Source organism: Salarias fasciatus, chromosome 14 (assembly GCF_902148845.1).
Source record: "Salarias fasciatus chromosome 14, fSalaFa1.1, whole genome shotgun sequence".
NCBI classification, from domain to species: domain Eukaryota; kingdom Metazoa; phylum Chordata; class Actinopteri; order Blenniiformes; family Blenniidae; genus Salarias; species Salarias fasciatus.
In genome coordinates, this window is record NC_043758.1 from 32,450,925 (window position 1) to 32,502,526 (window position 51,602).

General features: G+C 43.1%; 2 protein-coding genes across 3 annotated transcripts; both read left to right on the plus strand.

Annotated features, from left to right (window-relative positions):
• Nucleotides 1-3,868: 3,868 nt before the first annotated feature.
• Nucleotides 3,869-9,595, plus strand: nars2 (asparaginyl-tRNA synthetase 2, mitochondrial). The gene is made up of 14 exons (XM_030108581.1): nt 3,869-4,181; nt 5,824-5,933; nt 6,268-6,388; nt 6,490-6,630; nt 6,717-6,797; nt 6,961-7,043; nt 7,353-7,485; nt 7,874-7,972; nt 8,064-8,101; nt 8,191-8,257; nt 8,334-8,471; nt 8,609-8,706; nt 9,245-9,271; nt 9,369-9,595. The coding sequence occupies exons 1-14, from the start codon at nt 4,032-4,034 to the stop codon at nt 9,511-9,513; spliced, it is 1,431 nt and encodes a 476-aa protein (XP_029964441.1). The 5' UTR covers nt 3,869-4,031; the 3' UTR covers nt 9,514-9,595.
• A 691-nt stretch (nt 9,596-10,286) lies between these two features.
• Nucleotides 10,287-49,379, plus strand: gab2 (GRB2-associated binding protein 2). Of its 2 annotated transcripts, none has more exons than XM_030108927.1 (10): nt 10,287-10,720; nt 30,875-31,175; nt 41,964-42,192; nt 44,239-44,837; nt 45,627-45,724; nt 45,908-46,187; nt 46,278-46,368; nt 47,429-47,531; nt 47,646-47,765; nt 47,867-49,379. In XM_030108927.1, exons 1-10 carry the CDS (start codon nt 10,643-10,645, stop codon nt 48,008-48,010), a joined length of 2,043 nt encoding a protein of 680 aa, XP_029964787.1. In that variant the 5' UTR covers nt 10,287-10,642; the 3' UTR covers nt 48,011-49,379. The 2 variants fall into 2 exon arrangements, with proteins under 2 accessions (XP_029964787.1, XP_029964786.1); XM_030108926.1 differs by having other exon boundaries at nt 10,289-10,720; nt 47,643-47,765.
• The last annotated feature ends 2,223 nt before the right edge of the window (nt 49,380-51,602 follow it).

The following is a 51,602-nucleotide window of genomic DNA, read 5'->3' on the forward strand; positions in this document are numbered from 1 at the left end:
CAGCTGAAAGGGGACAACCTCGAGAGGAGAAGTGTCGGTTATTTCTCTTAAATCTGATCAACTTATTCCAGTCAGTTTGGGGGAAGCGAAGTCAAACCTGGTGTCATGCAGACTTTATTTTTGGTTTTCTTCGCAGAGTTTTCCGCGCATGTCTTTAGACCAGTGGTTTCCAACCTTTCCTCCCTGAACTGATAAGAAGAGTTGTAATCCTGCCTCTAACTTCTCCGGTTCGCCAAAACATTACAGTGGCTCCGGGTACATGTTACACGTCTAAATGCAGTTTTGTTTTGTTTTTTTAAACAAAAAGTTTATGTTCCGAAGGTTGCACATCCCATGAGTGATGCAGAACTTTTAATTACACCTGTTCTAGATGAAACTTATTTATCGGAGATGAGAAGCAGGAGCAATAAAAGCACTGCACTAAACTACCAGGAGCAGAGAGCAGCAGACAGCTAGTGTTTATTTACAGGCTGCACACAAACACATCCACACATGGCACTGTGGAGGCAAATGAATGTCAGCTAATGCCGAAGCTCACGGCTGACCGGTGGACTGGAGCAGGACAGGAAGTCTCCTCTCATGGTTTTCATCTATAACTGAAGTAACAAACTCACAGAAACTTTACAACTTTATTGGAATGTTAATTCTTCGTTTTATAATCCTCTGCGTCACACGTCTTGTCTTTGTCCTCCTCTCTGTGCTCCTCCATCCACCGGTTTACTCAATAATTCACAGATGAACCCCAAGATGACCTCAGATTTTGCAGGCTCCTTGTGAAATCAGTCTGTTTCAATTCAAAATTGTGAGAAACAGCAAGTGATTGACACCATTTTGTTCTACATAAATGAATTAAATATTTATTTTTAAATCCCTTACGGATTAATTGAATAATTATTTTAAAGCTGACACATTAGCACTCTTGATTTCAGTGTGTGAAGCTGATTGCTCCGCGCTGGCTGAACATCATCGTTAGCCGTTAATGAGAATTTGCTCTCAGCTTGAGACTCGGTGCTTCTTTGGTCCATTCGATGGAAGCCGGTACAAACACACAGCGCTGTGGCAGTAGCTGGAGAGTCGTAGGTGAAACAGAGCAGCGGCCCAAATCTCTTTTCGTAAGGGTTGTTAGTTCCTTTTGATTTGTGTTTGGCCGGCTGTCACCCGAACCCATTCCCTGAAATCACATCACTATAATGGTCTAATCAGCACTTAACGAGCCATGTTACATAAAATCAATGCTCCCTTCCATTTGAGAATGCAGAATATTTGGAGGAACTGATGAAGGCTGGAGGAAGGGGGCAGAGATGCTGTCGATATGTTGCTGCAGTCGCCCGGACAAGCAGCCCTGCAGAGCGCAGGAGGATGCACTCGCCCTCCGAGTTCACTGATCCTCCCGAGATCCCTGCTTTTACAGCAAAATCCTTTGTTTTGCTGACTAATCGTGTATTGATTTTAACAAGTTGTTAAGCCAAAATAAGGATGTCAGGCCACTGCCAAGCAACTCCTCTACCTGTAGAGGCTTCGAGATCGAGGTGCTATGAATTTCTCATTAGGGCGCTCCATCCGACTCCTCGTTCTTGATTTATTATTATGGGAGCGCAATCAGAGTGATTATACTTTGGGGTGTTTCAGCGAGCTGTGCTGCCGTTTTCTAGACAGCAGAGCAGACTTGTTTTCACCTGGCTTCCTGCATACATTGCCTTGTGGTTTCTGTGGGAGGATGGAGAAGCACACGCCGTCGAGTATCTCACCCACGTGCGAGTTGTCACGAAGTGCGCCAGGCCTCCCGATGAGGGAAAAAATTACAAATCAATGTATAGTTAAACACTGTGGGTACCTCAGCTTCAGCGTTTCCTCTGATGCATGGAAAACACAGCCTGGACAAAGCCTGAGCTGACTGTTGCACTGGACTATCTGTAGCCAGCAGGCCCTTTTCGCATTATGCTTGATGAAACTGCAGAGAGAACATAACAATGCCAGCTTGTTTCCATTTCAGTAGGCCTTCGAGCTGCAAATGAATTATATATTGGTGGAAACTCCAGGGTAAATGAATAAATCTCAAGTAGGTGGGGATTTGGAAAGAGGGTGGGAACTGTCATGGAGCTACAGCACTACCTTGTGGCTGCGTTGGATACTGCACATAATCCCACTGAGGAGGCAAATCATTACATGCAGTCGGTTCTGATACACTTTAAGGGAATCGTTTTGTTTCCTGGCATCAAATTAAACATACATTTCAAATGATTCATGGCTCAAAGAAGTTTAATCGTCACTGGGGACACTGTGCGTCTCGCAACCCGAGCAAATGTCCCATTATTTTTGTCCCTCTGTCAATGAATCAGAAAATGGAATTATTCTGTTTCCTGTTAAGATGAGACCATGGGCGTAATTGTTCCACCCATGGAGAAGATAATTAATAACAGTGACCCTGCTGACACTTCAGATGCATCATGTTGGGTTTAATGATGATGTGTCACAAGCAGCCGGAGGTGGAGACACCGGGCCCTGTGTCTGCTGGCAGACCCCGGCCAGGGGCTCCAGAGCTGACAGGCGAGACCAGGTGAATTATTGTCTATGGCATCATATTATATTGGCTGGCATGATGTGATTTAGCCCAGCAGCAAATGGTGGGAAGAAACCCAACGTCGAAGTGGGGATTAAATTAACGAGGTTTATGCACAAATGGACCCCACAATGACGGCAGATACATCATGCAAGATTAAAGAGGATCTCCATGTGGCTGTGATAGCTGCTCTTGCTTCATTACACCATTGAATCACTTCACGTGCTGCATTTTACTGAGGAAAATATGTTCAGTGCGTTTATTCAGGGATCCCAGGTGGCTGTAAGAAAACCATCCAACAAGAGCAGCTGCAGAAAGATTTCATATCATTTTATCAAAAAGAATCATCCTTTGATGGTTCCCACTGACTTTTAATGAATTAATTTTAGGATATTATTATCCACAAAACTGATAAATACAGTCAAAAAGGAGAGGGAACAGGTAAAAACTAATTAAATCCTACCTTTTCGCCATCAGCTATTGGAACGTTTATTCCTTTCCTTTGCTTTAATTGACAGAGGTTTAAATGTTCCAACATGAATACAATTCACTTCACTTCAATTCAATTCACTTCACTTCACTTCAGTTCAATTCAATTCAGTTCAATTCACTTTAATTCAGTTCAGTGCAAGGATATTCAGTTCAATGCAAGGAGACAGTGGAAGGGAAAAATTTACTTTTAACAGGAAGAAACTGTCAGATTCAGACCCATCTTGTAACCTTCAGCTGTAGGTTACAAAATGGAGAGAATGAAAAGAAGAGGATAGAGACAGAATGCAACAATCATAAAATCACTCTCTTTGTTGTTGTTGTTGTTGTTGTTGTTGTTATTATTATTATTATTATTATTATTATTATTATTATTATTATTATCATCGTCATTCTCATTATTATTATTATTATTACTATCCATCTCACAGATTTCATGTATGAATTGATGCTCAAAGCGATTCCTAATAAAGGATCAGAGCTGTCAGACACAGAAATATATCAAAAAATAAATATAGTCCAGGAAATTTATATAATGGGTCATCCTATTTAATAAATAGAGTGTACAATTACATAATTTAGTTCTGTTATGACTTAAAATGTAAAAAGAAAAATGTTAAATTGAACTTTGACGTTAACATTTATTGTGTTCTGGAATGTGAATATTAAAAAAGTGAGAAATTGTGCGACTGTAGTCCCAAATTGCAGATTTGATAAATAAAACTACCAAACCCAGAGGCGTCCTAAACGAAGCTTTGATCTGATTGGTTAAACTCATCCCGCGTGACTGAATAGAACCAATGGCGAAATAGCTATACCGGAAGTGGTCGAGTCAAGCAGTCTGACACAACGTGAGAGCTGAAAGTCAAACGAAAACATTTGGCAAATATCCTCCAAATATCGCGTTTGTGGACCTTGAAGTGATCGCGGCATGTCGTCCTTGTAACTGACTGTCGCTCCGGGCCGTGCAGAGCTTGTCAGAATGTTTCAGGGAGTAGTTAAAAGGCTTTGTTTTTCACCAAACTCCGCAGTTTCACTTCTGTGTGCTCGACATTGCTGCAGGAAGACACACAAAAAACTGAGAATATCCGAAGCTTTTTCTTCTCAGCTGGGAGCAAATGTCACAGTACAGGTGAGCTTTCGTCTTGTCTTTCCTCTAATTTCCGTTCAGCTGTTATACAGCATTAAATGTGAAACCTGGTTTATCGCCACAGTGTGTTATCATTCTGCAACATTTTGTTACAGCGAATCATCGTCAAAGGATTTTTATTTGTTACTTTTTATTTTTGCATTCAGTCCTATATTCATTTATCTATGTGCATTTATATTATAGGTGATTTTTAAAAAATATGTATTTCTTCCTTAATTTATGTCCGTATTCTATTCAGCGATTATAACATACTGGTAAATGATCTATGTAAATTCTAGTGGGCACAATTCCTGTCGCATTTCCTCCCCAGAGTATTTTAAAATGTCATGCTGCGCCACATTTCAGTCACATTTTGTCTAGATTCTCCTGAATCGGTGCTGTAAAACACATTTCAGTGCAGAGGCCACATGCAGCCCAATTTCATCTTGGACCAAATAGGTAAAAATAGAAGCATAATAATAAACTTTGAATTTAAATCTAAATTTTGTTTTTGTTGTGGTGCAGAGCGTAGATTTTAAAAGAGTTCACATTTTTCCAAGTCTGAACAAAAGTGACTCCTATCTGAAAATAAAGTCAATTCCAATAATGCAAAATACAGTGAAATGTCATAAAATCTTCTCCTGTAACTGTTGAAACAACATGATTTTGAGGCTTCTGCTAGTTTCCATGGCGTCACTGACGTCTTCATAACCAGCACTGCCCTCAGCAACCCTCACACACCCCAACCTCAACAATTTGACACAGTATACATTTTATTTATTCTATGCAATAATAACTTTCAATCCAATCATCACCATCATTATCAGAATACACTGTCACCTTTGTTTTTTGTTACTCTTGTTGTTTTTGTAAATAATTATTGCCATTGTTAGTATTCCTTATTTCTGTCCTCTTGCTGCTGCAACAATTCGCCATTGTGGGATAAATCAAATATTATCTAATCGGCTCTCAGTGTTGTATTTTGTCTGCTACTCTTAAGAAAGCTGCATTAAAAAAAAATAAAAAAAATCAATGCTTTCATTGTAATTTTATACAATTTGCGAGGTGGTTTGTCAGGCTGGATTGCTTGCGGGAAGTTTTGGCTCATGGGCCTGATGGTTAACACCCCTGGATTAAGCGATCCTCCTCACCCATCCCTACATCTGCTACCCTATCCAACTCAGAGCCAATCAGAGTCACTATGGCTAAAAGGTCTGGCCTAAACTGGACAGGTCAGGTCCGTCAGGGAAAACTGAGACAATCATGATCATCAACACCTAGATGCATTTTACTAGCAGTTTAATTTTAATTGTTAGATATGCATGCGGTATGCATTCGGGACTGTGGAAGGAAACCTGAGGGTCTCAACCAAAACATGTACACTCTACACAGAAAGCCCAAGTTTATGCAAAATAAACATAAATGAATCAGAGTGACTGTGTTAACTGTAAATACAAACATGCATAATTTGCAAAACAAATTAATATCTGGGGCTGATGATGATCATTTAATGACACTTCATTGCATTTAATGAATAAATGCTTTCAATGGGATCAATGTATTTTGGAGCATTTTTTTATGATGTTTTTGTTATTTCTAAAAGTTGTTGTTATTAAAAGCAACTTCATTTGTGTGTCTGTTGCAGGGATGGGTGCGCTCAGCCAGAGCTCAGAAGGTGAACGTCTTCCTCCACGTGAACGATGGCAGCTCCCTGCAGTCACTGCAAGTTGTCGCTGGTGCAGAGCTGAATGATCCGTATGTTTTTCACTTTTATTCCCTGTAGTTAATCCTTCACCGCACAGTTTTAATGATGTGAATAGATTAGAGAGCTTGGAAAGCTTTATTACGATCCCAAGGGATGACAAATAGAAGCGCTCACCATCACATACAAAAAACAGTAAATTTCACAATATAAACAATGTAATGACATAAATCCAAACTGATCCAAATGAATGAAAACCAATCACCACCCAGCTTTCAATCTAACAGCTGTTGTAACGGTTGACGTTCCTCCTGAATCATAGAGAATCACTTTTGATGTACGTGTATCTGTTTGAAATACTCCCGTTCCTCTTTTGTCCCAATTCAGGCTGCTCACGTTCGGCAGTGCTGTGGAAGTCTCCGGGATTCTCCAGGAAAGTCCTCATGAGAAACAGCCTCTGGAGCTGCAGGCAGACTCCATCCGTGTTATCGGGGAGTGCGACCCTGTGGTGAGAACTGATGTGGCTCTCTTGCTTCTTTTGAATTAAACTATATTTCACTTGACCATCATGAGAAAATTTCCACCTTGTTGCTTCATCTTGTTTGTTAGGATTTTCCCTTTAAAGTCAAAAAGAGACACGGCCTTGAGTACATCCGTCAGTTTCCTCATCTCCGGTGCAGAACAAACGCCTTCAGCTCCTTATTGAGGATTCGAAGCGAGGCCACTTCAGCAATTCACTCTTACTTCAAGGTCAGAACATCAGTGGAAGACTTTCTAACCGTCATGCAGGAGAAAGGGTTTTTGTTTTTTAATGGCTTTAAGGTTTTTCCTTTCAGGACAATGGCTTTGTTCAGATTCACACTCCGATCATCACCTCGAACGACTGTGAAGGAGCCGGGGAGCTCTTTCAGGTCGAGGTGAGAACAGTTTTTGTAAATTTCCAAAACGAAGGTGTCACTATGACAGTATTTTGAATTTAGTTAAATCCCGGTGTATTAATGTATCATATGTCATTAATCAAGATTCTCCTGTGAATAAAAACGCATTGTTTGAAATTCACATCCTTTCCCTAAACTACAGCCCGCAGGTGCAGATGAGCACTTTTTCTCCGTCCCAGCTTTCCTGACTGTGTCTGGACAGCTTCATCTGGAAGCCACGGCTGGGTGAGGAGACCTACATTCATGTTGTAATAACAAGCTCGGTCTGAGGACCGTTCAGCGATTTAACGTGAAAAAAACAAAGATTTTGCTGGTTTTGGGCTCTGTTTGCTGTCATGACTTTGTTGTTTTCTGTGTTTTTGCTGTTGCAGTGTGAACAGACCTTGTTTTCAAAACATTGCTGTGCAAAACATGAGGCCGTACTGAAATGAAAACGCAAAAATGATGTGTTTCCACTGGACGCGTTGTCATCTAAATGGAGCTTTTATCTTTTAATAAGCTATTTAAACATGCTTGACTCTCCTGCTCTTCCAGGGCTTTTTCCAAAGTCTACACCTTCGGGCCAACTTTTCGCGCCGAGAACTCCCAGAGCCGACGCCACCTGGCTGAGTTTTACATGGTGGAGGCAGAGATCTCCTTCACACAGTCCATGGAAGACCTGACCAAGGTGAGCGTCGCCAAAGCTCCCAAAGCTCAACAGCAATGCAGCTCATCTCTGGACAATAGAGGGCTCCGTTACAGATTTCAGAACCAGCGGTTTGTCGTGTTTTTATAATGCTTTAACATAAAAATCTCCTCCTTACATGCCGTGAGATACAAACAGAAGGATTTTTTAAAATATTTTTTCCCACGAAGGTGCATTTCATAACTCTGGGGTCACAATAAGATTGACTGAGAAGACAGCATTGCGTATGAACATTATAGTAGAAGTGATTTGATGCTGACACCTAATTTCTGTATCCTCAGGTTTCTTGTCCAGTGTGACTTTTGAAAGTTGCCCTTGTGCCGACTGGCCTGGGAAAGCTTTAATCATTAAACTTGTCCCGCTCTCCCAGGTCATGGAGGACATGTTCAGGTCTGCCACGGAGCATGTCTTGGCTCGCTGTGTGGAGGATGTGGATTTGTTTCACAGGCATGTGACTCCTGGACACAGGGTGAGTCTTCAAGTACATTTCTTGATCCTGGGTAAATAAACTGACCCCTCTGAACTTTCATTTTCTTCTGTCTGCATGCACATAACCTCAGGAAACCGTAGATAGTATGCTGAAGAAAAGCTTCCCTGTGTAAGCTTCACATTTTCCTTCTCTTTGAATTTAAAAATGATGATAAAGTTGAAGGTTTTTCTTTCATTTGTGCTTCTTTCTTCTCTCAGGATAACCTACACTGAGGCAGTGGACATCCTGACCCGCAGCTCCGAGCAGTTCGCCTTCCCGTCGGATGTAAGCGACCAAAGCAAGCTTCATTTCTGACCAAATCTTCACATTCCACGTTGACCTTCGCCCTTCTTTTCTACAGTGGGGTTGCGACCTCAAGACGGAACATGAGAAGTATCTGGTGAAACATTGTGGAAACGTTCCCGTCTTTGTCACTGATTATCCGTATGATCTGAAGCCCTTTTACGCAAGAGACAACCAGGACGGTCCCCGGCATACAGTAAGGCTCAGTCCCCACCGTCAGAACTGCAGAGTGAATCAATCATTTAGCCGCTCATTTCCTCCGCTGGCGATGCCAGTCGGGATATTGCAGTGATTTGCATATCAGAGCCGACTGTGGCTGGGGCTTGTGTGCAGGCAGCTGCAGTGGACCTCCTCGTGCCAGGAGTTGGAGAGCTCTGCGGGGGTTCGCTGAGGGAGGAGAGGCTGAGTGTGCTGAGGGCTCGGCTGGAACAGTAAGAATTCATAATCCGGGAGCTCTGGAGAGGCCGATGCCGATACATTCAGACTGCAGCCATCAAAATCTGCTCGGTCGCTTCAGGTTTTATGCGCCTTCTTTCATCGAGACGGTGTTATAGCGGCCTATTAAATTGCAGAGCAGGTTTCAATATGCATCACCCACAACCGTTCTGTGAAGTTATTCAGATTAACTGGAACATAGCACATATGTTATACTTTTATTAGTGCCATGAATTCATTTAATTGATCTCTGCAAAATAGGCCGTGATGGGAGAACATTGAATGGTTCTACATTGATTTAGATGAAACGCTACTTATCTGTGTGACTGTCAGTTATTCACAAAAAATCCCAGTATGAATTCATCCTGAAACCTTTGTAACATACACAGAAAAAATATATAATGAAAGTCAGCTTCCAAGCACAAACTGAACGTTACATTGATTTATTATTAACTGTGCCCAAAAGAATTAGTTTAAGATCTTGATTTTACATTTGAACAATTGCTTCTAAATTATTCTTCTATTCTGTTCCAGGCTCGGATTGGAAGATGCATATAGCTGGTAAGTAATATAAATATCTTCTCATTCTGTGTGTGTTTAAAACGTCCATATGTACTGAAATCATTGATTGATTGTTGATGACTCGGTGTGTTTGCAGGTATCTGGACTTGAGGCGTTTTGGCTCCGCCCCTCACGGCGGCTTCGGACTGGGATTCGAGCGATATCTGCAGTGTCTCCTCGGTGTGGACAACATCAAAGATGTGATTCCCTTCCCCAGATTCTCCCGCTCCTGCCTTCTATAAAACACAATTGCAGGCTATTGAACGTGTTCGTTGAGGTTTTTTTTCTGTCTGTCAGAGATCGAATAAATGTACTGTTGTTATATTTTCTTGGTCTTCAAATGTTGATATTTTTACCTGTGATATAAAAACATATTCTGCAGAGCCAGCTCACTCATTTCAGCATAACAAAATCAAACCACTACATTGACTATTTTCCCCAACTTGTGCTTATCTTTTAGAGTGCAATCCAGAATCTGAAGGAAATTGTTTTAATGCTTTGCTCCACACAGAATAGAAACATAGAATTGGTAGAAAAGAGAGTTAAATATCAAGACAGGATGTTAAAGAGGATGACAATATTTAAATCTGAATAAACTGTCAAGCCCTCAGCTTTCCACAAGATGGTGCATTTTCCCATTACATCCATCTGAGGTGGGACGCTTCCTCCATCAATAACCTGCTAGTGCTGTACCCCTTGCAGTGCATACAACAAAAAGAAAAAAAAAAACTTATTCCTGTTTGCTTTAAGACGATTTGCAACAATATCTAAGGAGACAGGTGTCACGTGTTAATACATAACATGAAATGAACCTGTTTTGGTCATTAAGATCAAATTGAATTACATACTTGTTTTTGCCTGCAACTCCAGACCCGTTATGGATAAACTGGTTATATTCGGGGATGCTGGAGCCGTTTTGTGGCGCGCGCTTCTCCCATCCTGTCCATCCCATCGCGGCCCATCCCTCTCTCTCCCCCCTCCTCCCTCCCTCCCTCCCTCCCTCTCTCTCTTGCCTCGGTGGGCGTGGTATGAGTTGGGAAAACAAATTGCAGACACCCGCTGAGACTTCCTCACCCTGCGTCAGTTCGAGTTTCCCCGCGGCTCCTCTCAGCTGGCCGTGCGTAATTTCCCCGTCATTGGAGTTTTGCGCGCAGGGTGCGTCGGGCAGCAGCAGCAGCAGCACCGGGAGCGGCTGCTTCACGTCTCCGGCCGGCGCTACCCTGACTCTGGTCTCAGATGGGGGGATCGGACCGCTCCGGAGGGATCCAGACGCCGACAGCAGCACTGTGAGGAGGCTCCGGGAGCCGTCATGTACTGAGGCGACAGACGGGCAGTAGGAGCGCAAAAAGAAAGCAGCTGACAGCGGCAAACATGAGCAGCGGCGGCGGAGAGATCATCTTCCAGGGCTGGCTGAGGAAATCACCGCCGGAGAAGAAACTTAGGAGATATGTGAGTGGAACTACACTTAGTTTAAAAGTTTGACTGACTCACCCAGTTTTCTTTGTTTTTGTTCTGTTGGCGTTTATTTCTCACCTGCATCCTAAAGCGCTGTCAAAGTGTCCTGATGACAGGTGCACCCTACTTTCTCTGCACACTGTCCCACATACAGCTCATGTTTTGTTTTGTTGTTTCTACTCTTCATCTTCTGAATGCGTCCTCACTGAGGTGTGTCATGCCTGGATGCAGCTGGCAGGTTAACCGTGCAGGGGCCACCCGTCGTGAGCTCCTGGGGAAGCCAGCCAGTTTAATAGTCGACAGCTGTCAAGAATTTGGACCAAAGACATATACAAACTGCCATTTCGGCCTTATCCAAGCATGGTGAGGTAATGTCTAATCAAGCACAGGGCAGTTTACATTTTAGCCTCTAATGTCACAACAATGGTGATGTCTGCCCAGTATTGGAGTATCTTTATTAACCAAAATAAGCCAAAGCCGCCTCCAGCCTCCTGCTGGGTGCTGGGCAGGAGGTGGAGGATGAGGATGAGGGGGGTGCCTGCAAATCAGATAATAGGATTTATAGAGGCAGATAGAACCATGAGACAATCTCCTATAAATACAGCTGTCCACTGTTTATGTATGGTGTTGCATTACGAGGCCTCTCCACGCTGCTGCGAGCTGACTTTACCATGATGTCATCTCTCCGTTTCATCTGGAAATCCATCCTGGGATGTCTTCAGATGCATCCCCCCCTCTCTGCCCCATCTCCTCTCCTGTCGCTTCCTCATTGTCTTCCACTTAAAAGTTGGCTAATGTTTACACAGAGACCTCCATCCGCGGACGGTATGGAACAGCAGCTGCAACAGTGCAGAGGAAAATACTTGCTTGGCTACAGCACTTTACAAACAACAGGAGAGAGAGAGAGAGAGAGAGAGAGAGAGGGAAAAAAATCTCACAAGGCGGGAGAGAGCTAACATAATGGCCTGCAGGCAAGAGAGCAGAGAACAGCCTCTCAGCCTTTCTCACCCTGCTCCTCACCCCTGAGAAATACCTATAAACAACCACACACACACACACACACACACACACACACACACACACACACACACACACACACACACACACACACACACACATTTTCAGTTAGAAAACAGTATCATGAGATCGAGTGTGCAGAACAAGCAGACTTGTGAGTGTGGTAATCTGTGTTTTCTGAAATTCCTTCCACTTAAAGTCAGACTATGGACAATCGCGGCTGTTTACTCACCAGTATTACTGTCATCTGACGTAGTTAGGTCGATGTAAAGAGTTTCTCACAAATGCTTTTTTCATTTACTCTCAAACATTCCAGCTCGGAGGTGTTTTCTGTTTGGTTTCTGTTTGGTGCCATGGTGGTGAGCTTCCATTAGTCATTATATTGGACTGGATTGAGCCGAAAGAGGTGTCAGGAATGTGTTGTGCTTCAACAGTTTGTACTGTTGTGCCATTTACAGGTGATTATTTGCAACAATGAAAAGGAATTTTAATCCTTAGCAACACTTCCACGGTCAATATTCAACAGCTTTTCTATCACAAAGTCCAGATGAGGTCTGTGTTTGTTAATCAGTAGTTAGTTGGTGAAATGATTTGTCACTGCATTAAAAAGAAAACATCCTCCTGTGACCCGACATGCACTTTGCTTTTTTGTTTTTCGGCCATTCCTGCTGAGTGCACATTGCAGTAAAGTGCAAGAAAGGAGAGAAAACTGGTGCTTCCACTACAGGCCTGCCATGCAAATCGTATGCAAAGCAAAAAATAGTGGCAGTTAAAAGCATGAATGCAACTGGTTGCCGCTGACAGGTGACAACACGTTTGCACACACTAACAAGCAGGGCTAGTCCCGGTTAAATGCAGTCTAATTGTTTACAAATGGAATTAACTCTCAGCTGTGACTCACTTGTTCTACAATTGCTGCTTGCTGCACAAACAGATGAGTATAAAATTTGCGTGTGTGTGTGTGCGCCCCCCACCCACCACTCATAAAGTGGAAAAAAAAAAACAACCTCTATCAAACATGTGACAGCAGCACTGCAGGCCTGTGTACTCCATTTTCACACGCACCGCATCTCCACAACACGGGAAAAACACCGTCTCGGAGCATGCTGAATGAATCACTCGGCCGGGAGTTTATCTCTTCTCGGGGGCTGATTAAGGTTTCCAGAGGTGGGCTGTGTTTTAAGGGGGAGGGGGCAGAGGAGTGGCCTGGGCTGCTTTTTTTGAACAATGTCCAAAATAAGCAGGAGGAACATGAAAACAACTGACGAATGCAGGAATTGCTCACTGCCTTTCGGCATAACTCCGGTGGGGTTATTTTACTCATCAATCTGTGGTCAGACAATACACTTCATCGTGTCTGCTATTAAACCCCCCACAACTGTCTCATCTTCTATCAAATCAATATGCTCCCAATAAAAATAGAATTGCTGAATTCCCCCTCCCCCTTCTTGACTTGTGATGAAAATCTCCTCAAATGACCCATTTTTTTCCAAACACAGACGCCTCCCTTGTAACTTCAGCTGCTGACCTATACATAAGTCACCCTAATTAATCATGCATGCGTGAATTAATCCCGACATGCCCGGCATGCATCCTAAACGCGACGTGTCATACTGTAAATAACGCCGGCGCGGTTCTCAGGATGAAAAGGAACGGAGCTGCCGTTGACGGAACCCTCCCTCCTGCCCCGCTGCGCTGCGGCATGTGACATCTCAAACGTGTCTGTTCACATACAGAAAAGCGGTGCCACATTCCAGACAGATCATATCGGCGAGGTGATATCTGCCGCTTCTCCCGCTCGGGCTGCTCTCGGGGCGCCTCGCCCCTGGCGGACGGCACACGGAGAGCCAGAGGAAGTGGAGTCAGTGGGTTTTTGAAGGCGGCAGCCGGCTGTGTCGCGCTGTCAGCTGCCGGGTCCGCTGTTGTTTTGCAGTGGGGCTTTGGGAAGTCCTTGCCCTCAGAGGTCAACTCCAAACGCCTCCCAGTTCCTGCTTTGACAGACACCCGGCGTTCACACAGACATTTTCCTTGTTCCATTTCATCTGCAGAGACCTTCCCCCATATGCCACACAACTGGGGTGGCTTTATGTGACTCACTATCAGAGTCACGGCGCTCCGTCGTCATTAGGTTTGTTCATTTGCAAGTGTGATTCGCCACCGCCAGTGTTTCTACAACCAGCTTATCTGTTGATTCTTTAAGCTGGTAGTGCCTAATTATGGACGCACACCAATTACATGTTATGATTGGAAATTAATATATTGGGCTCAACTTTTTCAAGTGAAAACAAAACTTTTGATGCGTTTTAGGGGTTCATTTACACGACAACGGTGGTCGGAGTCACTGGAAACGCAGCTTTCTGAAAACACTGAGGCTCCGTCTCTGTGTCGCTGCTGGGAGCGCTGCTACTGCTACTGCGCACCACAGTTGTAGTAAATAGTTCTTCTGCATGTAGGAAGACAATAAGAACAGTGTTTTCCTCCAGAGCGTCTTGAGTCCCAGACCAGGTTCTCCTGGAACTTGGTAGTTTAAGTTAAGAATCACCTGGAATCCAGCTTCATGGTCTGTCTGTGTGTTCATTTTTAATGCTATTAGAGTGTCATTCTCCATATGTCTGGTTTCATCACTTAAACATGACACACTTGAGGTCCAACATGAAAACTCCATATTTTTCAGCATTTCCATGTGGACATCGTTTTCAGAGCGTTGCCATGTGAACGCAAAACTTCCCTGAATTGAAAATGCTAAATCTTTGCATTTTTAATTGAAACGTCTTGTAAACTCGGACCGAGTCCAAATTCACTTTGTAAAGTGATGCTGAACAGACATCACACAACTTTTGGAAAAAAGAAAGATAAAAGATTAGGATTAAAAGTGCAGTGAGAGTTGGTGTCACCCTGTTCATGATCCATGTTGACATGTCAGATTTCTTCCACAAAGTTCCACTCTGTGCGCTTGTTGTTGTGATGCTACTGATGAATAAAAGCACTTTATTCCCGATTACTGTCAAACAAATTTTATTGGTCGAGTTCCCAAATCAGTCAGGAATGCTGGCGAACTTCAGAGAACAGCTGGATGTGTGTCAAACAGCACAAAGCATCATGGGGTTGGAGCGCTGCCTGAACCGAGTGATGATTTTGATATTTATGTTCACTTTATTCAGTATTAATGTGACAATCCGATCCCTCAGAAATAATTCAGTCACATTATAAGAAGAGTGACCATGTCCATCCTGCATCTCCCACAGTTTATTTATTTCACCTGTAGCAGACACCAGATCCCCTCTGAATATTTCCTACAGACCTCCTCTGTAACAGAACTCCCATGGAAGGGAGTAAAACTAAACTCTAATAGTAGTATTGAAGTACATCATCTGCAGCCATCCAGATTTTATTAGCTGATCTTAAAATAATCCAAAGGAGATTCGATCCAATTCACTTTTCTCTTTCAGTTTGGGCCAGCAAAGAGGATGCTGTGAGTAATTTGCTGAGAGCAACCACTAACAGGGGAAATGACTTCATGTAAGTCTGCTTAAAATAATATAAAAAAGAGAAGAATCACACAACAACATGGATCACAAACAGCTGCTTTAGGCAACTTTTGTGACTCACTGGTTTTCACTTTCAGTCACTCTTCAGCTCTTGGTGTCATAAAGTTTTAAGGATTTCTTTGTATATTGAGTGATCTCTGTACTATATATCGCGTCATGTGTATATATATATTTCGTGTCTATGCAATGGTTGCTTTGTCTGGCAATATCATATGATTGTTCCACTTCAGCATTAGCTCCTCGGATATTCTATGCATGAAAAGAAATCTGCTTTCTGCACTGGCGATTAGCTCCAAATGCTAAATCATATTCAGGAATCATGCTACCAGCTGGAGCTTACATATCATATGACTGTCATTAGATTGGCTCTCTGAAGCTAATGAGCCTCACAGCCGTGATACGAGTCCGTAGAAATGCCTTTTGGCGTCCACTCAGCAGAAAAGGAGGAAATAAAACTGGGCATGAAGCACAAATTATAGCACCGCGAATAAAAACGGAGAGAATTTTAATACCCGTTCATAAATCTGGTGTTTGATTGCCATGTTTGAAGTGCGGATCTTTGTTTTGGCTGGAGATGGGGTGGCGGGGTGTATGTGTGTGTGAGTGTGTATTTGAAGGTGGTGTTAAGTGTGTCCGCTCGCAGAAACCTCAGGTGGTAACTTTTCTTCCTGGCAGCTCGTTGGAGCTTTGTGTGGAAGCACTATTTTTGAGTTGGGTCTCACGTCGGGGTCTTAAAGGTGCCTCCTGCCTGCAGGACCAGACTATTTTTAGAGCGATTGTCTGTGAGGCTATTTGTCTCACAGCTAAACCAAACACAGATTCACACTGGCCTCAGAACAGCCAAAACAAGAAGGGAGCTAGGTGAAAGTGTCGTTCTTGTTTTATTATGGCTATGTATCAGGGGTTATCAACTATAAGGCTCCTCAGTGAATGATATAGTGAAGTATGTAAGTCGTCATTATCAGTGATTCAACATGAGAGGAAACATATCTTCAAACAGCCAGTGGTATTTCTGTACATCTCATTTAGCACGTTAAGACAGATTTTCCATTTTTTAAGGAAGTCACTAACACGTCATGAATTCCCACTGATCGTTTGGTCTCACTGAGGTCTTCAGCACATTTCATGTCCATGAACAGTTCCAGCTTATTCTGTATTGTATATTACACATTTCCGCTTTTTCAGTTTCTGTTTAAAATCTTGTAGCACTATTTTTCTGTGCAACTATATTCTATATACATCTATATTATCTGTATCCAGTAAATATCTATATTCTCTGATTTCTTATTTTTAGTGTACTTTGAATGATATATTTTGTTTATATTCTCATTTTAGACACGGGGACATTTTGATTCCGTTGTATGTTCAGCAGAATTGACAACAGAGCTCTGACACATGATGACATGATTTTCTCATATAGTTCCATTTTTTTGTAGAATCTACCTCTTCCTCTCATAAGAGCTGACATCAGGCTTCACCTTGAAACTGATTTCAGATCTGAGCGGCGCTGTGTGGCGTTGATGTTGCTCCTCTATGATACTTCAACACTCCTGACGCCGGCTGTAGTTTCACATCTGACCTCAAGTTGTCCTCAGATTGTCTGTCTCATTATAGTAACCCTGTGATGGACTGCTGACCTGTCTTTGATGCACCCTGCCCATCACCCACTGCCGGCACGCCGCGACCTTTCTTGATAACGCAGTTAAGGAAGATAAATGAGTGGATGAAGGTCATGGAAAGTTTAATGTCATTTGCAACAATTTTAAAATGACGGAGTGCAGCAATTTAAGAATAACATTGTATTTGAAGATTAACAACAAAGCTATTCAGGTGGGTTACCAGTGACTATATGAAATTAAAAACACAAAACAAAAAAGTCTTTAACTGGATCCTAAATATTGGAGGACACTCCTCAACCATCTAACTTTACACCCATCCAGTCGTCTGTCCTGCTTCAGCACTTAAATAAGAAAAGACAATGAGCCTCAGACGGCTTTTGCATTGTGAATTATTTTGCACAGATCAGTTCCGTGCTTTGTAATCGTCTCTGTGAGATCAACCTTAGCGATGCACGTTATGTCCCCAGTCGGCGGGACGCGCCGTGAGCTTGGCCCCGCCCACACTTCCATATGCAAGAGAGCCGGCAGGCACACGTTTTTTAAAGAACAACAAAAGGAGTTTATTTCTTAAGGATGCGAGCAGGGTCAAAGTCCAATAACACATTTTTGCAAAAAGAACTCTTGGCCTATCTAACAAAAGAAGAAGGAAACAATAATACAATTCTTACTGTAAACTTCCTAAACCGAAACAGGAGAAAACAGGTGGCAGCGCCAAGTAAGAGACCTTCTTACTCTTTCAACTATCACAGCGTTCCATTTACAGTGTTGAACTAAACAATAGTAAAGGCTCTTAATACAAATAGACGATGCCCACACAAGGCCACTGTAGCGCTCAAGGAAGCCGCTGACGCTGGAGATGCTGGCAGGGCGGCAGCAAAATGAGACGCCTCCACTCCTGGCAGACATGATATTCAGATTCGTTCTTCTCTGAAGCGAAACGGGAATAGACACTTTCATTGTGTGTGTGTGTGTCTGTGTGTGTGTGTGTATGTCACACACCTGCATGGTGAGGTAGGACAGTCGCCACGATCGCCCGTCTTCGTTGGAATTATTTTGGTGCTTTGGTTGTGGTACAGGTGGTTGCTGAACTCGAACCGAAAGCAACTGTGAGCACGCAGAGATTCTCTGAATCATGCTTCATCGATGGTTCAGGAAACTGTGGTCCACTGGAAAAAACAAGTGTTTGTGCTGCATTTCAATGCGGTTTTTTAATCATTAATCCGCCACACAAGTTTCCAGAATGGCAAATCAAAAACGTGTTGCTGAATTGAGTGTTAACTTGAAAGACTGATGGGAAAGTATTTTTCATGTTTTTTCTTTTCCTGTCGTATCTGTGAATCCACAGGTTGTTGAGTCACTGCAGCTCAGCTGACGGCACAGAAAATTCCTATTACTCATTTTATATAGATATCGTAACTGATTTTTCAAATAAATATACAGTTCAAAGCATTAACAAGAAGCGAGAGTTTATCAAAATAATGTTGATCATTTATCAGTATGAAGTTATTTGGTGCCATAATCCTACCAGTCTGTATTTTAGTATCTCACAGTTATAACACAGGTTAATATTTTTAACTGCTTTCATTTAACATACATGTGTCAAAGCTGTTGCCTAAACTCCAGGAGTTTTAGTCATCTGGTATTACATCAGAAGAATATATCCATGCATCCACTGATCGTTTTGTATTTGTCATAATAAAAATCTTTTGTCCATATTTCACTGGACCGTTTATCGTATATTTCAGGAATTTAATATATTTACAATGAAAGGGTGCTGTGACTTTGTTTTGCCTGCTGAGATGACAGGATGATGATGAGTGATTATTGAAAAGACCAATTCTTTTTACTCTGGCTCGCAGTAACACTAAGTGCCAGTTGGAATAATTCAAATCTAAACCGTGGTGGCGAGCAAAGAGAAATCAGTTTCATAAATCACTGGAAAACGAGGTCCTTTATCTTTTATAACCTGTTTATGACTCTTAGCTGAGGCATTGAATCAGAGATGGGAAGCAAGTCGTATGCTAGTTTGACTTTCCCTTGGTCAACTGTGATCTATCGATTTATATCTGTGTGTTATAATATGAAACCTGCTATAACTGATCATTTAGCTTCATATCCTTCCTAAGCATGTTTCCTGTTAATGTAAAAGTCCTGCAAACATGAGGGTTGAACTGGCGTGTCAAACGGTCAAAACTTGCCCCAAGGAAGCTCCATTCCTGCTCTCAAAATTCAAGTATTGCTGATTTCTGGAGAATCATTGATAGCAACTTTTTGAAATATAAAATTAGGCTTCAATTCCAATAAAACAGCAATCATCCAATGATTGGTGTTTGCTAATCCAGTGACTATTCCAGGTTTATACAGCACTCATGAAAAATATACTGGTATCATATTCATGCATATTGCTAATGGAAGCTATATTGTACTGTGCTATAATGTGTACTGTATATATCTGCTGTGCTACACAATAACCCTTTCAGTGCATCTACTGATGTTGTACATGCAGGATGCTGAATAAAAGATCATTGGCTCGCTGTAACGGTACACACTTCAGGTTTGTAAAACTCCTGTGAAATCTGTTTTTAGCAGTTTCCATCACTGTCGTGTGTGTAAAGCCACCTTGTAGCGAGCTAAAAAAGACAAGATGCTCGCAACGCGCCTGCTGCACAGGCAAGTATGAGCCGACACAGATGGCGGAGGCAGAGGGAAGCGACACAAAGACTTCTGATTATAGATAATACTTCCCGTTAGTCAAACTGTCATGGTGGGCTCATGCTAAATAAGCCAAGCCTTTTGCTGATACGGAGACATGGCGAGAGATTACTCATTTTCCTAATGTTGGAACTGTTCAGCTGCAAATTGAGGCCGATTATATCTACTGAGAGCTTTTTAGAGGCTGTTTTTCATAGGCTGCGCGGCAGATTTCTCAGCTCATTGCCCCCATGAAGGAGCCAGTGAATGAGAGCTCGAGGCAGCGATCGCAGCCTCCCGCTCCTCCGCCATCACACCTGTAGGGCGGCACCGTCCTGTAACGGCATCGCGCGTGCTGCCGTAACCAGAGCCGCTTCAAATCAAGTCCGCAAGGAGTTTGGGAGCTCCATGTCTCCTTTCAAAGGAGGCTGTGAACTTTCAAATTGGACACACGATGGAAAAATGAGGAGTTAAATGTTCCTCCTCCAGAGGAGCCCGTCTGTTTTTGTGCCCCGCAGCTAACCTCCCACCTTCTTTATTAACACTCAAGAATTTATTGGTCTGTTTCAGGCCGATCTTCCCGCGTTATGTATTGCGTCTGGCGTTCTTCAGAGGTCGGTGTTTTGGCCTGCTGGGAAACCTGATCCGTTTGATTTGAACGTGCAGCGGCGCTCTAATGCATTGTGTTGGACGTGAGCGCCGTGTAGTTTTTATCCTCTCTGTGAAACATCGTCCCGTGTTTACCTTCCCGGGCACGTGAATGGAGGAAGGCGTCTGGATAGTTTCTCCTCTGGAGCTGCTGAAGATGCACACTCCGCTGGCACGCCGTCGGGACTGCGTCATGTTTGTGACCTGAATATATTGGAAAAGCTCCAGAAAAAGTCCTTTGTAAACTTTGTCCCGGATCGCCATCTGTTTAACGTCTCGCTTGGAGCCAAGAAGTAGAGCTTTACAACTTCCAATGTAATTTTCAACAACCTGCGGTTTATATAAGCTCAGATAAACTCGCGTCTTTCAGGTAAATACAGAGACGTTACACCTGCTCCTCGTAGAGAACAAGACAAAGTTTAGTTTTTTTTGTTTGTTTTTTTATTTTTTTTATCCAGGGCTACTTTGATATGATGTAGTAGAAACTTATGTGGTTACAGTTTGGTTTTTCTGTCAGTGACACAGAACATGTGCAATATAGAGGACATGTTCCACAAAACTGACTGAATATATATACTTGACCAATCAGGTACTAATAGGAAATTCTGGACCACATGTGATGAAATGACAGTTTACACCACGTTTTCAAGTGAAAACCCACAGCTGTTATATTTACACTACAATGGCGCTTGAAGCCATGGACAAAAACAACTTTTTAGGGGAATATTACATTAAAATTATCACATTTATCATGTGGCCCAGATGAAAACCAATTTAGTGCTGTTAGCATTAGCTTTAGCTGCTGCAGCTGTTCCAGTGGTTATTTCACTGGCCTCCAGAAGATGTGCCTATTTAATTCTGCACTAATTCCTGAAAGCAACGTAAAAGAATTATTGCTAAATCTTGTTACTTCAATTTATATTAGTGCTATTTGCTTGGTTGTGATGCAGCTAATATCTAAATTATAGTGCAAATTCCTCCATGCAAGGGACTTTTCAGTGTATCGCTACTTTTATATCAATTGAAGTTCTACGTGCAGCTCAATTTGATGAAAACTAAAACATTATAAAAACAAATGTCATTTTAAGCCTTTATATAGTCTGAAAGTAGTGTCATAAAGTCTGTTAATGATTGGGCCCTGTTGCATGTTTGACACTCCTGCTTTCTGTGACTTGTTCAGCATGTTCAGGATCTTCTTTTCAGGATTTTTCTGTGAAGCAGTTGCTTGGAAAATAACTGTAAGCCAAAATGTTTTTTGTTTGTTTGTTTTTGTGCTGTGTAAATGGTGGAAAAGACACGTTCTTGCAGCCGTATTATTTAGCGAGAAGGCCCATCTGCTCCTGGAATGTGTTGTGATGTGTGACCCGCTATTGATTAGGACTAGATAATCAGGGCTTTGTCGTCATTGTCTGTCCAGCTCTGTCCCCTCTCGCCACATTAATCAGAATCACAAGTGTTTCGGCATTCGCTCGTACAATCATGGCCATTTTAACAGTCCCAGACTTTTAATTCATGCATTGCAAAGCGGCGGCCGGTGCTGTTGGCCTGCTGGGAGAGACACCAGAAGGGAACAGAGATGAACTTTCTGATGTGTTAAATATTCCTCTGTTAACTGACTTCAAGGATCTGAACAGTTGTTGATCAAAAATGGGGAAAGTCCAGATTGAATGTTATAAATTAGACCTCTGTCACCATCAGTTTTGCAATTTAGAGAAAAATAGTGTTGGAAAGAAAAATGGTTCCTTGTTATCACCTTAAAAATCTATTTTAAGGACATTACTAGTTACCTGAATCAAGAAGTGATTCAAGGAAGTCCGTCTTGTGTCACTTCCTTGTCTGAGCTGTCGACTCTGTGTGCGTCAGTCTAATAACAGATTCACTCTTCGAAGACCCTATGAAATGATTTCCTATCATATCTGATTCCTGTATGACCAGAAAACACGTCAAAGTGATGAGGGTGTGCGGAAGATATGACTGACTTGATGCAATTGATGTCGAGATGTTTATTTAGCTCTCTAGTTTGTTAGATTCAACCTTAATGAACACCCAGAACTTCAGGAACCTACTGGAACAAAGATGAGCAACAAGCAAATAGACACAAGATAAAAAAAAAAAAAAAAAAAGTACTGATTGATTTTTATCTCCCGGGGTCTTTGAAGTTCAGCAGGCATTAGATTCGTTAGCTGGAAGAAGATTCTGGAAAGTCTTCAAATTACTGGTTCTTTTCGTTTTTTGAAAAACAGAGATGAGCTCCAAACATTATTCAAACAGACCTTATGAAAGTAAGCTAACGTGTGTTATGTAATGCTGTGGCATCACTGGAGTAGTGGTTTGTAAAGTTCTTGGTCACTGGTTTGGATTTCTGGACCTGAGTAAGAGATTTTAAAGGAGGAAAGTGAAAGATGGCGCTTCCACCAAATAAAGACATTTCTTCTACAAAGGGATGATCTGACGCCTTTTGCAGCTTTTCATGTAGGATAAAGGCAGTGAGTAAAAAGCTCACTGAATCTCATGGCAGGTTCATTTCTCTCAACTCATCTGTGTATTTGAGATATAGCGTGAGAGCCGATGCGTCATCCCTCAGGACAAACAGAAGACATGTTGGCCGAGGGCTAAACCGGCGGCCGAGTGAAGACGCTCCTCCACAGCGTCACCAAAACAAAGGCTGACGGTGGAGGAGAGGCGGCTGAGAGGCGAGCCGGTCCTGCCTCGCCTCCGCGGCGTCGGTGTTTGTGCAGCTGTGCGCTGTGTGTGCGCCGCCGCCGCCGCAGCAGCAGGTAAACCAGGGGAGGCCGAGTCAAAGGCAACAACCTGCTGGCTCCTCCTGCGCCGCTCTAGTAGGAGCAGAGGTAAACAGCACTTCCCCAACCTTCAGCTCCAATAACATATGTGTTTAGCTTGAATGTTTGCTCATCCACATTTAAAAACATGTTGACTGATGCCTATCATCCAGACTGTTGACTCAGCCTACTACTGAGCACACAACGTGTGTCGCTGTGAACGGCACACCTTCCATAATTGTTTAGGCCCCGGCCATCGCTCACTTCATTAGTGTGTGTCGTCGCAATAGCAAAGTGATGAACTGTGGTCCGATACGCCAGATCAGGTTTGATATTGCGGTGTTTTATAGGAGATGTGCAAATACAGTAAACGATTGCTGTGGCTTATTCGCCGTCGCTGTCTATTTAGCTCCCAAACTGACGTGAAGCCTGGGAGGACTATCACCACGTAGCAGACAGCTGGATCTCTCACGCTCCTGCGGTCGCAGAGGTTTTTTGTGTGAATTGGATTGTTTTTTCCACAGAATCATTGTTTTGCATTCTGACGAAAATAGAAGGAAAAAAAAGTCTACTTATCAACATCCAAAGAAACAAAAGGGGCCGGCGGCGCGTGCTAGCTCTGCTGCTATTTTTAGGAGCATACCCACAAAAATCATTGTTTTGTGTGGTTTTGTTATTAGACGCTTTCCTTCCCATCCAGAATAGACGCTTATCCGCTTGTACTGACGGCCGAGGAGTAACGGGACTGCATGGGGACAAGGTGAGATCAAGCCTTCATGGGATGATCGAATCAGACTGAGGAGGCTAAACGCAGCACATCCACACACACGGATGGCTGCCCTCCGTCCCGGGGAGGCTCAAGTGCTGTCAGCCAGTCTCTACGACCTCATTTTTTAATTCCCTTTTCTTTAGAAGTGTTTTAACCACAAGTACAATTTCTCTGCATCAGTTTTAGGAAGAACAATCTGCTTAAATGGAATATTTTTGAGGTTTCATCTTCAGTGGGAGGAGGGGTGAAGCATGATGAAGAAACGCCGGTATGTCCGTGGAAATGGCAGCTCGTCCCATGTGGCTTTGCTCAGACAATCACGTAACGCTGATATCATGTGAGCCGCAGCTCGCAGCCTCCTCATCGGCCCTGCAAACTGTCCAGTTGTTAACAAGGGCAGCGTTTCCCTGCCGAGTCCCCCTCCTCCTCCCCCTCCTCCTCCTCCTCCTCCTCCTCCTCTTTTTTTTTTCTTCTTCTTCTTCCTTTTAACTTAAACAGCGACGCAGCCTCGGCCATGAGGGGGAGGGGAAAGTTGGAAGAGTTCAGCCTAGTTTTAGTGCTTCGGCCCTCACTTCCCACCGTTCAGATGGTGATTGATGGGCTTAGGCATGCTCTGCAGGACGGGCGCTGGGTGGGTTCGCTCGTTTTGTTGTGTCCTCCTCCCCCATGATTTACTCCACGGAGGAAGTTTTTTTTTTGTCCAATTTAAAGAGGGAGTATGAAAAAGAGAAGAGGGAGAGGAAAAAGCTGCGCTGCCAGTTAATAGAAGGTGGAGAAAAGAAAATCAGTGCACTTAATGAGGAGCTTAGCAGAAAAATGTGACGCTGGGAAACATCATTCCAGCCTCTGTGAATGGTTTTGTTCTCGAATTAGAAAGCGGCTTGTTTTCTTAACAACATGCAAAAGTCTATTTTTAGAAGGAGGAGGCCTCCTAAATGAATTGTCTTCCCTCCACGGGTTGAGAGCTCTCCTGGGTTAATATGATGGCCACCAGCTAAAAGGATGCCAGGAATAAGCCAGCTGGGGTCACAGCGACCTCGTAAAGCCTGGCAAGACTCCAGCTCGCAATTAAGTGATGTTCTCTGTTTCCAGAAAAGGCAAAAATATTCAAATGGGGGTTGTAGTGATCGCCCTCTCTCTCTCTCTCTCTCTCTCTCTCTCTCTCTCTCTCTCTCTCTCTCTCTCTCTCTGGTTACCAGTGAAATGAAACATGTCATGTTTGGGTTTGTTGTTGTGGAGCCGTGCGCTGACTTCACCGTATTTCTATGAAATGAGGAAGTGCATGCCTGAATGGAAACACTTCAAAGGAGTATCGGTTTACTTCTCACGAACTTTTGCCCTTACCTTTGCATCTGTGTTGCTAATCCTTCATGGCAACATGTGTGAGTAAAGATATGTGTTTTTCACACTGCTGCACAGCTCATCAGATAGTGCTGATTAAACCTATTATTTGTCTTGACACTCAGTTTTTTTTTTTTTTTGGTTGTTGTTGTTGTTGTTGTTGCTTCCTGACTCTGGCCTCGGCTCCACTATCTCCGCCATTAAGGCCATATTGCCTCCAGCTTTTATCAGCGTGTCAGCCGGACAGAAAATAAAATGAAAAGCCTTATGTTCCGATACCTCAGGAGCACTTCAGCAGCACGCTGGAGATAAGATCGCTGTCTGTGCTTCCTGGAAGAAAAAGGAAAGCGAGAAAGGGGGTTTGCGTAACGGCAGAAGTACTGGCAAACATATTAAAATAACTCAAGTACATTTTTCTTTTATGTGTACAGCACAACTGATCTTGTCTCACAATAATAACAAAAGCGAGTGCGAGACTTTATGTGGCGTTATTCTGCTTTGTAACTCCTCGGTGGAGTTTCTGAGTAAAAGTCAAGTCAGGACAAAACAGAAGGAAACAGTACAGCGCTCGCTGGTGAGGAAATGCTTCGCTAAACACTGAGAGCTACGCACAAAAAAAGAAAGTGAAATCAGTGATGTGACCAGGATCAGCAGGTTTCCCCACTTTTCCCGTCACACCAGAGAGCGAGCGGCTACGTTGATAAAATGACTTGATCCAAGCTGTTTTTCAGCATGTTTATCATTCATCCATTAATATCCTGAGGTTTCTTTAACACGTGAGGAGGAAGATCTGAGGAGCAAACCACCAACTCTGCAGTTACTGGATGACCAGTTATTCCTCCTGGACGAGCAGGAGTCCCGTCCTGACTCAAGGGGGACATGAGGACCTGATGTCCTGACCCTTACAGACCATTACAGATACAACAATCACCTCTCAAAACCCTCAATGATCAACTGATCATAGGCACCAGATATAAACTGGTCGAACTCCATAGATGATAGAAACTGCTGACGGGCTCTAGAAGACTTGCAAGGAGTTCTGGGTGCTCAAGGTGGAAGTCTTTCATCATCTGGACCAGCGTCTTCATCCCACCTGGATCTTGTGGGACTGATCTGAGGCTCTGGACTCTCTTCATGTCTCCTCTTGTTGCTGAGTCAGGACAACGGCCTTGATCGGCCTGGATCAGGTCCTGCCCAGGGGGCTCCTGGGGGAGAGGAGGGGGGCTGGGAGAAGGGGGAAGCTTCGCTGCCTCCTTCTGGAGTCTCACTGACAGAATTTGTAGAAATTTCTCATAACCTGCATTAAACAGTTGTTTATTCAGCGACATGTGATGGGTGACATGTTGCTGTGGTGGTTTATGGAGTCCGGGAATCAAACATCGGGAGCACAATCTGATTTGAGATTTTGCAAAAGTTAATAAAGTTAAATCACAAATATCACAAATCAAATTTCATTCAGAACGCTGCTGCTGTTGGGAATAATTCTGTGAAGCAATTTTTTAAGGGACATGTGATCTACTGCAATTTGCCACTTGTCTTTTTCACAAAATGAGAGAACATGTGTGTCAGAATTAGTTTCTGGGATGTTTGTTTTCCTGTCAAGTTAGTTTTTATAAGTCCCACTTTGGTGGAAAGTCACATGTGCAATTTTTGCTTTCCCAGATCTCCGAGGAGAGTCTGAATCCAAAATCGACCTCCATTTAAGATTGTTGGGAAAACGAGCAGAAATAGCTGATCTCACTTTGTGTCTCATCCTTAAAATGAGTAAATAAAGTGCTTGATAAGCTCCAGCTGTGTTTTTTTTTTTTACAACAATATATCACAAGCAACTTAATCAGAGGTTTGAAATACTAATGCTTCCTTCACAGTCAGTTTTTTTAATCATACATCTGTAATTCCAAGTCCTTCCAAGTTTCCGAACAGATTTTTTTTAACCTTCATGACCATCAGTACTTAACGATGAAAACACACAAACATGTGGCATTATACATACATGAACACGTTTCACTCCTTTACTTTGGTGAACCCCCTCGTGCATTTCCAGTGCTACACTATATATTTTAAATGCAGTGCTCTACTACACTTGTACTACTCATGTATATCTCCTGCTTTTAATTTTAATGTCTCGGCGGACAGCAGAGTAGGAGTGTCGTTGAGCAGGGAAACATCTTTTCACTTGGACAGGAAGGAGAGTACAGCTGAACTCAGCTGCACGCTCACTGGACTCAATACGTTGTTTTACATCAGTATGTCTCTAATCATCACGTAAGAAGCCAGTTTTGTGAATATCAGAAGGAAACAGTACAAATACACAAGTTGCTGCAAAGTATTTCATTATTTAACAGAAGTTTGCGACTGAATACATTCTGCAGTGAAATTAACCTCTCCACAAAGGTCCACAAAGGTTTCTACAGCTGGAAAAAAATATATTGGAACTTGATGCTAAACTTAAAAAAAAAAACAACAAAAAAAAAAACACTCAAACAAAACAAGCGAACTCATGCTAACAGAATTCCTAATTACTTGTCTAACATCAGGTAGAGATAGGCTTCTCTTAATAAACAGTCATGGATGTTTACGATCATCAAATGTGTGGAAATGTTCTGATTTTGTAGCTGACTTGAAGATATTGTTTGTTTTCAAGTTTCAGTATTTCTGTCTTAAATATGATTAACCTTATCACAGTGATTTAATAGTATCCATATTAGTATTGGTAGTATTATTACTACTAATATTACTTCTATTAGTTGTTGTAATACTAGTAGTATAACTAGTGATGATAGTAGTACTCTTGATGGTCTTGGGCCTTCTTATTTTACAGATTTAATTTTATTTTATGAACCATCATGGACCCTCCTGTCTTCCAGCATCAACCTTTAAACATTCCCATCATCAACGGCAAACCTCTGCTGAGGCTGCTTTCCAGCACGACGCACCACGTTTATGGAACAGCCTGCGCCAGAAGGTTTCATTTAAATTGGTTTAATATTGACACTGCAGTCATTTTATAAAATAATTGTTTGATTTTGTCCAAATTTGCTTCATGTATACTCTGCTCTACAGCATTGAATGTTCAGTGTTGATAGAGGTAAACATTTCACGCACACACAATTCTAATTGCTTACATGTTCAATAAATATCATGTAGCTAAGCAACAAATTGACTATTAGATTTAGTTTTTGATCCCAGTCTATCCTTCGGGTGAGGGTTTTTTGTCAGTAAGAATCATTTTACAGTATTTTATTTTGAAACATTGTATGGTTGCTGTATTATATAGCTTATTGTGATACACTTAAAGCGTTGGCTACAGAGTGATGCATGCTCCTCAAAATTAAAACGCATTAAATTCATTGATCCAGTCTTGGAAAATGTGAATATCATCCACAAATAAGGGTCTTAATGGTTACTTTGCAGTAGTTCTACGTTAGAAATGCTTCATGTCCAAAGTTCAGTGAGTGCACTGAGAGCAGACAGCCTTGTTTAGAGGTACGCTGAGATACCTGAGGATCTGTGACGTCCCCCTCTTCCTCAGCCTGTGTTTAGTCTGATTCATTGTTGTGACTGGAGCTTCATGAGGGCACAACACAGAAGCCATCCACTCATTCTCACTTTAGCTGGAGGCTCCCAAGAAAAAGAAGTTTGGAGTCGAGGGACACAAGTTTTAACATAAGCCAGCTTTTATTCTCCTGACAATGTGCATTTTGTTTATGAAAGCCAAAAGTTTTCAAAAAAATCCAGATAGTTATGATATTTTTGAAAGTGGAAATAAGTTGAAACCGTCGCCTCATTTTGCCTCTTAACATCTTAGCTATTCTATATTACTGTGTGTTTTGGAATCAACTGGAAAAGATGATGTAGAAGGTGGATTAATGTGATAAATATGTGATAACTTTTAGATTTGCTGTGTGATTGTACAGGAGAAGTGCTGGGTACCAATGTCAACATAATTTTGAAATTTCTAGACATCGTAAATGGTGTCAGAATTATTATTATGATAATTGTGCATACCAGATCCTATCAGAGATGCCAGGACTGCATGGAAATCATCAATCTGTACATTTAAATGCACAATATTTATCTGTAACTCCCTTGTTTCCTTAGATTTTCAGCTTAAAAATGTACCGTAATTTATAGTTGCAGGTACGGACACACTAATCTATTTCTGCCAGTTCCAGCCCATAAATCTCGCACCTCACCTTTAACCTCTGCGAGAAGCCTTAAGAAATTACATTTCCTTTACAGTAGAGTGTAGCCCCGACAACCCGCCTTCATAGCCATCATATCTTATTCTGAATCAGATTATATGGTGAAAAATCAGCCATGTATATTTTCCTCTGCTCAGGAATCAGAACATGCATGAGGTGGGCGTCTTCTCTCAGGGCAATTTATTTGTTTATTTTTTAACCATCAGGTTGTTTCTTTTCTCATCCACACCATCCACCTTCAGGGTGTAGCCTCAGTGACCGGTCGGCTACCTGACAAGCAGAAGGTGCAACCACAGGAGGAGCTCCGTTGTGTGTCGTAGTGTCTCCCGGCGCCCCGGCCAGCCACAGCGGTGTGACGGATAGCCAGCATGCGCCGAAGCAAGGCAGCTATTTCAGCCGTCATTAAGTTTACCTCCTCATCTCAGAGTTAATGGCTTCCCTAAATAGAAAACTTAGCATTCATAGTTCCAAAGGAGATTAAGAATCTCTCTCTGGAAAGCACAGAAGCAATGCAGCACGATCCATTTGCCCTGCCCTGTGTGTGTGTGTGTGTGTGTGTGTGTGTGTGCATGTGTGTGTGGCAGAGGTGGGGGCTGAGGTTAGCCTTGCGGCAGTGTCTGTGTTGATGGAGAGAGAGGAGGCCTGCAGGATCCTGTGTGTCAGCAGCCTGCATGTGAGACATTGCCTGGCGGAAGTGCATCACTGGCAGATGTCCAAAAGCCCCCCCTCCGAGTCCCGTCACCCCCCCTCCTCTCTCTTCCTGGTCTATCTTCCTCTTTTGTCTCCGAGCACAGAGAACACACAGTCCCCTTAGACAGTTACTGGAAAACCATATGGAGCCGTTGTATTGAAGGCCACTGTTCTTCCTCTCTGCGTTTCCATTAGACAAACACAACAATGGTGTTGTTTTTTCAGTCCACGGCGGCGGATTGTTCTCCTGCAGCTCTCGCCTCTTAACTGTGGGGGATTGTTGATGTCTGCTGCCTTTCACGTGGTTGTGACAAAAGGATGTTTATTTACACTCTCATACAGAAGTTGCAGTGTTGTTCTCATATGGAGATCGTCCTGGGACGCGATTGGACGGCGGCGGCGGCGGCGCTCGCCGGCCCCTCCGGGTCGGGAGGAGCCCGTGGCCTTTTAATGAAGTCGACTCGGAGGAGCTCTGCTCCTCTCAGCTCAAGGGGGGATATCAACACAGGAAATACGTTGGGAGGGAATAAACACCTGCTGCCTCTCTGCCCCCCCATGGCCTCTTACACATGCAAAAAAAAAAAAAAAAAAAACCACACACACGACCGCAAGCGTGCCGAAATGAGCAGCCTCTCGCCTCTAAAGTCTGTTAGTCGACAGTTAACAACACAACCGAAGTCCAGCTGTTGAATTTGTTGCATCACACACAGTAAGAAGTCAAATAATCTCTAGAATTGTAGGAAAATATTGAAATGTTGCTATAAATGAGCTCTGATGTGTAATGTACTCTGATCGGACTTGCGTGTTGGGTTGTGTTCTCACCGGTCAATTTCTTTCCAGGCTTGGAAAAAACGCTGGTTTATCCTTCGGAGCGGCCGCATGAGTGGAGACCCCGACGTCCTGGAGTACTACAAGAACGACCACTCCAAGAAGCCCATCCGGGTCATCGACCTGCACTGCTGCGAGCAGGTGGACGCCGGCCTGACCTTCAAGAGGAAGGAGTTCCAGGACAGCTTCGTCTTCGACATCAAGACCTCGGACCGCACCTTTTATCTGGTCGCCGAGACCGAGGAGGAGATGAACAAGTGGGTCCGCTCCATCTGCCAGCTGTGCGGCTTCAACCAGTCGGACGACGGCCACGGTACGACACTCGACATCCTCTTTCTTCTGATCTTTCTTTTTTTTTTTTTGCTCCTTCTTTCTTTTGATCTTCCTTTGGGTTGAAAGAGTCTTATGAATTAAATCACTCCTTATTTCTTTGAGGTTTTTGGCCTCTGTTGACCAACCGTATTTGATCAAAGCACATAAGAAGTGGTTGGTAGTAATGGACGGAGGAGGGGTGGTGGGAGCGCTGTATTAAAACAGAGGGCAATAATTAAATTGTGGTTGGAGCTAATATTTATTGCATTAAAGCACAAGATGAGTTGATTTGGTTCAGTGAAAAGCGGGAGTTCAGTTTCTGAAGGCATTTAACATCTTTAGCTTGGTTCTTTGGTCCAGTCTTCTACTGAACAGCTTAAATCATTATGCTGGGGAAATGAGCTTTATCCTCACTCTGCTCTTCAGTTTTTAAGAGTCACTTAAAGCAGGTAGCTTGCTCCCCTGATATTTTTATTTTTCTTAAAGGTATGTTATTCCCAAGGTTGTGATCACCCCCGCTAAATCCAGTTCCTCAAAACTCAAGGTGAAGACTCAGCTCTAGGTTATCAATGCAATAGTAAAAAATCTCTCTGGAACAGACTCAAAGCCATTAAAGTGTAGCTGAGTGTTCTGCCAACTGCTGTATAATTGAATCTATGAATGTTTGGATTCAAACATGCAGTCAGAGAGTAGTGTCCAGTGTGTTTGAAATGAACTGAAAGCGCCGGTAGCCGAGGTTCGGCCACATCGCCTGAGACTGAATTTTGTCCGACTGTCGTCACAACAGTGTAACAGGAATGTTCCTCCCACCGAAATGTCTGTTTTTGATTTATCTCTTCTTCATTTTGCTAAAGAAAGGGTGTGATCTCTACGCAATAAATCCAGAATTCTGGGTATTCCTCCTCCTGTTGTTGGACATTTTAAGTTTTTGGGGGTTTTTTTCTCAGCAGTCTGCTTTACTGTCTGTGATACAGTTTCTGACCAGTCACCTCCCAGCTGTAGAATACATTGCATGTGTATTTATTTGATTGAGTCAATTAGAAGGTTGCGCGTTTGATTCCCCATCTGTCCAGTGTCCTTGAACCATTAATTGGTCCCAGTGGATGGACTGAGCTCCTTGATTGGTCGCTGCCTCTGATGGGGTGTGCGAACAGGTGAATCTGGTCAACAGTGTGGGGACGGATGGATAGTAAAATGTACATTAAAGTGCTTTGTTTGAATGAACTTGTGCCAAATGTGACCACTATGAGGTCTCTTCTTGTTATTACTTATTACTTTTTTGTCATAGCACTCCCTTTTTTTCTGTGAGTTTGTAATAATGAGTAGTACTGTGTTGCGTTTCATATTGATCCGTACCTCTTTTTCCTTAAACACTACAAATTAAACAAATGTATCCAGTGCAGTTTAGTGCGGTAATCCTCCCGTCCTTTTCTCAGGTCTAACCGTCCAGATTGCCTTCATGCTGTTGTTGTTTTCCCGCCATCTGGCAGCTGGTGGACGTTAATCTTTCTGCACATGGCTGATCATCTGTAGCATGCAATATGTCCAGGTGTGGAATATAAAAACAGCTGTGGAGAGTGTAATAATCCTGGCATCACGAGGAGATCCCCACAGCCCGTGTTCGGTAATTAGCAGGGTCCTGCTATAAATCTCAGCCCGTATCAGCTGAAGCCAGTAGGGTGTGGCTGGGAGAAAAGGTTGCAGGGTGGGGGGAAAGAAAGGCCTCGTGTCATGACAGCTGCATTAGTCATCTCACTCCCCTCGGTGTAAACAGCAAGGCGTCTTCAGTTTGCACCAAACTCTTCCCCTTTCTGGGAATTTTTTGTCTGAAACTTGACCGTCCAAATGCATTTTCATACTCTATTTTGGTCGGCGGCGAATTATAAACAGACACGATGGAAGTTATCCCGCGTTAGCAGCCAGTCTGCACAGAGATCTTCTCTGAAACACAAGTCCTCCCCAGCAGTAGCCCGAGTTCTGATTCTGTGAACAATCATGAAGTGGTTTGTGTTCCTCGAAGGTAAGAAAAGCATAAAATCATATCAGATATGCCATGTAGCATGCACGAGTACTCTCCTTCTAAATCAATCTTGGCACAAGAGGCCTATTGAGTTTTAAGACGATCAATCCTTTTTCTTTCTTTTTTTTCCCAATATTTCTGGCCCACTCCCTCACATGTTGATTTCCCTCGCAGACGGTGGGAGTGGAAATAAACGCTGGCCTCCTCTCAGCTCTTTTCATCAGCGCTGAGCTCGTGTTGCTTGGTATTTTCACACAAAAGATCACATTACATTGCTGAAACTGCTCGTACAGTAACCCTCACATGTAGTTTCTATTTTTTGCGTCAGCTATAGTGTTACTTATAGTCACTGTTAGATTTTCTTTTTTAAACGGAGTAAAATGATGGATGACAAACACGATCTGAAAGGTGATATGATCTGTTCGATCATCTTATCTGGACCAGGTTTCAGAGACGGTGGTGACTACATTAAATTATTGGCTGCAGTTATTACATTTTCAAAGATCTTTTGTTGCAACCAGTAATTTAATAATACATTCAATTAATGGCAAAATGATTTTACACTATAGACAAGCGATTACTTGACTTAGGCACCGTTTACACAACATTTTCAGACTAAAACTCGAAACTTTCACTGTTTCGGCAGTCCGTTTGCATGACAGCAGTGCTCAGAGTCAACCTTTTGAAAACGCCTTGTTTCTGCCATTTCAGTGTAAACCAACATCGTTTTCAAAGCGTTGCTGTGTAAACGCAAATCTTTTCTGAAAAGAAAATGCAAAACGGTGTGTTTCCACCCAAAATGTTGTCATGTAAACTTTTTTTTTGTCTTTCAAATCGCAAAAGTTGCACAAGTCTACCCATGTTTATCTACAATATATTCACTAGGAGGGAAATGATTGCACTCTGGATGAAGAGTAGTAAAGATTAAAAGTTTTACAATGATATATCCAATATCCAACAAACTATCTATATTCATAAACAGTTTACATTAGTAAAACAAAAAGGTTTATGTGGGTGAGAAGGCTGTGTGGGTGAGAATACGCGAGTCTTGTCTAGAAAGAAGAAGCGGAGTGAAATGAGCGCAGTGTAGACACAACCTGACTGTCGGCTTCCTGCCTGCATCAGTGATCCTCGCACGATATCTCTGATGTGGATCTCCTGTGAACATGCGGCCTCAGCATATCAACTCTTGTTTAACGTGTCTTTATCTGCATTTCCCTGAAAGTAGTTCATTTAGAGAAGGAGCTCGCACACACGACGCCAGCGGTTAAAAAAAAAAAAAAAAAACCAACGCACAGAGAATCTGTGACACTTAAATGTTAAATGTGTATTCGGATAGAATGTAAGTCATGAATCTATATTTTACTCATAAACAACAGCATTTCACTGTTTCCTGGGAGGACTGTCCCATTTTTTTTCTTTTCTGTTTCATACAGGACTGTAGCTGCTGTGATTCTCGTTGTTTTTTATTTGTGAAAAATCTCTACAGCACCCAGATTGTTCTGCTGTTGAAAGACGCAGTGTGTGGTTTGGTTCTGTTCTAACTCAATTATGCAAGGTCTTACCTGGAAAAGGAGTCATCTGTATGACTGCTGAGATGAATCACAGATTTTGATTAACCCGACCTCGGAGGTCCTTTCGATTTTGCCTCAGACCCTTTTTAAAATTCTCAGAAGAGACGCTGGTATTTCTGGATCATTTTGATAAATGGATTCTTCTTTGCATGATTTCAACTTCACCTTTACGTCCATGGCATGAAGTCTGAACCTCATGAAATCCTAACATGCCATTTTACCCAACACCTACACATCCATATCCAGACATGAACATACACACCCTTTCCTTCATACCGACATTAAATAAACAAAGGTTTACCATGCCTACAGCCACACATATGGCAGCTTCACGTCTGTCCATGACTGAGGAGCTGAGCCTCTCTGAAATGCTCATTTTATAAATTGACACCAGCCAGGTAGCCATGATCAGTCTTTTTCAGTCTTTTTCAGTCTTTTCTTGCCTCCTCTTCCAACTCTGAGATGTTTTACTGCCGCCATCTTTTCTTTTGTTTGTTTTGTTTTCATGGAAAAAGTCAGAGTTTGAACATCTGATGAGTCCTACTGGGGATAAGATATTGTTTTATGTGGTTTTGCGAATCATTGTGTTCTGGTTTTATTTATATTTCACTCTGCCTGCCAATTTTTCTTGAATTGAGGTCACATGCTTCCCTCATTCTCACAGCCTGTTGCTAAGTGTTAGCGCCATAATAATCATAATAATCACAGAATATGTGGAAAAACTAGTGGAGTTTGAACTTCTTGCAGGTCTTACAGTCGTATGGAAGTTTTCAGTTTATGTGCAGACAGCTGCAGATACGAGCCAGTGTGTCATCCAACAGACCGGGAATTCCCTCGTCTAAAAAAAGACAAACAGAAATCGGTTCCTCTTGGTGGAAATTGCATAAGCTGATGGCGACAACAGACACAAAAATACTGAACTCTATCCGGAGAGCGTGTTTGCTCCAGCCTGTGGAGTACAGCGTCTGCGTTGCTGCAGTCGTTTCCTACACTGCGCGCTGTGTGGAGCTGCGGCTGTCTGAAACACTGGTGCATGGGTTTAACTAGGCTTATCCAGACAACAGCTCATCTAAAGTGGCAAGGTGTTTGTGCAGCTCAGAGGGATTTTGTGGGGATATTTTGCAGTGTCGGTTAAACCGGCGCCCTGATCCCAGCGTCTGTCCTGTCAGTCAGGGTCGGCCTCCTGCGCCAGTGGTAATCAGTTTATCCTCGAACAGCTCCCTCCCCATCATTCCTGTCTGGCATTGCAGCCCGTTTCCCTCTCAGGAGCTAATTTGAAATTTGATATTGGACATTTTTTTTCTTCTTTTTTTTTTTTTCTTCCCATTTTGATCACCTTCAGATCAGGATACTGAAAGAAAGCAAACATAACTGCAGCACGCAGCAGCTGCCGGTGTATTTAGGCAAATATCATCAGTGGCTTATCTGAAGATAAGCTTTTGTTATCTGTGTTATGCTTTCAATGCAGAGGTGTCAAACATAAGGTGCGTGGGCCAAAACTGGTCCGCAAGAGGTTCCAATCTGGCTCACCCAGCAAACTGTAAAAATTTGATAGAACACCACATTTTATTTGGTATTGTGAAAATTTGGACATTTTTATCATGCACACTTTGCTCCACAACAAAGAAAAACTTCAAAGTTTAAATTTGAAGCTTATTGTTGGTCTGCTTCACCAATCTGGCCCACTCAAGGTGAAATTAGACTGTATGCCTTGACTTGATTGCATTTATTCAAATTTTGCAGGGGGAAAAAAAATCAATTTCAAAAAACAAACACATACAAACCAATAGTGGAAGCCTGTGTGGACATAGAGGCTCAGTAAGTACAGACACAAATGTTATGCAAATATAGATCTGCCTCCCTCTCATTTGGTTTCTTGTTCTCTCTGTAAATGCATGCCTGTTTTTTTTTCCTCTCCCCTCCTCACAAAGTGCCCTTCATCCACATTGATTTTTGTTGAAATAATGAGACTCCGCGGCACACGAGAGGTCGGGTTTCTGCTGCCGCGGTCCGAGGACAGTTCTCTGTAGCTGCCACTGCCGCGCGGCGTCTGAGTCACTGCTGGAAACGAAGCCGGCAGTCTGGAGAATCTGCTGCGCACACCCATCACCAAATCCAATAAAGGGAAGGAGGGCTGACATTTGGCTGTGTTTAGATTGAGATGTGAAACAGCGTGTCGGGGCAGAGCGCCATGTTTAGGTTTCGTGTTGCATCTGAACTCCGGAGCTGGCCGGGCTGGATATGGAGCTCCAGCTACTCGTTTAATGTTGAATTTCATTCAAGTGCTTGGGGGGGAAAAGGGCAGACATCGGGGATTAGTAACCAGATAATGCAGCACCTCTAATTTCCTAACAGAATGACATGTTTTTCCTCCAGCGGCAGCCTGTTGATGGGTGCTGCTGCCGCTGTTATCAGATACTCGTGGCTGGGTGTGCGACGTGTGTCTGCATCCAGGGAGACCCACCCCCGAGCGCAATCTAATGAATGGAACATCAGCTCGTCAATCACGGCCTTTGTTCTGCTCTCTGCCAGCTGTTTGAACCCACAGACCAGGACCATCTCGACTGCAAGATGAGAGCTTTTCTTAAGTTGTCAGCCATTCAGCCATCCTTTTTTTTTTTTTTTTTAATAAATAGTTTGATAAAGAGAGGAAACACTCAGTTGTTGGTCAGATTAGCTGTTAAATCTTTGAGAGATTGCGTGAGAAACAAACTGAAGAACGGAATTAGCTTTTTGTTGAGCTGCATCAGCAGTTTTTCTATTTGTACATGTGCCTTTTTTCTATGTATTTTGATTGTTTCCCAGAATGATGATTTGTTGCATTGAGCTCTTAGCTGTTTTCTGTTGAAAGATACATAATTTATTTAATTTAAAATTCAAATCTGACAAATGTTTTTACAGTTTCGGGAAAATTATTGACTCAAAACCTTTCCCATTTCGTCATTTCTCAAAAGATCTGCTTTTGTGTGTAAAATTAGTGTCAATACCAGCTGCAAAAGAGGAAGCTCCTTGAGAAAATAGTGAAATATTTCCCGTCACGCTGTTTCAAATCTGACAGTTAAATGGGAGCTGGTTTTGCCAACACATAAACTTCCCCTTGAAAAAGCAACTGTCTGTAACTAGAAGCTTCCCAGCAGCTGTGAAGGTTATGAAGTAAATATAATTAACTATTGAGTTGGTGACAAGATTCAATGTACATATTTAGACTACTTTTTGAAAATCCACTTTCATGACTGTTTGCTTGAAACTGAAGGTTTCTTTACATCTTTTGAATCATTTCTTGTTCATTTTCATCTTTCACCTTCTGATGAATCGATTTTCATTCATTAAAAAAAGTTCTTAAAGGTTATATATGTCCCCGGATGCCTTTAACTGTGAGTATGTTGAAGTTATTGGGTATTACTTTGATTTTTTTTCCTTCGATTAATATACATATGTGAATCTTGTTAGAAGAGACCACCCAAATAACTCATACATGAGCACAAAGTTGTATTTCTCTGTTTTCTCTTGGAGTTAGATTTTTTTGGGGGAAATCAAGAATCTTTAGAGTGTTTCGAGAAGAACTCAGTAAATCCTGTCAGCGCTGACAGGAGTGTCGGGGTTAAGGTGGTAACTCAGTGACTGACTGCCTCCTGGCTAAATTATTCACGCGTGTTGTTAAAAGCGCCGACCGTGCTTGCAGTGTTTTGGACTTCTATTCATTCTTTAAATTTGTTGTTTATTATTCTGTGTTTAATACACAGCTTTATGACCCACAATAATCCGCTGAAGTTGGTAAATTTATCGAATTGATTTCACTTATAAAGAGCTTTTCATATGGTGCTGTGCGAAGTGCTCAGTCCAGCCGCTGGGAGCAATTTGGGGTTCAGTGTCTGCATGGGGAATCAAACCTGCAACCTTCCACTTGGGAGATGTAGACTATTCTGAGGTATTAGGCAATCTGCCCCAAACGGTTTGGTCTTGCAATCCAGAATTTCCACAACATGGCGTATCGAGAGACTGAAAGAAACACAGATTTACTGTTAAATCATAGAAAATGGAGAAAGAAATGTTAAGTGAGTGTTGAAAACTGAACATGTAGCATGACTGCAAACTGGACCGGGCCATATAATCTGCAGTCTTTGAGCCGATTGATCGGACCAGTGTGTTTTGAGACAAACTGATGTCGCAGTGTGGTCGAGTTGCGGTGCTCACATGATGCTCCGGGGCGGCTCGGCCAGTAATGTGATCGGGCAGCGCTCCTGCTCGCTCCTCTGAGGTGGTTTCAAGGGACAATGAAGCGGCCTTGTTACTGTGTCCACATCATCATCATCATCATCATCATCATCATCATCATCTGGCAGAATGGGGAGGATGCCATTTTAGTGTCTAACAACTCTCCCCGGTATCGACCTAGCCCCTTTGTGCAGCGGCGTAGCATCTTCTTTATCCATTTAGATCAGATTCATGGCGAGTTCCCAGCCTCCCCAGCTAGCCCTGCACACACGTTCCCTCCCGGGAACACACACACACACACACACACACACACACACACACACACACACACACACACACACACACACACACACACACACCAGTCGCTTCATGGACCTGAGCTGTGGATCCATACAGGACAACAGATACTGCAGCACTTATATCCATGAACACATCTGAATTAGTATCATTCTCTGCAGCAGTTTGAACTGTGAGGCTGTATTTTATAGTGCAGTTCTCCACGAAACCATTAAGAAAATTGCATTTTTTTTTTTTTTGCTGCACAAAGAGAGGGGTTGACAGCGAGCCCCTTAAATGATTATCTCTGATGGAATATTTTAAGGTTATGGTTGAAAAGCTGATCAGTGTAATGCACTGAAATAACCTGAAACACTTCCTCTTCCTTTCACCTTAATAGGTCAAGTGCTGTTTTTCTATTTTTATCCGTAACTTCAGATTAGATTATTATACGTTCTCCTCTAAATCTGGCCGGATGGGGAGGAAATGAGCGTCCCACAAAGCCTTTCTTGTCATGAGAGATCCAGCACGGTTCTAATTCTGGCCCCCTGAGACTGGCCACAAGCTTCTATTAGATTATGGCCGCAGAGCCAGTGAGACAGTAGGTGATGTATTATAGGAGATGATTGGAAAATTGCTCATGAACTTAGAAGCTCTTTGACCCGAAATAGCCAAAAAGGGTCCTTTAATGTTAATAGCGGCTGTTGATAGTTTGATGCTGAGGAATGCCAAGGAGAGGAGTCTTTTTTCCTTTTTTTCTACCTTGTTTTTTTCTTTAATGTTGGAGTAAAAACAAATTTTAGTAGCCAAGTTTTATCAATCTTCTTTTTTGTATTACTCAAGCCAGTCCCTCCTAATTTTACTCTAAATCCTTTCTTCATAGTACAGAGGCCATCATCATGATGTTGTGAATTGTTTATGAGGCAGTAGAGGCGATATCACTACGAGCATCTGGGGGAAAGTTTTAGAGTTGTGTGTTTTTCAGGGGTATTTTTTTCTCCCTCTCTATTTCTGTAATGTGGTTGTACTGAGTCAATGGAATGACTTCCCAGTGGCCACATACATCATCAGGCCCATTAGTGTCAGCGATGAGCCATGTCGGCTGCTCCATCAACACACAGGACCCCCGTTACTCATCCTGCTCCCATTCTGACAGCGACGTGTGATCAAAAATCATTCACAGCGCACAGACGGAGAAGAAATCTTTAATTAAGATTGTTTTCTTTGAAGGTTTGTTGTTTGCTCTGCGTCAGATTCATCAGGCGCGCTTGTGTTTTCCACAGCAGCTCTCCTCTGCGGCGCCGGGGGGAGGAACTGTCTTTCGACAACCAATCAATATATCTGCCCGTATTAGCGGGACTAGTGCTCGCTGCAGTGGATGAAAGCTTTTACAAAGCTTTTTGTGGAGAAGGGAGATGATGCTGAACCAGCCCAGGGAGAGTGGAATCACTCTGGACAATGCTGTAATTGAGGATGGCTCGGGTGGGGGGGTTCCTGTGCGGCTGGGCATCTCGCTGGTGTCCACTGGCCTGGAGACCCCCATCGCAGAGCCCTCCCCCCTCAGGCGTGGATGTGACCTCATTCGGCAAACAGGGACTCCAGAGTACCACCGTCCTCGCCTCCCTCCCTCCACATGCTCACACACCACATTTTGTTTGTGTTTTTCGGGCCCGATCATGACTCACTGAGCATCGCCTTCTCAATAACGGCAGTGTGACCCACTGCATGCCATTCTTTGTAGAAGTCTGATAAAGACGGAGGGGAAAGTACAGGGTTACTTTTCAGATTGGCAGGAAATATTAAAGTGTTTAGATCTCATGCCTCATATTTACTGTGTTACTTCAAAACTGAGAGAATTGAGGCCATTTGTCCAAAGTTTAAGTTCTTATAAACATGTTTTTCTCTTGAAGACTGATGGATTAAACAATAACAGTAGAAAAATGACTGCATTAATAAATCATAGTGTTCTTACATAGGCTCCTGCATTTACTGGATACTGAGAGAGAGAGAGAGAGAGAGAGAGATTGGTTTCAACAGCAACTGAGTTTTTTTTCCCTCTCAGCTAGCGTTGCACACAGCAACATGGGTCGATGGATCACTGGGCCGCCCACCATCTACTCCCACAGCTCAGTGTGCACCTCCTCGTTTTGGCCTCGCGCCCAGTCTATTTCCAGCATCCCCATCTCGGATTTGTCTTTTCTTTGTTGTTGTTTCAATGGAAATATCAGAGATGTCACAGAGAAACAATAAGACAGTAAGGCCATGTTGTTCACACAGTCCCAGCGTGCAAAACAATGATGGGCTCAATAAAATCAAATAAAGCACACTGACCCCGGTCAGGAGGGATAACTGGGATCATGTGCTTTTCAACCACTTGCACTCTGCAGCCCAAAAAGCAGGAGGATACTGTTTACTCTCTTCCCCTGAGACAGATCCCTCTTCTCTATTGATTAGAGTGCAGACTGAAAGCTACTGACTACAAGACTACACGAACATACGAGGCAAGGTCGCGTAAAGACCTGTAATCCTCCAATGAGCTGCAGGCCCAGCTTTTAATTCAGAGACTGAGAAAACAAAGGGGAGATATAGCCAGGATGATTTCTGTTGCATGGAACTGGATAGAAAAATCAGTGTTACAGAAGGACAAAAAAAGAAGCTTTTTGCACTTTAAATAATCAATTCCTCCACTCTCTCCTGCCTGCAGATGGCAGGTTGCACCAGATGCCTCGTTCTGTGGGAGCAGATGTCACCGGTTCGATGGCTCCCCTGACCGGCGAGCGCAAGTCGTCCGCCCCCATCCACTCCAGCCAGCCGGTGCTCTTCACCTTCGACGTGCCTGTGCGCCACTCCCACCACAGCGCCCTGTCCAACAGCGCGCCCCAGGACTACCTCCTCCTCCACCAGTGCATGAGCAGGAAGACGGAGAGTGCACGGTAAAGGTCACGACCCCCGGGCGTCCTGTGTCGGTTTCCTGTTTTCTGTTAATGCAGGTCAACATACAGGTTTATGGTGCTTCCTCAGCTTGGAATCCTCCGAGGATTCAAGCTACTGTCGTACGAGGGGGGGGGGGGGGGTTTCAGCTTCTGTGTGTGTGTGGAGATGTGATTAACTAAAACACGTCATTAAATTGAGGAAATACTGAAAAATATAATCTAAAGACAGGAAAAAAAGATAATCTTACAGAAATATGCCAAAAACAAATTAGCTTTTGTTATTTAACCCTCTTATGATTAGATTAACTGGATTAATTTGATTTTATAGCAAAAGAATGGTCATAAAATTAGTGAGTGGTCCAAGACAAATTGAATTTGTTCAATATATCATAGTCTTATGGTGAAAGTGTGTTACTGCCTGCTGTTTCCCCTCTGCGATTGAAAGTCTTGTGAGCCTTCTTATGGATTAAAAGCATCACTTCTCTTGTTTTCTGGTAGTTTCTGAAATGCTCAAATATCATATTACATCCACAAGATCTTATTTAATTATTTAAGTAGACACGCAAAATAGTAACTGTGACAGTGCCTTAAAATGTTTGTCAAAATACATTAAATGTATTTAGGAATAGACCATGTTCACTGCATTCTAATCTATACCATAAAAATAAAAGGCTTTTCTTGGTTACAAAATGCTGCGTAGTAAAGATATTTCACAATTTAAATACGCAATACTGTAAGTCAGACATTGCCACTAAGCCGATAAATGTTTGAACCCAACTAAAACACCAGTGTGTGGCGACATGTTGAGTAAGTGACGTCTGTGAGCGCGAAGGCCTGTGTCAGCTATATGCTAAGGAGGAGAACAAAGACACTGAACGCTTATGTAAAAGGCACTTCTGGGTTTTCCATTAACATTCACCTCGCCTCCTGCCGCCGTCGTGCCTGTTTCTAAAAATCAAAAGGCGGCTTTAATAATGATGCCATTCAGCAGATACCCGGCACAGTAGATGATCAATGAGGTTGAGGCGGCAATTCATCACTCCTATAGGTTGAGGCTGGCCCGGGGTGGAACCGCCCTCTCAGCCACATGATTTGCACATAAATCTGCTGTATTGGATCCCTGCGAAACCCAGGAAATCAAACCTCACAATCCATCTCATCAGCTTTATGCAGATATTTCTGTCACTGGCTGCCGCTTTAGTGACTTTGCTAATTAAGACGGGCATCTGGTGGGTAGGCTATGATTCATATCAGAAGGAAACACAATGGGCCCAGTGGCCACTGCCTTGAATTAATCAATGTAAGAATGAAACAACCCGTGAAGCCATGATGGTAGAAGGTACAGGAATTAGCAAAAATTATTGATTCTTGACTGAAATCCATAAGACGCAGAAGGATGGTTGATGGATCAGTTTGACAGAGAGCAGGACTGAAACAAGAACTGTCAATATCAGTTGTTCACTTATTATTCATCAGACCAATTGGACATGTAGCTAATGTACAATCTTGTCAAAAGAGATTTAGGGAGTGTTTTCCCTGACCAGCTAACGGAGGCTTTTTCTTAACCACATGTCTTTAAAGCTGCATGGTCGCTCGGGTTGGCTCTCAAGGTCAAGGCCCACAAGGCAGACAGACTAAATGAGACATTTCCCCAGGGTGTCTAAACTCAAATAAAATCACAGCATCATCCTTTTTCAACATGCATACTGATGTTTTTTTTATATATACTATGTTATAAAGTTGTGAACAGTGTTTATATAAATGATGAAGTTGACATTGTAGTGATGTGTTGGTTGTTATTCTGTGAGCTGATGGTGGGAAACTTGGTTTCCTCTGCAGTGCTATGGTCCCACCTAGTGGCCGCTTAGATACTCACACTAAAACAAATCCTGCTGTCGAGGAGGTGGTTGTTTTTCTTTTCATTGTTTGAAATAAGCTGGCATTGAAGCATGACACAGATGTCCGTCTGCGAGGGAGGATTTGAGCGCTGTGGACAGTGGCCATAGTGAAGTCTTATGCATGTGTGTGTGTTTGCCCACGCTGCAGGAGTGCCAGCTTCTCCCAGGCCACGAGGAGCAGCAATGTGTTTGTGGGGAGCGACTCTGCCGTGCAAAAACTCTCCTACGGCTTTTCCCACTGTCTGAACGGCATGGGCGCCCAGCTGCACGGCTTCTACAGCCTCCCCAAGCCGGGGAAACACCAGCTCCCGGGACACGACGACTCCTCGCAGGAGGCCTGCTACGTCCTCCCCCGGGGTTTCAGCTCGGAGGCCCCGGCCCACAGCGGCCTGGGCGATGCCGAGCTGGAGAGCGACGAGGTGTACACCTTCAAGACCCCCTGCAATGCCCTCGCCACCATGCACAGCAACGAGCGATCGCCTGACAACTACGACCTCCCCACGCCGCCCGGCTCCTTCTACCAGATCCCCCGGACTTTCGATAAGAATCACAATGCCTTGACGCCCTCCAGCTCCGAGTCCTCCTGCGCTCCCCCTCCCAGGCCCCCGAAGCCGAGCCAGGGCTCTGAGGGCCAGTGGGGGAGTCCTCAGTCGGTGGGAAGTCAGAACGGAGAGATGACATCTGCTGTGTCGGTCATCCCACGCAGAAACACTCTGCCTGCGGTGGAGAACATCCGGCTGCACAGAGGTATGCCTGACATGCTTCCTCAGTGCCTATTTCCTTATTCTGTTCATGTTTGTCTTCATAAAATCTCACCTGACTCCCAGATCCTTTAAATTCATGCATTTCGCCTGTTTTCAAATGACTCCATCAGTCCAGAACTTTAAGGTACAGCAGTGACTTTGTACATCCTTCCTCTCTGACTCCATCTCTCTCTCTCTCTCTCTCTCTCTCTCTCTCTCTCTCTCTCTCTCTCTCTCTCTCTCTCTCTCTCTCTCACTCTCTCTCACTCTCTCTCTCTCACTCTCTCTCTCTCTCTACCAGTTTAATGCTCGCAGCTGAGCGGAAAACAAAGAGCCCAGTCTAGCAGACACTGTTCTGTTGAGACGCTAATGAAATTCAAGCCATACAGCCTCCTGCTCCAGAATGCCTCGTTCCAGACTGATAAGCAATTAAAAAAAAAAGAAAAAAAAGACACCCACAGATACAATGCATGGCCTCTCAGTCTGCTGTGCTCCTGGCTTTGCCAAATCCCCGTCCAGAACTCGCACGGCCAGAGCGTCGAATTGACTTGTGACCCTTGTTAGTGCGACTACAGGCTGTTCACACACCTGTGCTGGAAAGACTAATTATAAGCCAGTGAAGCATTTAATGATATGTCACCCACATTGTGTTTGTTCCATTAGAAACACTAGTTTACCTCTCAAAATGTCAGACTTCTCCTCTGTTTTCCGCTCCATACTTTTTCCACTCGGTTCCTTTTCAGGATTTATGCCGGTGATAAATATTGATCCCCGTCTTTGTGTCTCTCCACAGGATCGTCCTTTGAAACTAATAGCCATCATCGTCTCATCCATTTCAACAACTCAGGCCAGTCTGTGGAGTCGGTCAATGATGGATTCAGCTCCTACCTGGTCAGTCTCTCTCTTATTCACAGCGGCGCCTCTTTTGTCAGAAACCATTGGGACAAAATCATGAACTTCAAAGATAGAAAGTTCATTCTTGATGGATTGCGTCTGGATATCGGTGTTTTCTCTCCTTTATTGACTCCTGCGACATTGAGAAAGTCATGAGCGCGTTGTCTGCTTTGATTCCAGAGAACTCAGGCCCCTCTAACTCGCTCAGACAGCGGCAATTCCGATGACAACTATGTGCCGATGAATCCTGGCTCCTCGCCGCTCAGCGCCGCCCAGGCTGACAGTCCTAAGAATATCTACATTCCTATGAGCCCGGGGCCGCATCACTTCGACTTCCCAGGATTCTCTGCAACGTTACCTGCCCGCAAGGGGAGCAGCGCGTCCTTGTGTCACCGGCCCGGGCGGCTCAGCGACGTCACGCCGCCGCCCATCAACCGCAACCTCAAACCCAACAGGAAATGTGAGTTATCGCCATCCGATCGGGTTCGGATCAGCCCGTAACTCTGTCGTTTCTCGTTATTTATGATGTCTGCTTCTGTTTTTACCACAGCGAAGCCAACACCTCTGGATCTCAAGAACAACGGGATCATTGATGAGCTGCCGTTTAAGAGCCCGGTCACCATGTCCTGGACACGGCCCATGTGAGTTTCATCTCTGTCAGTCAGGACAGAATTACCCAACGCTGCCTTCTCTCTCTGTCACACACACACACAGACACACACTTTTGAGCAGCATTACTTGTTTTTCGTGCCTTTCATAGCGCCTTGACCTCAACTTTCATCAACCGAACTCACTGTTTGTAACCTCCAATCTGAGAAATATACACAATTTTGTGGGATTCTGCACAACAAAAGGCAGACTGCGTGATGTTTCTGGACCTCACTAAGAGAGTAAACAAGGACACACACACACACACACACACACACACAAACACAAACACACACACAACTTGCCTAATGCTTTGATCCCTACATTTTAGGTAAAGACATGTTTTAAGGTTAGATTAAGGTTAATTTAAGCAGGAACATTTTCTCTCCTCAGATCAGGTTTTTTGTTCTCACAGTGACCACAGTGGGTTCACTGCTGTTTTCCTGCTTTATGAGGACATTACACTGATTTGCCATAGCTGTAGCTCTCCTTTCATAACCTTCACTTTTACCTCACCTAAACATCTGTCTCATTTTAATCACATTGTCATATTTCCTCATTGGAAAATTGATTTTTGTTTCTATTTTAGTTAATATGGCAGATGATTGGAAAGTTCATCTTTATAATGATTACTTGCACACCATGAACAAATTTTGTAGAATTCTGAAGTCATGTTAGAATCGTAAAGTATTCAGTAAAGTGCAGCCACAGCAGGTTAGAGTTCAGGATGTATGTAGAAGAAGCTCAGGGTGGGATCAGTGGGAGAATACATGTGTCCTTTTGTGCTTTACTTGCACAACTCTCCTTAAACAGTAACCTGAGCATAATGCACAGGACCTCCTCAACTGAGAATGTAATAATCATCCTCATAATAAGTTACTTTCCACCCTGGCGAGGGTAAGAATTCCCCGTGACATGAGTGTGTGAATCGATTTCGGTCCCCACAGCTCCAGTAATAAAAAGCCGACCTCACACACACATTAAAATATAGATTGACGGCAGACATGTTGTTTCTGCCTGGGGTTCCTCACACTTCTCCCTGCTTTGCCTCAGGCCTGCTATGAACTCCATGTCCTCCCAGCACTGTCGACCCATCTCCACACAGAGCATCACCAGCACCGACTCTGCAGACAGCGAGGAAAATTACGTGGCTATGGTGAGTCCCGGTAGCTGCAGGGGGAGATCAGGAGAGTACATCGTGTGCTTTGGTTTTAATGATTCACCGCGTATACACGCTGTGTGAGTGAAGCCTCTCTCGTCCCATTAGCAGAACCCAGCGTCTACCTCTCCGGCCGTGAGCGGCACCAGCAGCCCAGCCCCGAGGAAGTGCGGCAACGTGGACTACCTCGCGCTAGACTTCCAGCCTGGGTCGCCCAGCCCACACAGAAAAGTAAAGACACGATTTGACTCGTTATTTCTATCCCTGCGCAGTTCGCCCTCAGGCTAGAATCTCACCCCAACTCCTTTTTTTTTCCCCCTTTAAATCCTCAGCCGTCCACGTCCTCTGTGACGTCTGACGAGAAGGTGGACTACGTGCAAGTGGATAAGGAGAAGACCCAGGCGCTGCAGAGCACAATGCAGGAGTGGACTGATGTGCGGCAGTCGACTGAGCCTGCCAAGGGGGTCAAGTCCTGACACTGACCCAGAGGAGCATTTCAACTTTAAGTCAAGCATCCTCAGTATTGGGTTTCTATCATTACCGTGAATGCTGTCTGGGCTTGTTTAAGACTGAAATATCCAGGCAAAAAAAAAAAAAAAAAAAAAAAAAACCAAACGAAAAAAAACAAACAAAAGAAAAGAGGAAGCCATAACCAATTGTTTGCCTGTTCTCTGTAACGATTCTTACTGCGTGCTGCTCGCATGCAGGATATCAGGCCATGCAGGCGACGTGTCCTGCCTCGCTCTTCTCCATGCAGACTGTTAGAGAAGTGAATGGGGCAACTGAAAATGCGTGTGAAAATATCATCCCGATCATCAATCCACTTCAAACTCCCCTGTCCCCGCCCGTCCGCAGCAGTTAATTTAGTTTGCCTCTACCTGGTGATTTTCTCGATGGCTGACGTTAAAGAAAAAATTAAAGAAAATGGGCAGAAGCTAACTGGTCGATAACTATATTAATACACTGTGAGACTTCGCTGACTGGTCTCGGGAATGCCAAGATGCACTCCTCCAATTTTGGCATGCGGGCTGACGTCCTCTTTTCACTTCAATCTAGCGTTTTGTGCTGAGTCTCGCAGAAGCGGTGAGGAGATTATTTTCACTGCGGGCAGTCATTTCAGCTTAGCGGTGCATGTCTGGCAAAGAGGAGGAGGAGGAGGCAGCAAAATACAGCCGTACAAATGCGCCGAGGCCCGTGTCAGAAGCCGCGATGATGGCTGCACACGGCGGGCGCCTCCGTTTCCATTAACTGCGAGCCCCAGCCATATTTAAGAGCTGTCAGGACGGGATGACAGTCCAATTATTTCAGCGCAGGTGCAAAGTCAGTCGCACCCAAATGTATATAATGAAGAAAATCAGCCAGAGACGGATGAAGAAACATCTCGGATCTTGATAAGTTTGGCCTCACTGGTCGCTTCATTTCAGGTGTTCTTATTCATTTCAATACAGATGTGCACTGACCAGGAAAATTGAGTAATATGAAGTAAAGATCAAGCCGGGGAGGTGTACTTTTAAAAACGCTCTTATCTTCTTCTCCCTGCAGACAATAAATACAAGCTTTAACAGACACAGAGAAGCATATTTCTGTTTTCTGGACTCTCACATGCCACACACTACAGCGGATAACTGTTTCCTGGATGTGAATTATTAATAGAATGACATATTTGCGGTGCATCTTGTTGACTGTTAGTAATTTGACGAACTCGGAACAAAAGTGCACTACAGGAATGCAACTTTTCTCTGAAAGTTTGCCCGTGATCGTAGTCACTTAAAAAAAAAAAAAAAAAAGTTGAGGAATGGTTCTCTTTAGTCTTCTATTTCTTCGATTTGCCTTATATTTTCTGTTCAGACTGCACATTTTGCCTTGGGGAAAAAATGTAATAGTTCACTATACTATTCATGAAAGGACCATATTGTATTTAGGACAACTGAATGATTGAATTCAACTTTAGTCCAGTATTTCATTGTGGGCTGGAACCACTGAAGGGGAGAATTGATCTTACTAAGAATAGCGAAGCCATGCAGTGCTGGATGGTGTTATTGATTAGTTCATTAAGATTACCGTCTTAATGTTTTTTCTACCATTTTTACAACTTTTTGTATTCTTTTTAATCATTATTTTTTACTGATACATGTAAGCAAGTGTTCTGCATAAGAACAGGATCAGCCTCAATTCAAGCCAAGTTCCCAAATTGGATTCTTATTTTAATTTTATTTTTATTTTTGTTGTTCTTCTTTCTCATCTGTTTGCACTGGCTGAACCCTTCCAGGTGACCTGTGAATCACAAAGAGCAAGGGAGGAGAGAAAACACTGGGGGGAAGAGCCTGTTTCCCTGTCGGGCTCTGAAGTGAGAAGGATGTGTAATTTATTATGTAGAGAGATCCACTGTAAGCAGAAGAGCTGTGTTCCGTGTCGTGGTAGATTGTGAGTCGTAGTATGTTAAAACGAAGAGTGACGCTCAGATTTGCTGTCGGACTGTCACTGGGTTGACGTACTGTACTTGTAGAGATCTTTTTTTAACCACTGTTATTGCTACTACTGTAAGGCATTTGCAGATTGCTTGTGTGTTAATTTATTAATTTATTGTGTGTTCTGCAGTTGATAATTGTAAAAAATGGAAGAAAAAAAAACACAACAAAGACCAAACATGGAAACATTCACTCTACTAACATTGATGTATGCAAACTGTCATGATTTCTTTTACTTTCCTTTTTTTTTTTTTTTTTCTTTTTAAAGCAATTTGAGAAGCGATGCCAGTGTGATGGTAATGTGGTACAGTTAATTGGAGAAATACAAGAATACAAAACTTTGTTATTCCTGTATTATGGTAGACTTAAACTGTGGACATAGAATAAATCAAGAAGTGAAAGTTTGCAGTGTTTAAGTTCCTCTTTGAGGTTAAATATCCTCTCTCACACACACACACACACACACACATACACACACGCACTCCGTTGCTACGGTTCAACTGAAATACTTGGATCGTGCCACTTGGTGGCCGATGGTGCTTGAAATGTTTGTGGACCTTTACTCAACTGATGCAAATACTTAGTGAAGGAGGAACTGCTTTAGCCTATTTCAGACTAATGGAGTTAAAAACCAAACAAAATGTTCAAAAAGGACAAAGAAGAAGTGAAACTCGAACATTCCTATCCATTCTTATTTTTTTTTTGTCTATCAACCTAAACTATTTACACAGGTTTTTAAACATATTTTCAGTTAACATTAAACCAGTTCTCCGCATTCCTGCAACCCTAAATGTGTGTGACGTTCCTGCATCGTCCGCAATCTGATTATTCATCTAATGATACTGATTAATTACAGATTTCCTTTCAACAACTTTTTCTCTCCCCAGTACCTCTCAGTGGTTTGGTTTCTGTCCTTTTTTTTTTAAAATAAGGTTTACATTTCTCTCAGCTCATCGGTTCTACAGATCCACCACACACCCTGAAATACACACTTTTTTCTGCTCAGTTTTCTTCTGAAATTATTTTTAGTATGTTAGTCAATTATGTCTTGCTTTGAACACAATTAATGCAGTTTTAAATTGGACCAGATCCATGAATTTCAATGTATTTAATGTCAACCTTTTGAAAATGAAATAACCAAGAATAGTAATGTAAAGATATTTCTATGCTTAAAAGGAAGAGTATCAAAGGTACGCCTCGAGGGACCAAACTGGCTCAGCAGAGGGCCACAGGATGACGTATGTATCAGAGATGCTGGTGTTTTATTAAGAATAGAAGAAATATAAGCACGCTGAGATCTGAGCTTAGAGATCAGAGAGCATTTAAAGCTTATTGCTTCTGCAACATCAGCATCAAAGCCACACTGTCACTGTAAATATGCAAAAAAAAAAAGTATGAAAGCCACAAACTACTTAGTTTGATATTTCATTGTATATTGCATCTTAAAAGTCATAATATTGAAATTGTACTTGTTTCAGTGTAGATTTCAACTTTCAGTTATATATAAAGATGTTAAAAGTAAATCCTCAATAATGTACTCTGAATTGACTGAAACTTTGCATCTAAACATTGTTGGAATTTAAATTGGGTTGTATGTGTT

Coding starts and splice junctions, on each gene's coding strand:
- nars2 (XM_030108581.1), top strand. CDS start 4,032: ATGTTTCAGGGAGTAGTTAAAAGGCTTTGTTTTTCACCAAACTCCGCA. Junction 6,389..6,489: donor TCGGGGAGTGCGACCCTGTG/GTGAGAACTGAT, acceptor CTTGTTTGTTAG/GATTTTCCCTTTAAAGTCAA. Junction 8,472..8,608: donor AGGACGGTCCCCGGCATACA/GTAAGGCTCAGT, acceptor GCTTGTGTGCAG/GCAGCTGCAGTGGACCTCCT.
- gab2 (XM_030108926.1), top strand. CDS start 10,643: ATGAGCAGCGGCGGCGGAGAGATCATCTTCCAGGGCTGGCTGAGGAAA. Junction 10,721..30,874: donor AGAAGAAACTTAGGAGATAT/GTGAGTGGAACT, acceptor ATTTCTTTCCAG/GCTTGGAAAAAACGCTGGTT. Junction 46,188..46,277: donor CCTCAAACCCAACAGGAAAT/GTGAGTTATCGC, acceptor TTTTTACCACAG/CGAAGCCAACACCTCTGGAT.